We start from the raw sequence: 72,089 nt of genomic DNA, 5'->3' as shown, positions 1-72,089 counted from the left end.
GATTTTATTAACGGAAATACTGAATAAAGCATGACTAAAATAGCTGAGATAAAGCAAGTCATGCGATCTGACAGAGAGAAGGTAAATATCATCTTCACATATGAACTGTAGGCAAACATATCTAGGGCAAGCAGCATATATGAAGTAGAGCCTAACATATGTAGGGCAAACAGTAGAACAAGGAACTGTGACATTACTTCTAACAAAAAAAGTAAGAACACGTACGGGACAGTGGCAGTAGCGGTAGCACTGGACTTGGGGTCGGTGTCCTCGCTAGCCATGTCGTCGAGGAGGTTGTCAACATCACGGAAGAAGTCGTCGGAGTCCGTGACGAAGGAGTGGAGTCAGTAGTCGTGCAGAGCGCTCCCCAAAAACCTTATCACCCTTCTCCCGTACAGGACTCAAAAGGTGTGGTTTCGAAGGCCTATTGTCCCGACCTGCGGTGCACGCCGCAAGCCGGGATGGGGAACATCGTAGCAGCAGCGCATTGCTCAGGAACCGGTGGTGAGAGGAGGAAGTAGTTCTGGTGCGTCTCTCCGAGAGGAGCGATCTCCCTTTTATAGGCGCAAGAGAAGGAGGCGAGAGGCTGCGCCGGGAGCTGAAGGGAACGCGGGAGACGAAACGAATAGGCAGCAGCCGAAGAGGCGCGCCGTTCGGATTCAGTGTCCACTACAGAAAAACGTTTCAGCTTCGGAGTGACCTTTCGTATACCCGTAGTGCGTGGCAAAAATTTAGACATCGTCTTGGCTCATTCCCGCAACCAGCGCGGCGCGGCGCAGCGAGGTGGGCGGTGGAGGAGAAGCGCGCGTGGATGTCCCTCTTGTTCTCATGCTCATACAAGTGGGGAAAGAACCTCCCTTATAAAGAGGTCCAACTCCCTCTAAACTAGCAATCTGGGACTAAACTTTAGTTCCACCTCTTGCCTTGCAAGAATGGGCTGCGTGGGCCTCTAGGATTTATTAGGTATTTCTGAAACTGCTATTGGGCTAGGTCCAAATAGACAAAAATTCCAGCATAGAGAACGAATTTAGTTTTGCAGTATTTTTCCTCTTTTCAACTGAAAACAAATGCTATATGGGAGGGAGAGAGAGTTCATGCATCGTCAGTAAATGTAACCACTAATTAGATGTTGTTTATTTATGTTAAAGAGCTCAAATATACGAACAAATCAATAGTACATTTTTTCGACCCAAGAAATTAACAGGCCGCTGCATCAAGGTGGAAAACTCAAACAACCACATGCATCATATGGTGCAGCAGGGGAGTGGGGACGGTGGCAGATCAGAGTGGGGCAGCAGCGGTGGAGTGGGGAGGCGGCCGGAGTGGGGGGCGTCTGGATAGTGGGGCAGCAGGGGAGTGGAGAGGCGGCTGGAGTGTGAGCGGCGGCGGCCGGAGTGGGGCAGCAGGGGAGTGGGGAGGCGACAGGCGGCGAGAGCGAGGGGAAGGAGCAGCGGAGGGCGGCGACCGAGAGACGGCGGCAAGAGCGCGCGGGCAGCAAGAGAGGGGGCGATGAGAGGGAGGAGAAGCAGCGGAGGGGATGGGCATTACCCGTGCCGGCGACGAGAGGACCTGCGGCGGCGGTGGAAGTGGCGGCTAGGAGGTGTTGGGGAACGTTGCAGAAAACAAAAAATTTCCGACGGTTTCACCAAGATCCATCTATGAGTTCATCTAGCAACGAGTATTCAGATTGCATCTACATACCTTTGTAGATCGCGAGCGGAAGCGTTCACTAGAACATGGATGATGGAGTCGTACTCGCCGTGATCCAAATCACCGATGACCAAGCGCCGAACGGACGGCGCCTCCGCGTTCAACACACGTACGGAGCGGATGACGTCTCCTCCTTCTTGATCCAGCAAGGGGGAAGGAGAGGTTGATGAAGATCCAGCAGCACGAGATACCTCGTACCGTAATGCATGATCCCGTGACCAACCCCTTGGTCACATTGAGCTTCTCATATGGTCCATGACGTTCAAAACGTCTTTGAAGTCCCGATTCTAAGCCATTAAGCATGGTGCACTTAAACTATCAAGTAGTCATCATATTGAGCTAGCCAAACGTTCATAACGTCTGCATCTGCTCCTGCAATAGGTCTGTCACCTAGCGGTGCATCAAGGACATAATTCTTCTGTGCAGCAATGAGGATAAACCTCAGATCACGGATCCAATCCGCATCATTGCTACTAACATCTTTCAGCACAATTTTCTCTAGGAACATATCAAAATAAGCATGTGAAAGTAACAATGCGAGCTATTGATCTACAACATAGATATGGTAATACTACCAGGACTATGTTCATGATAAATTAAAGTTCAATTAATCATATTACTTAAGAACTCCCACTTAGATAGACATCCCTCTAATCCTCTAAGTGATCACGTGATCCAAATCAACTAAACCATGTCCGATCATCACGTGAGATGGAGCAGTTTCATTGGTGAACATCACTATGTTGATCATATCTACTATATGATTCACGCTCGACCTTTCGGTCTCCGTGTTCCGAGGCCATATATGTATATGCTTGGCTCGTCAAGTATAACCTGAGTATTCCGCGTGCGCAACTGTTTTGCACCCGTTGTATTTGAACGTAGAGCCTATCACACCCGATCATCACGTGGTGTCTCAGCACGAAGAACTTTCGCAACGGTGCATACTCAGGGAGAACACTTCTTGATAATTTAGTGAGAGATCATCTTATAATGCTACCGTCAATCAAAGCAAGATAAGATGCATAAAAGATAAACATCACATGCAATCAATATAAGTGATATGATATGGCCATCATCATCTTGTGCCTGTGATCTCCATCTCCGAAGCACCGTCATGATCACCATCGTCACCGGCGCGACACCTTGATCTCTATCGTAGCATCGTTGTCGTCTCGCCAATCTTATGCTTCCACGACTATCACTACCGTTTAGTAATAAAGTAAAGCATTACATCGCGATTGCATTGCATACAATAAAGCGACAACCATATGGCTCCTGCCAGTTGCCGATAACTCGGTTACAAAACATGATCATCTCATACAATAAAATTCAGCATCATGTCTTGACCATATCACATCACAACATGCCCTGCAAAAACAAGTTAGACGTCCTCTACTTTGTTGTTGCATGTTTTACGTGGCTGCTACGGGCTTAAGTAAGAACCAATCTCACCTACGGATCAAAACCACAACGATAGTTTGTCAAATAGACTCCGTTTTAACCTTCGCAAGGACCGGGCGTAGCCATACTTGGTTCAACTAAAGTTGGAGAGACAGTCGCCCGCAAGCCATCTATGTGCAAAGCACGTCGAGGGAACCGGTCTCGCGTAAGCGTACGCGTAAGGTTGGTCCGGGTCGTCTCGTCCAACAATACCGCCAAACCAAAGTATGACATGCTGGTAGGCAGTATGACTTGTATCGTCCACAACTCACTTGTGTTCTACTCGTGCATATAACATCAACATAAATAACCTAGGCTCGGATGCCACTTATGGGTTTCGTAGTAATTTCAAAAAATTTCCTACGCACACGCAAGATCATGTGATGCATAGCAACGAGGGGGAGAGTGTTGTCTACGTACCCAACGCAGACCGACTGCGGAAGCGATGACACGACGTAGAGGAAGTAGTCGTACGTCTTCACGATCCAACCGATCAAGCACCGAAACTACGGCACCTCCGAGTTCGAGCACACGTTCAGCTCGATGACGATCCCCGGACTCCGATCCAGCAAAGTGTCGGGGAAGAGTTCCGTCAGCACGGCGGCGTGGTGACGATCTTGATGTACTACAGCAGCAAGGCTTCGCCTAAACTCCGCTACAGTATTATCGAGGTATATGGTGGCAGGGGGCACCGCACACGGCTAAGGAATAGATCACGTGGATCAACTTGTGTGTCAAGAGGTGTCCCCTGCCTCCGTATATAAAGGAGTAGAGGAGGGGAGGCTGGCAGGCCAAGGAGGAAGGCGCAGGAGAGTCCTACTCCCTCTGGGAGTAGGATTCCCCCCCCCCCCAATCCTAGTTGGAATAGGATTCGCGGAGGGGGAAAAGAGGAGGAGGGGGCCGGCCACCTCTCCTAGTCCTAATAGGACAAGGGGAAGGGGGAGGCGCGCAGCCCATCTAGGGCAGCCCCTTCTCTTTTCCACCAAGGCCCACTATGGCCCATATAGCTCCCGGGGGGTTCCGGTAACCCTCCCGGTATTCCGGTAAAATCCCGATTTCACCCGGAACACTTCCGATATCCAAACATAGGCTTCCAATATATCAACCTTTATGTCTCGACCATTTCAAGACCCCTCGTCATGTCCGTGATCACATCCGGGACTCCGAAAAACCTTCGGTACATCAAAATGCATAAACTCATAATATAACTGTCATCGTAACCTTAAGCGTGCGGACCCTACGGGTTCGAGAACAATGTAGACATGACCGAGACATGTCTCCGGTCAATAACCAATAGCGGGACCTGGATGCCCATATTGGCTCCTACATATTCTACGAAGATCTTTATCGGTCAGACCGCATAACAACATACGTTGTTCCCTTTGTCATCGGTATGTTACTTGCCCGAGATTCGATCGTCGGTATCCAATACCTAGTTCAATCTCGTTACCGGCAAGTCTCTTTACTCGTTCCGTAATACATCATCTCACAACTAACATATTAGTTGTAATGCTTGCAAGGCTTATGTGATGTGTATTACCGAGAGGGCCCAGAGATACCTCTCCGACAATCGGAGTGACAAATCCTAATCTCGAAATACGCCAACCCAACATCTACCTTTGGAGACACCTGTAATGCTCCTTTATAATCACCCAGTTACGTTGTGACGTTTGGTAGCACCCAAAGTGTTCCTCCGGCAAACGGGAGTTGCATAATCTCATAGTCATAGGAACATGTATAAGTCATAAAGAAAGCAATAGCAACATACTAAACGATCGAGTGCTAAGCTAATGGAATGGGTCATGTCAATCAGATCATTCAACTAATGATGTGACCTCGTTAATCAAATAACAACTCTTTGTCTATGGTTAGGAAACATAACCATCTTTGATTAACGAGCTAGTCAAGTAGAGGCATACTAGTGACACTCTGTTTGTCTATGTATTCACACATGTATTATGTTTCCGGTTAATACAATTCTAGCATGAATAATAAACATTTATCATGAAATAAGGAAATAAATAATAACTTTATTATTGCCTCTAGGGCATATTTCCTTCAGTCTCCCACTTGCACTAGAGTCAATAATCTAGTTCACATCGCCATGTGATTTAACAGCAATAGTTCACATCACCATGTGATTAACACCCATAGTTCACATCGACATGTGATCAACACCCAAAGGGTTTACAAGAGTCAGTAATCTAGTTCACATCGCTATGTGATTAACACCCAAAGAGTACTAAGGTGTGATCATGTTTTGCTTGTGAGATAATTTTAGTCAACGGGTCTGTCATATTCAGATCCGTAAGTATTTTGCGAATTTCTATGTCAACAATGCTCTGCACGGAGCTACTCTAGCTAATTGCTCCCACTTTCAATATGTATCCAGATTGAGACTTAGAAACATATCCTTATTTCACTAAGGATAATTCTGACCGCTGTCCAGTGATCTACTCCTAGATCACTATTGTACTCCCTTGTCAAATCAGTGCAGGGTATACAATAGATTTGGTACACAGCATGACATACTTTATAGAACCTATAGCCAAGACATAGGGAATGACTTTCATTTTTTTCTATCTTCTGCCGTGGTCGGGCTTTGAGTCTTACTCAACTTCACACCTAGTAACACAGGCAAGAAACTTTTTCTTTGACTGTTCCATTTTGAACTACTTCAAAATCTTGTCAAGGTATGTACTCATTGAAAAACTTATCAAGCGTCTTGATCTATCTCTATAGATCTTGAAGCTCAATATGTAAGCAGCTTTACCGAAGTCTTTCTTTGAAAAACTCCTTTCAAACACTCCTTTATGCTTTACAGAATAATTCTACATTATTTTCGATCAACAATATGTCATTCACATATACTTATCAGAAATGTTGTAGTGCTCCCACTCACTTTCTTGTAAATACAGGCTTCACCGCAAGTCTGTATAACACTATATGCTTTGATCAACTCATCAAAGCGTATATTCCAACTCCAAGATGCTTGTACCAGTCCATAAATAGATTGCTGGAGCTTGCATATTTTGTTAACACCTTTAGGATCGACAAAACCTTCTGGTTGTATCATATACAACTCTTCTTTAATAAATCTATTAAGGAATGCAGTTTTGTTTATCCATTTGCCAGATTTCATAAAATGCGGCAATTGCTAACATGATTCGGACAGACTTAAGCATAGATACGAGTGAGAAACTCTCATCGTAGTCAACACCTTGAACTTGTCGAAAACCTTTTGCGACAATTCTAGCTTTGTAGATAGTAACACTACTATCAGCGTCCGTCTTCCTCTTGAAGATCCATTTATTTTCTATGGCTTGCCGATCATCGGGCAAATCCATCAAAGTCCATACTTTGTTCTCATACATGGATCATATCTCAGATTTCATGGCCTCAAACCATTTCGCGGAATCTGGGCTCATCATCGCTTCCTCATAGTTCGTAGGTTCATCATGATCTAGTAGCATGATTTCTAGAAAAAGATTACCGTACCACTCTGGCGCGGATCTTACTCTGGTTGATCTACGAGGTTCAGTAGTATCTTGTTCTGAAGTTTCATGATCATCATCATTAGCTTCCTCACTAACTGGTGTAGGTGTCACAGAAATAGTTTTCTGTGATGTACTACTTTCCAATAAGGGAGTAGGTACAGTTACCTCGTCAAGTTCTACTTTCCTCCCACTCACTTCTTTCGAGAAAAACTCCTTCTCCAGAAAGTTTCCGAATTTAGCAACAAAAGTCTTGCCTTCGGATCTGTGATAGAAGGTGTATCCAATAGTTTCCTTTGGATATCCTATGAAGACGCACTTCTCCGATTTGACTTTGAGCTTATCAGGATGAAACTTTTTCATATAAGCATCGCAACCCCAAACTTTAAGAAACGACAGCTTAGGTTTCTTGCCAAACCATAGTTCACACGGTGTTGTCTCAACGGATTTAGATGGTGCCCTATTTAACGTGAATGCAGCTGTCTCTAATGCATAACCCCAAAACGATAGTGGTAGATCGGTAAGAGATATCATAGATTGCACTATATCCAATAAAGTACGATTATGACGTTCGGACACACCATTATGCTGTGGTGTTCCATGTGGCATGAGTTTGTGAAACTATTCCACATTGTTTTAATTGAAGACCAAACTCGTAACTCAAATATTTTACCTCTGCGATCATATCGTAGAAACTTCTATTTTCTTGTTACGATGATTCTCCACTTCACTCTGAAATTCTTTGAACTTTTCAAATGTTTCAGACTTGTGTTTCATCAAGTAGATATACTCATATCTGCTCAAATCATCTGTGAAGATCAGAAAATAATGATACCTGTCGCGAGCCTCAATATTCATTGGACCACATACATCAGTATGTATGATTTCCAACAAATCTGTTGCTCGCTCCATTGTTCCGAAGAATAGCGTTTTAGTCATCTTGCCCATAAGGCATGGTTCGCAAGCATCAAGTGATTCATAATCAAGTGATTCCAAAATCCCATCAGCATGGAGTTTCTTCATGCGCTTTACACCAATATGACCTAAACGCCAGTGCTACAAATAAGTTGCACTATCATTATTAACTTTGCATCTTTTGGTTTCAATATTATGATTATGTGTATCACTACGATCGAGATCCAACGAACTATTTTCATTGGGTGTGTAACCATATAAGGTTTTATTCGTGTAAACAGAACAACAATTTATTCTCTTACTTAAATGAATAACCGTATTATAATAAACATAATCAAATCATATTCATGCTCAACGCAAACACCAAATAACACTTATTTAGGTTCAACACTAATCCCGAAATTATAGGGAGTGTGCGATGATGATCATATCAATCTTGGAACCACTTCCAACACACATCGTCACTTCACCCTTAACTAGTCTCTGTTTATTTTGCAACTCCCGTTTCGAGTTACTAATCTTAGCAACTGAACTAGTATCAAATACTGAGGGTTTGCTATAAACACTAGTAAAGTACACATCAATAACATGTATATCAAATATACTTATGTTCACTTTGCCATCCTTCTTATCCGCCAATCACTTGGGGTAGATCCACTTCCAGTGACCAGTCCCTTTGCAGTAGAAGCACTTAGTCTCAGGCTTAGGACCAGACTTGGGCTTCTTCACTTGAGCAGCAACTTGCTTGCTGTTCTTCTTGAAGTTCCCCTTCTTCCCTCTGCCCTTTTCTTGAAACTAGTGATCTTTTCAACCATCAACACATGATGTTTTTCTTGATTTCTACCTTCGTTGATTTCAGCATCACGAAGAGCTTGGGAGCTGTTTCCGTTATCCCTTTGCATATTATAGTTCATCACAAAGTTCTACTAACTTGGTGATGGTGACTAGAGAATTCTGTCAATCACTATCTTATCTGGAAGATTAACTCCCACTTGATTCAAGCGATTGTAGTACCCAGACAATCTAAGCACGTGCTCACTAGTTGAGCGATTCTCCTCCATCTTTTAGCTATAGAATTTGTTGGAGATTTCATATCTCTCAACTCGGGTATTTGCTTGAAATATTAACTTCAACTCCTGGAACATCTCATATGGTCCATGACGTTCAAAACGTCTTTGAAGTCCCGATTCTAAGCCGTTAAGCATGGTGCACTTAAACTATCAAGTAGTCATCATATTGAGCTAGCCAAACGTTCATAACATCTGCATCTGCTCCTACAATAGGTCTGTCACCTAGCGGTGCATCAAGGACATAATTCTTCTGTGCAGCAATGAGGATAAACCTCAGATCACGGATCCAATCCGCATCATTGCTACTAACATCTTTCAGCACAATTTTCTCTAGGAACATATCAAAATAAGCATATGAAAGTAACAACGCGAGCTATTGATCTACAACATAGATATGGTAATACTACCAGGACTAAGTTCATGATAAATTAAAGTTCAATTAATCATATTACTTAAGAACTCCCACTTAGATAGACATCCCTCTAATCCTCTAAGTGATCACGTGATCCAAATCAACTAAACCATGTCCGATCATCACGTGAGATGGAGCAGTTTCATTGGTGAACATCACTATGTTGATCATATCTACTATATGATTCACGCTCGACCTTTCGGTCTCCGTGTTCCGAGGCCATATATGTATATGCTTGGCTCGTCAAGTACAACCTGAGTATTCCGCGTGCGCAACTGTTTTGCACCCGTTGTATTTGAACGTAGAGCCTATCACACCCGATCATCACGTGGTGTCTCAGCATGAAGAACTTTCGCAACGGTGCATACTCAGGGAGAACACTTCTTGATAATTTAGTGAGAGATCATCTTATAATGCTACCGTCAATCAAAGCAAGATAAGATGCATAAAAGATAAACATCACATGCAATCAATATAAGTGATATGATATGGCCATCATCATCTTGTGCCTGTGATCTCCATCTCCGAAGCACCGTCATGAGCACCATCGTCACTGGCGCGACACCTTGATCTCTATCGTAGCATCGTTGTCGTCTCGCCAATCTTATGCTTCCACGACTATCACTGCCGTTTAGTAATAAAGTAAAGCATTACATCGCGATTGCATTGCATACAATAAAGCGACAACCATATGGCTCCTGCCAGTTGCCGATAACTCGGTTACAAAACATGATCATCTCATACAATAAAATTCAGCATCATGTCTTGACCATATCACATCACAACATGCCCTGCAAAAACAAGTTAGACGTCCTCTACTTTGTTGTTGCATGTTTTACGTGGCTGCTACGGGCTTAAGTAAGAACCAATCTCACCTACGCATCAAAACCACAACGATAGTTTGTCAAATAGACTCCGTTTTAACCTTCGCAAGGACCGGGCGTAGCCATACTTGGTTCAACTAAAGTTGGAGAGACAGTCGCCCGCAAGCCATCTATGTGCAAAGCACGTCGAGGGAACCGGTCTCGCGTAAGCGTACGCGTAAGGTTGGTCCGGGTCGTCTCGTCCAACAATACCGCCAAACCAAAGTATGACATGCTGGTAGGCAGTATGACTTGTATCGTCCACAACTCACTTGTGTTCTACTCGTGCATATAACATCAACATAAATAACCTAGGCTCGGATGCCACTTATGGGTTTCGTAGTAATTTCAAAAAATTTCCTACGCACACGCAAGATCATGTGATGCATAGCAACGAGGGGGAGAGTGTTGTCTACGTACCCAACGCAGACCGACTACGGAAGCGATGACACGACGTAGAGGAAGTAGTCGTACGTCTTCACGATCCAACCGATCAAGCACCGAAACTACGGCACCTCCGAGTTCGAGCACACGTTCAGCTCGATGACGATCCCCGGACTCCGATCCAGCAAAGTGTCGGGGAAGAGTTCCGTCAGCATGATGGCGTGGTGACGATCTTGATGTACTACAGTAGCAAGGCTTCGCCTAAACTCCGCTACAGTATTATCGAGGTATATGGTGGCAGGGGGCACCGCACACGGCTAAGGAATAGATCACGTGGATCAACTTGTGTGTCAAGAGGTGTCCCCTGCCTCCGTATATAAAGGAGTAGAGGAGGGGAGGCTGGCAGGCCAAGGAGGAAGGCGCAGGAGAGTCCTACTCCCTCTGGGAGTAGGATTCCCCCCCCCCCAATCCTAGTTGGAATAGGATTCGCGGAGGGGGAAAAGAGGAGGAGGGGGCCGGCCACCTCTCCTAGTCCTAATAGGACAAGGGGAAGGGGGAGGCGCGCAGCCCATCTAGGGCAGCCCCTTCTCTTTTCCACCAAGGCCCACTATGGCCCATATAGCTCCCGGGGGGTTCCGGTAACCCTCCCGGTATTCCGGTAAAATCCCGATTTCACCCGGAACACTTCCGATATCCAAACATAGGCTTCCAATATATCAATCTTTATGTCTCGACCATTTCGAGACCCCTCGTCATGTCCGTGATCACATCCGGGACTCCGAACAACCTTCGGTACATCAAAATGCATAAACTCATAATATAACTGTCATCGTAACCTTAAGCGTGCGGACCCTACGGGTTCGAGAACAATGTAAACATGACCGAGACATGTCTCCGGTCAATAACCAATAGCGGGACCTGGATGCCCATATTGGCTCCTACATATTCTACGAAGATCTTTATCGGTCAGACCGCATAACAACATACGTTGTTCCCTTTGTCATCGGTATGTTACTTGCCCGAGATTCGATCGTCGGTATCCAATACCTAGTTCAATCTCGTTACCGGCAAGTCTCTTTACTCGTTCCGTAATACATCATCTCACAACTAACATATTAGTTGTAATGCTTGCAAGGCTTATGTGATGTGTATTACCGAGAGGGCCCAGAGATACCTCTCCGACAATCGGAGTGACAAATCCTAATCTCGAAATACACCAACCCAACATCTACCTTTGGAGACACCTGTAATGCTCCTTTATAATCACCCAGTTACGTTGTGACGTTTGGTAGCACCCAAAGTGTTCCTCCGGCAAACGGGAGTTGCATAATCTCATAGTCATAGGAACATGTATAAGTCATAAAGAAAGCAATAGCAACATACTAAACGATCGGGTGCTAACCTAATGGAATGGGTCATGTCAATCAGATCATTCAACTAATGATGTGACCTCGTTAATCAAATAACAACTCTTTGTCTGTGGTTAGGAAACATAACCATCTTTGATTAACGAGCTAGTCAAGTAGAGGCATACTAGTGACACTCTGTTTGTCTATGTATTCACACATGTATTATGTTTCCGGTTAATACAATTCTAGCATGAATAATAAACATTTATCATGAAATAAGGAAATAAATAATAACTTTATTATTGCCTCTAGGGCATATTTCCTTCAGTTGTCACCGCAGCAGGGCTTCGCCGAGCGTCTGCGCGAGAGGGAGAGGTGTAGCAGGGGAGAGGGAGGCGCCAAGGCTGTAGGGTGCAGCTGCCCCCTCCCTCCCCCCCTTTATATAGGCCCCTGGGGGGGCGCCGGCCCTTGGAGATTGGATCTCCCAAGGGGGGCGGCGGCCAAGGGGGGTGGAGTACCCCCCAAGGCAAGTGGGGCGCCCCCCACCCTAGGGTTTCAACCCTAGGCGCAGGGGGTGGGCCAAGGGGGCGCACCAGCCCACTATGGGCTGGTTCCCCCTCCCTCTTCAGCCCATGGGGCCCTCCGGGATGGGTGGCCCCACCCGGTGGACCCCCGGGACCCATCCGGTGGTCCCGGTACAATACCGGTGACCCCCGAAACTTTCCCGATGGCCGAAACTGCACTTCCTATATATAATTCTTTACCTCCGGACCATTCCGGAACTCCTCGTGATGTCCGGGATATCATCCGGGACTCCGAACAACTTTCGGATTACTGCATATATATATATATATATATATATATATATATATATATCTTTACAACCCTAGCGTCACCGAACCTTAAGTGTGTAGACCCTACGGGTTCGGGAGACATGCAGACATGACCGAGATGCCTCTCCAGTCAATAACCAACAGCTTATCTATTTTACCTCACATGTAATGTAATTCCTCCACTGGCTCTTTGTTTCCCTTATTTTCTTTCTTCCAAAAATTTTGAGAACATCAATGAGTTGTAGTGTAACACATTGGATGGTATTGTCTGAGTTTTCTTGAACATCTATAGGGGATTGAACTGACTTCTTTGTCCTTTTCTATATTAGTAACTATCAGTAGATCAAGAGGTTTCGCTATAACCTTGTGTCTACACAACAAGTTGTTGTCGACTTATTGTGTTCTTTGTGTCGTCCATGGATCTGATGGAGTTTTCTTGTTCTGATATTTTAATGCCCTCGTTGTGGTTTTGGCTTCCTGTGTATGGTTATGCCATAATTAATTGTCTCAAAGTTTGTTGTCGGATTTACCTTTTTGTTTTGCATCAGTGGTTTGCTTTGAGTATGCTGGTCCTTGCCACAGTTTCAGTCTTAGGCCTCCTTTGGTTCATGGGATTGGAACAATATTGGATTAGGAAAATCATAGGAAGTGAAATGACGTGCTCTCAATTCCTATAGGAAACGAGATGTCATTTGATAGGATATGAATTTTTCCATTGAGGCTAGGCTAATGTTCTCCCTTTGATATGTGCATTGTGTGGCTGAATGAAAGCTATATCTTCTCGAGTATCCGTCCTGGTGGAATTTGAACTGAATACCTCGATATTCTCTTTGGTATTAGTAATTATCATCAAATGAATTTTTTTTATTTTAACCTTGTGTAAGTGCATAACTTGTTATAGGCTTGCTGCCTTCGATCTTCAGAAAGATGGTGACAATATTTTATAATGGGTAGTGATAACTTGGTGCCTTTCATCAAGCTCTTATGCTTATGTAGGACTTGAAACGATAACTGTAGAGACAGTTAGTTAGTGAACTCAGCTAATTGGCTGACGTTGATGGTTATTTTAACTTGCATAATATTGACGTGGAACAGGATTTGGATGCCCTAAACTCATTAAATCCAGGAGGAAGATGCTGCTCTCGCTGGGCGTGCAGGGCGCTGGCTATGCGGCGAACTGGTTCTACGACGTGCACCAGAAGCTGCTCGTCCGGGTGGAGCAGTGTGCCGCCGCGGAGCTCATCCAGAATCAGTGAGCACACAAACCACCACTTGATTTTTTTTCACCGGTGCTTTATTTCGGTCTGTTAGTCTAGAATCTCATTCATCTATGTAGGTCTTGCTTATATGTGTATGTGGTTGTGTTCTAAATTGGTCAGCACAACAGCAGCTATGTTGTCTTAGTGGGTAACAAACACCAGTTGATTTATCGGTCTCTTGTCTGGGTCAAATAAGTGTGTCTAGCCACCACAAGGAACCCGATATTATGGTCAAAGATATAGTATTATTTTCTAGCTGCATGCCCCCATTCATCATTCCCAGTTCAAAGCTGTGCTTACATGCTTTGCAACTTGAATTGACATCTACATATATACATGTGTAACATGTCCCATCTATGTGTCCTGCAGCAGCAGCACCAGGTTGTTGATGGCAGGGTTTGGCACCAAGATGAAGGCGAACCCGCTGGTGGCCAAGCTGGCGCACCCTTGGTTGACTTGAGCTCTAATACCGGATGAACAATTTGACTCACTTGGTTTGGTCTCAAAGAAACCAATTGCCCGTCGATGAAAATAATTTGTAATTCTGGAGCTTTAGTTTTCATGATCAACGGTTTGATTTCGAACAAGTGTAGTTTTGCTTGTTCGTGGCCTGCCAATGAGCAGCAGCGGATCAATGGTGTGGTTGGGCGGCCAAGACGAAGAACCTATTGGTGGCCGGCACACCCTCCTCTCACTTGAGCTTTAGTATTGGATGAACACTTTGACACACATGTGGCTGATTCTTCAAGGTCGGCTACAACCTTCTACATCCTCGGCTTCCGCAACCGTGGGAGTGGTGAGTTCTCTTTGAGCTGTCCAGGATGACCCTTTTTAGCTTGCTTATCTTTAGTCCATATTAAGCATTGGTGGGTTATTTCAAGTATGCTAGTGAGAGGATTGACACAGTTTCAGTCTTAAGAATGCATTGTATAGCTGAATGAAAGGTGTGTCAGTTTAGGTCCTGTTAGGATTATGCACAGGCAATATATGTCAACTGTAGACAAGTCCCAACACAAACTAGACAAGGCTTGTTTTATATAGGTGGTTGTTCAGGGAGGTTTGACAAGAGAGTGAGTGATTTTTCTTTATTGCCGATGGGTGATGGCTTAGTAGGTCATGCCTGTTGTGACGTATGAGTGTTGCAATATTTGGTTCACTTTCTCACCGTAACATATCTACTATTGTTGGTGGTCAAATATCTTTCTAGCTGCATGCCCCCATCCATCATGCCTAGTTAAAATTTTCGCTTGCACGGTTTGCATCATGAATCGATATCTACCATGTGCAACATGTTCCATCTATGTGTCCTGCAGCAGCAGCAGCGGGTTATTGATAGTGGTGTTTCGTGCCGAGATGAAGAAGAACCTGGTGGTGGCTAGGCCGGCGCACACCCTCCCATGGCTTGACCTCCAACATTGGATGAACACTTTGACTGACTTGAGAAATCAATTGCCCGTTGATGAAAATAATTTGTAGTGCTGGTTCTTTAGTTTTCATGATCAACAATGCGATTTCAAACAAGTGTAGCTTTGCCTGGTTTACTGGCTAGCTTGTTACTAGATGCCTGTCAATGTCCCTCTTGTATGCAGGCATGAGATACAATGCGTATGTACAACCAAGTGTAAAGAAGTAAAGATGTTAATGTTGAGAATACACATCTTTAATTAGCATGGCGATCATTTTGTTCCGTGGCCATCTATCTGTCAATCCCTATCGTTTTTGAGAGTTTTTCTCCAGATTACTACACCATGACTCAGTGAGTTGGAGTGTTAGATTACAACTTATAACTTGCGGTTCCAATTAGTTACCAAGCACTGGGATTTTTTCAAATTTCCATCACTGCTGATATAGCCGATGGCGCGAAGCCGAACGCAGACAGAGATGTGCAATGGTTCATTCTACAAAGGGTGTTTCATCCAAATTAATTAATTCAAATTTATCACCGTCTGCCGGAGTTTTTTCTTCTTCATAGAAACACCTTTTTTTTGTTGTAGTAGTATATGCATCATTTAACGGGTTCTCTTCCTCAGTCCATGAAGCATGTGAATTGTTGCATCTATCAAAACGAATTGATCTGGTGGCAAACGCCTCGGAAAGGAACCAACCTCATTGAATGACGTGGCCTTGAGAAACCCGTGCCACTTAACTCACTTTCCTGTGAATGAAATTTTCCTACGGTTTCACCAAGATCCATCTATGAGTTCATCTAGCAACGAGTATTCAGATTGCATCTACATACCTTTGTAGATCGCGAGCAGAAGCGTTCACTAGAACGTGGATGATGGAGTCGTACTCGCCGTGATCCAAATCACCGATGACCAAGCGCCGAACGGACGGCGCCTCCGCGTTCAACACACGTACGGAGCGGATGACGTCTCCTCCTTCTTGATCCAGCAAGGGGGAAGGAGAGGTTGATGAAGATCCAGCAGCACGACGGCGTGGTGGTGGATGCAGTTGTCACCGCAGCAGGGCTTCGCCGAGCGTCTGCGCGAGAGGGAGAGGTGTAGCAGGGGAGAGGAAGGCGCCAAGGCTGTAGGGTGCGGCTGCCCCCTCCCTCCCCCCCTTTATATAGGCCCCTGGGGGGGCGCCGGCCCTTGGAGATTGGATCTCCCAAGGGGGGCGGCGGCCAAGGGGGGTGGAGTACCCCCCAAGGCAAGTGGGGCGCCCCCCCCCCACCCTAGGGTTTCAACCCTAGGCGCAGGGGGTGGGCCAAGGGGGGCGCACCAGCCCACTATGGGCTGGTTCCCCCTCCCACTTCAGCCCATGGGGCCCTCCGGGATGGGTGGCCCCACCCGGTGGACCCCCGGGACCCATCCGGTGGTCCCGGTACAATACCGGTGACCCCCGAAACTTTCCCGATGGTCGAAACTGCACTTCCTATATATAATTCTTTACCTCCGGACCATTCCGGAACTCCTCGTGATGTCCGGGATATCATCCGGGACTCCGAACAACTTTCGGATTACTGCATATATATATATCTTTACAACCCTAGCGTCACCGAACCTTAAGTGTGTAGACCCTACGGGTTCGGGAGACATGCAGACATGCAGACGTTTTGCTTGCAACTGCACCAGCTTACTGCCCCACCATTCAAAATATACATGTATCCGGTTTGTGACTTAGAGTCATCTAGATCTATGTCGAAGCTAGCGTCGACGTAACCCTTTACGACGAGCTCTTCGGCACCTCCATAAACGAGAAACATATCCTTGGTCCTTTTCAGGTACTTTAGGATGTTCTTGACCGCTGTCCAGTGTTCCTTGCCGGGATTACTTTGGTACCTACCTACCAAACTTATGGCAAGGTTTACATCAGGTCTGGTACACAGCATGGCATACATAATAGATCCTATGGCTGAGGCATAGGGGATGACACTCATCTCTTCTATATCTTCTGCCGTGGTCGGGCATTGAGCCGTGCTCAATTGGACACCTTGCAATACAGGCAAGAACCCCTTCTTGGACTGATCCATATTGAACTTCTTCAATATCTTGTCAAGTTACGTACTTTGTGAAAGACCGATGAGGCGTCTCGATCTATCTCTATAGATCTTGATGCCTAATATATAAGCAGCTTCTCCAAGGTCCTTCATTGAAAAACTCTTATTCAAGTATGCCTTAACGTTGTCCAAAAGTTCTATATCATTTCCCATCAAAAGTATGTCATCTACATATAATATGAGAAATGCTACAGAGCTCCCACTCACTTTCTTGTAAACGCAGGCTTCTCCATAAGTCTGCATAAACCCAAACGCCTTGATCATCTCATCAAAGCGAATGTTCCAACTCCGAGATGCTTGCACCAGCCCATAAATGGATCGCTGGAGCTTGCATACCTTGTTAGCATTCTTAGGGTCGACAAAACCTTCCGGCTGCATCATATACAGTTCTTCCTTAAGATAGCCGTTAAGGAATGCCGTTTTGACGTCCATTTGCCATATCTCATAATCATAGTATGCGGCAATTGCTAACATGATTCGGACGGACTTCAGCTTCGCTACGGGAGAGAAAGTCTCATCGTAGTCAACCCCTTGAACTTGCCGATAACCCTTAGCGACAAGTCGAGCTTTATAGATGGTAACATTACCATCCGCGTCCGTCTTCTTCTTAAAGATCCATTTATTTTCTATCGCTCGCTGATCATCGGGCAAGTCTGTCAAAGTCCATACTTTGTTTTCATACATGGATCCTATCTCGGATTGCATGGCCTCTAGCCATTTGTTGGAATCTGGGCCCACCATTGCTTCTTCATAGTTCCAAGGTTCACCATTGTCTAACAACATGATTTCCAGGACAGGGTTGCCGTACCACTCTGGTGCGGAACGTGTCCTTGTGGACCTACGAAGTTCAGTAGGAGCTTGATCCGAAGTATCTTGATCATCATCATTAACCTCCTCTCTAATCGGTGCAGGCACCACAGGAACATTTTCCTGAGCTGCACTACTCTCCGTTTCAAGAGGCAGTACTTCATCAAGCTCCACTTTCCTCCCACTTACTTCTTTCGAGAGAAACTCTTTCTCTAGAAAGGATCCATTCCTAGCAACAAAGATCTTGCCTTCGGATCTGAGGTAGAAGGTATACCCAATGGTTTCCTTAGGGTATCCTATGAAGACGCATTTTTCCGACTTGGGTTCGAGCTTTTCAGGTTGAAGTTTCTTGACATAAGCATCGCATCCCCAAACTTTTAGAAACGACGGCTTAGGTTTCTTCCCAAACCATAATTCATACGGTGTCGTCTCAACGGATTTAGACGGTGCCCTATTTAAAGTGAATGCGGCTGTCTCTAGAGCGTATCCCCAAAGTGATAGCGGTAAATCAGTAAGAGACATCATAGATCGCACCATATCCAATAGAGTGCGATTACGACGTTCGGACACACCATTACGTTGAGGTGTTCCAGGCGGCATGAGTTGTGAAACGATTCCACATTTCCTTAAGTGTGTGCCAAATTCGTGACTTAAGTATTCTCCTCCACGATCTGATCGTAAGAACTTTATTTTTCGGTCACGTTGATTCTCTACCTCATTCTGAAATTCCTTGAACTTTTCAAAGGTCTCAGACTTGTGTTTCATCAAGTAGACATACCCATATCTACTCAAGTCATCAGTGAGAGTGAGAACATAACGATATCCTCCGCGAGCCTCAACACTCATTGGACCGCACACATCAGTATGTATGATTTCCAATAAGTTGGTTGCTCGCTCCATTGTTCCGGAGAACGGAGTCTTGGTCATTTTGCCCATAAGGCATGGTTCGCATGTGTCAAATGATTCATAATCGAGAGACTCTAAAAGTCCATAAGCATGGAGCTTCTTCATGCGCTTGACACCAATGTGACCAAGGCGGCAGTGCCACAAGTATGTGGGACTATCGTTATCAACTTTAATTCTTTTGGTATTCACACTATTAATATGTGTAACATCACGTTCGAGATTCATTAAGAATAAACCATTGACCATCGGAGCATGACCATAAAACATATCACTCATATAAATAGAACAACCATTATTCTCGGATTTAAATGAGTAGCCATCTCAAATTAAACGAGATCCTGATACAATGTTCATGCTCAAACTTGGCACTAAATAACAATTATTGAGGTTCAAAACTAATCCTGTAGGTAAATGTAGAGGTAGCGTGCCGACGGCGATCACATCGACCTTGGAACCATTCCCGACGCGCATCGTCACCTCGTCCTTCGCCAGTCTCCTCTTATTCCGCAGCTCCTGCTTTGAGTTACAAATATGAGCAACAGCACCGGTATCAAATACCCAGGAGCTACTACGAGCACTGGTAAGATACACATCAATTACATGTATATCACATATACCTTTAGTGTTGCCGGCCTTCTTGTCCGCTAAGTATTTGGGGCAGTTCCGCTTCCAATGACCCTTCCCTTTGCAATAAAAGCACTCAGTCTCAGGCTTGGGTCCATACTTTGACTTCTTCCCGGCAACTTGCTTGAAGTTCTTCTTGCCCCTACCTTTCTTGAACTTGGTGGTTTTATTGACCATCAACACTTGATGTTCCTTTTTGATCTCCACCGCCGCTGATTTCAGCATTGAATATACCTCGGGAATGGTCTTTTCCATCCCTTGCATATTGAAGTTCATCACAAAGCTCTTGTAGCTTGGTGGAAGCGACTGAAGGATTCTGTCAATGACCGCGTCATCCGGGAGATTAACTCCCAGCTGAGTCAAGCGGTTGTGCAACCCAGACATCTTGAGTATGTGTTCACTGATAGAGCTATTTTCCTCCATCTTACAACTAAAGAACTTGTCGGAGACTTCATATCTCTCGACCCGGGCATGAGCTTGGAAAACCATTTTCAACTCCTCGAACATCTCATATGCTCCGTGTTGCTCAAAACGCTTTTGGAGCCCCGGTTCTAAGTTGTAAAGCATGCCGCACTGAACGAGGGAGTAATCATCAGCACGTGACTGATAGGCGTTCATAACATCTTGGTTTGCTGGGAATGGTGCTTCACCTAGCGGTTCTTCTAGGACATAATCTTTCTTGGCAGCTATGAGGATGATCCTCAGGTTCCGGACCCAGTCCGTATAGTTGCTGCCATCATCTTTCAGCTTGGTTTTCTCTAGGAACGCGTTGAAGTTGAGGGCAACATTAGCGTGGGCCATTTGATCTACAAGACACATTGAAAGATTTTAGACTAAGTTCATGATAATTAAGTTCATCTAATCAAATTGGTGCTTCAAAACAACGAACTGTCGCAACGGTGCACAGTTAGGGGGAACACTTTCTTGAAATTATTATGAGGGATCATCTTATTTACTACCGTCGTTCTAAGTAAACAAGATGCAAAACATGATAAACATCACATGCAATCAAATAATAATAGTGACATGATATGGCCAATATCATATAGCTCCTTTGATCTCCATCTTGGGGCTCCATGATCATCTTGTCACCGGCATGACACCATGATCTCCATCATCGTGTCTCCATGAAGTTGCTCACCAACTATTACTTCTACTACTAAGGCTAACACGTTTAGCAATAAAGTAAAGTAATTTACATGGCGTTTCCAATGACACGCAGGTCATATAAAAAATAATGACAACTCCTATGGCTCCTGCCGGTTGTCATACTCATCGACATGCAAGTCGTGATTCCTATTACATGAACATGATCTCATACATCACATATATATCATTCATCATTCATCACAACTTTGGCCATATCATATCACAAAGCACTTGCTGCAAAAACAAGTTAGACGTCCTCTAATTGTTGTTGCAAGTTTTACGTGGCTGCAATAGGGTTCTAGCAAGAACGTTTTCTTACCTACGTAAAAGCCACAACGTGATTTGTCAACTTCTATTTACCCTTCATAAGGACCCTTTTCGTCGAATCTGCTCCAACTAAAGTGGGAGAGACAGACACCCGCCAGCCACCTTATGCAACTAGTGCATGTCAGTCGGTGGAACCGGTCTCACGTAAGCGTACGTGTAAGGTTGGTCCGGGCCGCTTCATCCCACAATACCGCTGAAGCAAAATAAGACTAGTAGCGGCAAGAAAGTTGACAACATCAACGCCCACAACAATTGTGTTCTACTCGTGCAAAGAGAACTACGCATAGACCTAGCTCATGATGCCACTGTTGGGGAACGTTGTAGAAAACAAAAAATTTCCTACGGTTTCACCAAGATCCATCTATGAGTTCATCTAGCAACGAGTATTCAGATTGCATCTACATACCTTTGTAGATCGCGAGCGGAAGCGTTCACTAGAACATGGATGATGGAGTCGTACTCGCCGTGATCCAAATCACCGATGACCAAGCGCCGAACGGATGGCGCCTCCGCGTTCAACACACGTACGGAGCGGATGACGTAGTGTACCTTTATAGCCACCCAGTTACGTTGTGACGTTTGGCACACCCAAAGCACTCATACGGTGTCCGGGAGTTGCACAACCTCATGGTCTAAGGAAATGATACTTGACATTGCAAAAGCTCTAGCAAACGAACTACACGATCTTTATGCTATGCTTAGGTTTGGGTCTTGTCCATCACATCATTCTCCTAATGATGTGATCCCGTTATCAATGACATCCCCATGTCCATAGCCAGGAAACCATGACTATCTGTTGATCAACGAGCTAGTCAACTAGAGGCTCACTAGGGACACATTGTGCTCTATGTATTCACACATGTATTACGATTTCCGGACAATACATTTATAGCATGAACAATAGACAATTATCATGAATAAGGAAATATAATAATCTTTTATTATTGCCTCTAGGGCATATTTCCAATAGTCTCCCACTTTAACTAGAGACAATAGTCCAGTTACATTGTGATGAATCGAACACCCATGGAATTTTGGTGTTGATCATGTTTTGCTCTAGGGAGAGGTTTAGTCAACGGATCTGCCACATTCAGGTCCGTATGTACTTTACAAATCTCTATGTCTCCATTTTGAACACTTTCACGAATGAAGTTGAAGCGACGCTTGATATGCCTGGTCTTCCTGTGAAACCTGGGCTCCTTCGCAAGGGCAATAGCTCCAGTGTTGTCACAGAAGAGTGTCATCGGGTCCGACGCATTGGGTATGACTCCTAGGTCGGTAATGAACTCCTTCACCCAGACTGCTTCTTGTGTTGCCTCCGAGGCTGCCATATACTCTGCTTCACATGTAGATCCCGCCACGACGTTTTGCTTGCAACTGCACCAGCTTACTGCCCCACCATTCAAAATATACATGTATCCGGTTTGTGACTTAGAGTCATCTAGATCTATGTCGAAGCTAGCGTCGACGTAACCCTTTACGACGAGCTCTTCGGCACCTCCATAAACGAGAAACATATCCTTGGTCCTTTTCAGGTACTTTAGGATGTTCTTGACCGCTGTCCAGTGTTCCTTGCCGGGATTACTTTGGTACCTACCTACCAAACTTATGGCAAGGTTTACATCAGGTCTGGTACATAGCATGGCATACATAATAGATCCTATGGCTGAGGCATAGGGGATGACACTCATCTCTTCTATATCTTCTGCCGTGGTCGGGCATTGAGCCGTGCTCAATTGGACACCTTGCAATACAGGCAAGAACCCCTTCTTGGACTGATCCATATTGAACTTCTTCAATATCTTGTCAAGTTACGTACTTTGTGAAAGACCGATGAGGCGTCTCGATCTATCTCTATAGATCTTGATGCCTAATATATAAGCAGCTTCTCCAAGGTCCTTCATTGAAAAACTCTTATTCAAGTATGCCTTAACGTTGTCCAAAAGTTCTATATCATTTCCCATCAAAAGTATGTCATCTACATATAATATGAGAAATGCTACAGAGCTCCCACTCACTTTCTTGTAAACGCAGGCTTCTCCATAAGTCTGCATAAACCCAAACGCCTTGATCATCTCATCAAAGCGAATGTTCCAACTCCGAGATGCTTGCACCAGCCCATAAATGGATCGCTGGAGCTTGCATACCTTGTTAGCATTCTTAGGGTCGACAAAACCTTCCGGCTGCATCATATACAGTTCTTCCTTAAGATAGCCGTTAAGGAATGCCGTTTTGACGTCCATTTGCCATATCTCATAATCATAGTATGCGGCAATTGCTAACATGATTCGGACGGACTTCAGCTTCGCTACGGGAGAGAAAGTCTCATCGTAGTCAACCCCTTGAACTTGCCGATAACCCTTAGCGACAAGTCGAGCTTTATAGATGGTAACATTACCATCCGCGTCCGTCTTCTTCTTAAAGATCCATTTATTTTCTATCGCTCGCTGATCATCGGGCAAGTCTGTCAAAGTCCATACTTTGTTTTCATACATGGATCCTATCTCGGATTGCATGGCCTCTAGCCATTTGTTGGAATCTGGGCCCACCATTGCTTCTTCATAGTTCCAAGGTTCACCATTGTCTAACAACATGATTTCCAGGACAGGGTTGCCGTACCACTCTGGTGCGGAACATGTCCTTGTGGACCTACGAAGTTCAGTAGGAGCTTGATCCGAAGTATCTTGATCATCATCATTAACCTCCTCTCTAATCGGTGCAGGCACCACAGGAACATTTTCCTGAGCTGCACTACTCTCCGTTTCAAGAGGCAGTACTTCATCAAGCTCCACTTTCCTCCCACTTACTTCTTTCGAGAGAAACTCTTTCTCTAGAAAGGATCCATTCCTAGCAACAAAGATCTTGCCTTCGGATCTGAGGTAGAAGGTATACCCAATGGTTTCCTTAGGGTATCCTATGAAGACGCATTTTTCCGACTTGGGTTCGAGCTTTTCAGGTTGAAGTTTCTTGACATAAGCATCGCATCCCCAAACTTTTAGAAACGACGGCTTAGGTTTCTTCCCAAACCATAATTCATACGGTGTCGTCTCAACGGATTTAGACGGTGCCCTATTTAAAGTGAATGCGGCTGTCTCTAGAGCGTATCCCCAAAGTGATAGCGGTAAATCAGTAAGAGACATCATAGATCGCACCATATCCAATAGAGTGCGATTACGACGTTCGGACACACCATTACGTTGAGGTGTTCCAGGCGGCATGAGTTGTGAAATGATTCCACATTTCCTTAAGTGTGTGCCAAATTCGTGACTTAAGTATTCTCCTCCACGATCTGATCGTAAGAACTTTATTTTTCGGTCACGTTGATTCTCTACCTCATTCTGAAATTCCTTGAACTTTTCAAAGGTCTCAGACTTGTGTTTCATCAAGTAGACATACCCATATCTACTCAAGTCATCAGTGAGAGTGAGAACATAACGATATCCTCCGCGAGCCTCAACACTCATTGGACCGCACACATCAGTATGTATGATTTCCAATAAGTTGGTTGCTCGCTCCATTGTTCCGGAGAACGGAGTCTTGGTCATTTTGCCCATAAGGCATGGTTCGCATGTGTCAAATGATTCATAATCGAGAGACTCTAAAAGTCCATCAGCATGGAGCTTCTTCATGCGCTTGACACCAATGTGACCAAGGCGGCAGTGCCACAAGTATGTGGGACTATCGTTATCAACTTTAATTATTTTGGTATTCACACTATTAATATGTGTAACATCACGTTCGAGATTCATTAAGAATAAACCATTGACCATCGGAGCATGACCATAAAACATATCACTCATATAAATAGAACAACCATTATTCTCGGATTTAAATGAGTAGCCATCTCAAATTAAACGAGATCCTGATACAATGTTCATGCTCAAACTTGGCACTAAATAACAATTATTGAGGTTCAAAACTAATCCTGTAGGTAAATGTAGAGGTAGCGTGCCGACGGCGATCACATCGACCTTGGAACCATTCCCGACGCGCATCGTCACCTCGTCCTTCGCCAGTCTCCTCTTATTCCGCAGCTCCTGCTTTGAGTTACAAATATGAGCAACAGCACCGGTATCAAATACCCAGGAGCTACTACGAGCACTGGTAAGATACACATCAATTACATGTATATCACATATACCTTTAGTGTTGCCGGCCTTCTTGTCCGCTAAGTATTTGGGGCAGTTCCGCTTCCAATGACCCTTCCCTTTGCAATAAAAGCACTCAGTCTCAGGCTTGGGTCCATACTTTGACTTCTTCCCGGCAACTTGCTTGAAGTTCTTCTTGCCCCTGCCTTTCTTGAACTTGGTGGTTTTATTGACCATCAACACTTGATGTTCCTTTTTGATCTCCACCTCCGCTGATTTCAGCATTGAATATACCTCGGGAATGGTCTTTTCCATCCCTTGCATATTGAAGTTCATCACAAAGCTCTTGTAGCTTGGTGGAAGCGACTGAAGGATTCTGTCAATGACCGCGTCATCCGGGAGATTAACTCCCAGCTGAGTCAAGCGGTTGTGCAACCCAGACATCTTGAGTATGTGTTCACTGATAGAGCTATTTTCCTCCATCTTACAACTAAAGAACTTGTCGGAGACTTCATATCTCTCGACCCGGGCATGAGCTTGGAAAACCATTTTCAGCTCCTCGAACATCTCATATGCTCCGTGTTGCTCAAAACGCTTTTGGAGCCCCGGTTCTAAGCTGTAAAGCATGCCGCACTGAACGAGGGAGTAATCATCAGCACGTGACTGATAGGCGTTCATAACATCTTGGTTTGCTGGGAATGGTGCTTCACCTAGCGGTTCTTCTAGGACATAATCTTTCTTGGCAGCTATGAGGATGATCCTCAGGTTCCGGACCCAGTCCGTATAGTTGCTGCCATCATCTTTCAGCTTGGTTTTCTCTAGGAACGCGTTGAAGTTGAGGGCAACATTAGCGTGGGCCATTTGATCTACAAGACACATTGAAAGATTTTAGACTAAGTTCATGATAATTAAGTTCATCTAATCAAATTGGTGCTTCAAAACAACGAACTGTCGCAACGGTGCACAGTTAGGGGGAACACTTTCTTGAAATTATTATGAGGGATCATCTTATTTACTACCGTCGTTCTAAGTAAACAAGATGCAAAACATGATAACATCACATGCAATCAAATAATAATAGTGACATGATATGGCCAATATCATATAGCTCCTTTGATCTCCATCTTGGGGCTCCATGATCATCTTGTCACCGGCATGACACCATGATCTCCATCATCATGATCTCCATCATCGTGTCTCCATGAAGTTGCTCACCAACTATTACTTCTACTACTAAGGCTAACACGTTTAGCAATAAAGTAAAGTAATTTATATGGCGTTTCCAATGACACGCAGGTCATATAAAAAATAATGACAACTCCTATGGCTCCTGCCGGTTGTCATACTCATCGACATGCAAGTCGTGATTCCTATTACATGAACATGATCTCATACATCACATATATATCATTCATCATTCATCACAACTTTGGCCATATCATATCACAAAGCACTTGCTGCAAAAACAAGTTAGACGTCCTCTAATTGTTGTTGCAAGTTTTACGTGGCTGCAATAGGGTTCTAGCAAGAACGTTTTCTTACCTACGTAAAAGCCACAACGTGATTTGTCAACTTCTATTTACCCTTCATAAGGACCCTTTTCGTCGAATCTGCTCCAACTAAAGTGGGAGAGACAGACACCCGCCAGCCACCTTATGCAACTAGTGCATGTCAGTCGGTGGAACCGGTCTCACGTAAGCGTACGTGTAAGGTTGGTCCGGGCCGCTTCATCCCACAATACCGCTGAAGCAAAATAAGACTAGTAGCGGCAAGAAAGTTGACAACATCAACGCCCACAACAATTGTGTTCTACTCGTGCAAAGAGAACTACGCATAGACCTAGCTCATGATGCCACTGTTGGGGAACGTTGTAGAAAACAAAAAATTTCCTACGGTTTCACCAAGATCCATCTATGAGTTCATCTAGCAACGAGTATTCAGATTGCATCTACATACCTTTGTAGATCGCGAGCGGAAGCGTTCACTAGAACGTGGATGATGGAGTCGTACTCGCCGTGATCCAAATCACCGATGACCAAGCGCCGAACGGACGGCGCCTCCGCGTTCAACACACGTACGGAGCGGATGACGTCTCCTCCTTGATCCAGCAAGGGGGAAGGAGAGGTTGATGAAGATCCAGCAGCACGAGATACCTCGTACCGTAATGCATGATCCCGTGACCAACCCCTTGGTCACATTGAGCTCATTATGATGATGCATTACCGAGTGGGCCCAAGAGATACCTCTCCGTCACACGGAGTGACAAATCCCAATCTCGGTTCGTGCCAACCCAACAGACACTTTTGGAGATACCCGTAGTGTACCTTTATAGCCACCCAGTTACGTTGTGACGTTTGGCACACCCAAAGCACTCATACGGTATCCGGGAGTTGCACAACCTCATGGTCTAAGGAAATGATACTTGACATTGCAAAAGCTCTAGCAAACGAACTACACGATCTTTATGCTATGCTTAGGTTTGGGTCTTGTCCATCACATCATTCTCCTAGTGATGTGATCCCGTTATCAATGACATCCCCATGTTCATAGCCAGGAAACCATGACTATCTGTTGATCAACGAGCTAGTCAACTAGAGGCTCACTAGGGACACATTGTGGTCTATGTATTCACACATGTATTACGATTTCCGGACAATACAATTATAGCATGAACAATAGACAATTATCATGAACAAGGAAATATAATAATCTTTTATTATTGCCTCTAGGGCATATTTCCAACAGGAGGAACCCTAACCGCGTCGGCGGCGGCGGGTGGAGGGGACAGGAATGGGATGATCGAAGTGATGGTGCGGGAGGGGGGGCAGGCGCACGGCCCACGCTACAGCTAAGTGGGCTAACGTGTTGGCCTTACGGCCCACATAACAACAATGCAGCCCAGGGTAACCAATGTTGCTGCTACGCAGTAGCAGTAGCGCGTTTTGTACCAGGCGCTACTGGTACATGCTAGTAGCGTGTGGGGGGGCAAACAGGCGCTACCGGTAAACTTCTATGTATAAGCATTTTCCTAGCAGTGTGACAAGGCACTACAACAAGCAAAAGGAGGAAGAAAAGTGGACAGGTCATTACTAAACAGTAAAACTGAGCTAGCTATGCCTCCTCACATCGATTTTGGGTCCTAAGCCGTCCGATTAGGCACACGAACGCATCAGATGATTCTATCGTCCCGCATCATTCTCTGGGCCTCATCCGCTTGCACAAGCTGACAAACCAACACGTCAAAAGGGCTGCTGCTCCACAGGTTTTTCTAGGCACCTTCTCATGAACTGGGCTGTTGGGCCGCGAGCTGAGTTCTTCGTGGAGCGATTGGGCCGGCTGATCTGTGGCGCTGTTCTCCAAAAAACAAAAGTATGTGGTGCTGCAGCCTGTGATTGCTTGATTAATTTGCTGTTTCTTAATGGTGCATAAGGTGGCCGGCTGTTGCGTTCCCGAGTTCCATCACCGTCCGGTTATAAGTGGACGGGAGTATTTGGTTACATATAGTTTCATTGCATCATTCTTTATTCATTTGCTTCCTTTGTGCAGCATCTAAGATGTCAAGGCTCCGGACAATGACGTGTGCCATCGAGACATGCTCCACCACTTACTCGAATGTCTTACCAAATGAATGCTAGACAAACTTTTTTGTACTATGAAATTCAAATGCTAATTTAGATGGCAGTGTCACCTGTGTCAATTTTAAAACCCGTATACCCCACCATAAGTATATTGATGTACTATTCCCTCAAAAAAGTATATTGATGTACTTTACAAAATGCTCCTTTTCTTTCTCTTATTGTGTGATGTCCAAATTTTCTTATATAATTGAATCTTTTCCTATTATTCCCATAAAATATACGGGCGCAGCAACGCGCGCTTTTATGTTCTAGTATGTCATAAGATAAGGAAGTTGGTTGAAAAAAAATACAGAGTACTAAAGCAACTGTTTTGTTGAGGGAGTTTTTGTGATAATCTCTTTTCAGTTGGAGATAGGTTTAGCTCTACTGGTACTAACTATGTGGTTGATCTCAAGACAAAGAAGTGTAGTTGCAACCGATGGCAACAATCAGGAGTACCTTGTCCACATGCCATTGCTTGCGTGAGGCAAGAGAACATTGATCCTCTTCTTCTCTAGTGGACAAGGGTTACTCCATTGAGATGCACAAGAAAGCCTATGCCAACATAGTACGTACATCCTTGCAAAGATAGGACTGAATGGGAGAAGATGAATGGACTGCAGCTACTGTCAAGGCATGGGGGTGATTATGCATGCACTGCAGCTACTGTGAACTACCAGATCATAATAGAAATGGTTCAAAAATGGCTTAGTTCCACCGAATTCAGGACCACTAAATGTTCCAACAACACCTGCTGCGCCTGCACCTAACCCTGAACCAGTCTCTACTCAGGTAATTTTATCTATAGGCACTGTTCATTTCATCTTGTTCATGCATTGTACTCATCTATTTCATGTTGTACAGGAGAGTAACATCCATGGACACATTGAGATGGCACAGAAATTGCTTGCTCTGCACTACAGAGGGATAAGACCAAGGCAAGAATGTAGCCATTCTAGAGGCCAAGTTGGAAGCTCAGTTGAAGAAAGCAGAGGATGCGGCTCAGAAAAGAATTGAGAAAGAGCATGTAAAAGCTCAAGCAAAGGCAGCAGAAATAGCAGCTGAAAGAAAGGGCAGAAGCTGAGCTGAACAAGCTTGCAAGAGCAGAGACAAGAAGAAGTATACCAAGAAACAGTCTATATAATACTTGGCCTACTACTAACTGATTAGTGGTTGTTGTTTACATTGACTATCGATGCATCAAACAACCGCTAAGCAGCTCTGTTGATCAAATAGTGAATTCTCAATGCCTGAGTACATGTTATAGCTGGGACAAATCAATAGTACATGTTTTTTTCGACCCAAGCAATTAAGCATCCAGCACGAGCAGGTGAAAAGCTCAACACAACCACTAACGATGCATCATATCGAGTTGATCCACAAAGACAGCCGACAAAGAAACTGATCAATGAATGGTCGCTGTCTAGACGGCAACCCGGGCAGCTGCTGCTCCTCTTTCGAGCCGTTCCTCTGCTGCGGATGCGGCGGCGTCCCTCATCTGCTGCAGCTGCTGCTCCTGGAGCTGGGACCCGGCTGGTCCTGGAGGTGGAGCAACACCTCCAAGAAAACCTGTTTGTTTACAAGCCATGACAATGCACTTGAGAAACAGTCATCCACAACAAAAAAGAAAAGCAAAGCAAAAGTTGGGATTAGTGTTAATATGATTACCCTGCAGCTTGGCCCATTGCACTAGCCTGTATACTCCATACGCAATGGCCAGTAAACCAAGAAAGCCGCCTAACAATGAAGGCAACAGCGTTGACACAGATATGCGGCGGCCACGATGCGATGAAGATGGTGGTGGCTGCTGGAGCGTCGCAGGAGGAGGAGGGGAGTTAACCGGTCCACACTGGCCAGGAAGCACCTGCTCTCCACCGCATATGGTGTAGAAAGAGATAATGTGTTTTCGCGCCATATGTGTGCTCGCTCGAACTTCCGGCTCCTCGCAAACTTCGCACAAACAGCTCTGCTTCATGATCGTAGAGATGATCTCGCAGCAACTTGGAGTTGGCGTGTTCTCGCTTGTATCACAGGTTAGCACTAGCCGGTTTGCCAACTGCTCCGTGGCGCACTTGTTGGTGTACGCACCTGATCAAGTTCAACCATTTGTTATAAAAGTTCAGTAACATGCATATATCAGAGCACAGTTCAACAATGATCGAGGAGCTAGCAAATGAAGAAGAAGCCATGATCATCACACATGAGCAGAAAGCAACTAGAACTACATATCGATTCAGATCATATCAATCACATATATAGCATAGCAGCAGGGTACGAAGAAAGCTAAACATGCATATATCAATCACTACAGAGAAGAAGAAAGCTAAACCGTTGCTCCACAAATCAAATGGAATGGACATAGATCGAGGAGCAAATGAAGAGGCATCATCACACATGAGCAGAAAGCAAGCACAACTAGGAGTCCTAAGCACAACTACAGATCGATTCAGTGATTCAGACCATGCATGTCGACCACACAGCATAGCAGCAGGGTACGTACGTAGTTCATCTTCAAAAATAGAGCTAGAAGCAGTAGTGATTCAGAGCATATCGATCGCATAGCATAGAAGCAGTACCTAACTGTTGCATTCACAAACCATAGGAGAGCAAAAATAGATGCCACTCGATCTGTAACCCAAACATCATGACTCTGTTTCACTCGATGAGCAAGAAAGCAAGCACGACTACATATGGATTCAGTGATTCAGAAATAGAGCTGCAGCATGTAAGTAATTCAGTGATTCAGTAATTCAGTGATTCAGTGATTCAGAAAGCAAGCACAACTACATATGGATTCAGTGATTCAGTGGTTCAGTGATATATTTCAGTGAAGGCCTCCCTGCTGGCAAAGACAAGAAGCTAGTAGCCTAGGTACAGCAGCACACAAGTGCATCATCACATTCACACCACACCAGCAGCAGAAAGTAAGTAATTAAGGAAGCTGCAGCATGCGGATTGGTGCTAGTTACCGTACCGGACACATGGTCTCGGACGACAGCGCTGCTGTAGAGGAGGTGGGACGATGAGGCGCCCGAGTGTGGCGCCGGGGAGATGACAGCAGCGGACGCGAGCGGGGCCTTGGCCTTGGAGTGGTGAGGCGGCTGCTTCTCGGTGGTGGCCTCATCTGCAACTGCAAAACCATTCCCGTAGTGATAATTAAGATGGAGGAGGCCGCTGGTGAATCGGAAGTAGAAAGGCGATGGAGGTTTGCTTAATTACGTGGTGAGGTCTTGGAGTGGGCGTCGCGCTGCAGGTGAGGTCCTGTTCCTGTTGCTGTACATGGTCGACAAACAACAACAACAACAAGTTAATAATTCCGAAATTCGAAAACCGCATGCAGAAGGCAAAGCAAAGCAGCAGTTGATTAGACGATGACGATGGAGCAGCTACGATACGGACGGATAAGAAAGTAGAGAGACTCCCTCCCTCCGCTGGAGAGGAGAGGAGAGGAGAGCACCGCAAAACGAACGACCGCTGGAGAGGAGAGGAGAGGAGAGCACCGCAAAACGAACGACCGCTGGAGAGGAGAGGATCGCGAGGCACCGCAACTCCAGATCCAGACCAGACCAACAAGGACAAGGACAAGCAAAACCCCTCGCGCGCGGCGAATCTATCCAACACTGAACTGCATCGATCGATCGGGCGGGAGAGGCGCGCGTACCTTGGGAATGGCAGGCGGCGAGGTCGGCGCACAGCAGTCCCCCGCAGGAGGTGAGGAGGCCCGTGGGCTCGGCGGCGACGCGGCAGAGGCAGGCCCATCCATGAAGGTCGACGGCGGCCAGCAGCGGGTCGCAGCAGAGGTCGGAGGTGATGTCCGTCGCGCAGAACCGGGCTACCCTGGTGGCCAGCAGGGCCGGCTCGCACGGCTGCGGCCCGTAGGTGGCGGCGGCGGCGGCCGGGAGCAGCAAGGCAGCCAGGAGGAGGAGGCGGAAGGAGGCGGCCATGGTTCCTCCACCCGCTAGGGTTTCGTCTCGATCTGCGGCGGGGCGGGGCGGGGCGGAGTGGAAGCCTCCCTCCCTCCCTCCACAGAGAGAGAGAGAGAGAATGACGATGGGAGAAGCGGGTGGGGTGGCAGCCTTCTTATAAAGGAAAGGAAAGCTCGGGCTGATCCTGTGCCTCCGTTCCAGCCGTGGACGGTTGAGATGCAGCTCCCGGCGTCCCGTCAGAGAGAGAGAGAGTGTTCCGGTTTGGTGGGTGGGTGACGTCAACCAACAGGTTCCTTGGGATTGGAGCCCGCCCAAATTTTTGAAAAAAAATGGCATCCAAAACCCAAAACAAACTTCATTTAAAAAATAAAAATGCAAAATGTTACACCCAAGATTTCAATGTAGGTTTACACTTCCAGTTTGGTGGTCATGTTCACCTGTTTAAACTTTAAATCGGTGCCATGCCAAGTTTCCAGTGAATCAAAAGATTAGACCACCAAGATTAGATGGTAGCATCATTAGCTTCAATATATTAGCAGAAAATATCAGCACCACTTGGTGCTCTAATTTAAATGAGACTGAGCATCTTGATGGATACATGACCAGCACCTTGAGGTTTTCGCTAGAACCGCATTTCCTGTGATCATGTATATGGATAAATGCACCTGCTTCCAATCCTTCCCCGACCTAAAAGTTTGAACCCAAACGCCTCAAGTGCATGTTTCTTATCAACATTCTCAGTTATCAGAAACCAAAGATACATTTGTTTGTGTGTCACATGGCAACATACCAGCGTTGCGATGCGACGGATATAGCACAACTAGTAAACCCTAACAAGAGGATGCAACATAAGGAAGGAAAGGATACACAGATGACAGGGAGGGAGGCTGGCTTTCTCCAAACACTAGTTACAATAAGGCTGGCTTCACATCCTAGATTGACAGCGAAGCTTCTCTCATCTCTACTCGCTGTTTGTACCTTCTCGACGCCCGCCCGCCCAGACAGGGACCGAGGGCAGCTTCTTTCTACATTCCCGACACCACAAAAGGGAACCAACCACCCTACGTTGCCACTGTAGCAAGCCTGACGACATCCCAGGCCACCCTCATCACGCCGCCGTGCCTCGACTCCGCCTCCTGGAAAGTCTTCCCGGATGCCTCAGAAGGGTGTCGGAGCTCCCTCCACTTCTCAACCTTGAGCTCAGCGACGTCGATGATGCAGATGTGGCTCTCCGCCAGGCTCTTTCCCTGTGCCCTGCCCTCAACCTGGAAGATCTCACCCTTCGTTGTCCATCAGCAGAACGGGGCGGCCAGGTTCGAATGACCTTGACCTTGTGAACGGGCGGGGCGGCTCGTCATCATGTCTTGTGTGGTTGGCTCGCTGGAGTCTGGGGTAACGAGCCTGCTGCTGCCCTTGGAGTTGGATAAGCCTAGAGCATTCAGCACTCTTGAAGGCGGCAAATAGCTCTCCTCACCACCACTCTCTGAGGAGTCGCCCAACTGAGAAGTAGCTGGTGTAGATGACTTGTCGGCACTCGGCACCCTCGCCATCGTATGGCACTCCTCTTTCTTTCGCGATACGAGCAAGCTTGGCTTTTCTGTTCTTCAGCCTAGATAGAATTTAAAATAAAAGCCTATTATTACAAACAGATACAGAATGCAGGCACAAAAGAAAATCTGTATGATACAGGAATAACGAAATTTGAAGGACTAAGAGCTGGTTATATTATGCAACAGTACATTCCTAGGAAAGAAGACGGATAATTTCACCTTACCAATTCTTTAGTTGCGATGATGTGATCTCCGCACCCTGAAAAGCAAGGACGCATTTTCATTAATTAATCAGACAAAGCCCACTCAGCTTCTCTGCCCATGTCTGAAGGGAAGCGGCATTCTTATGCATCTCGGGCTCATCAACCAGAGCATTCTCAATTTCATTTACCTGCCCGTCATTCATGATGGTTTGCTTCTTTCCTCTCCTCCTACTACTAGCAGGGTGCCTCTCATCCTCGTCCCGGAGACCACTTTCCTTGCTAGGTTCTGGTGTTTTGAAATGGTCTACACTTCTGCAGCGTGGGACCTCCATGCTGGTAGCAGTACTGGGACCCGGATAGCCCGCGCTAGTCGTCCTCGCAACGCCAAGATGGATTAGGTTCTGACCGACTGAATTTTGCAGGACCCCACCATTTGTAGTGGCACGGTTTCTTGGAGTCTCATCCCTAGCATTTCCATCTTGTTTCATGGGGGGCGTCGCCATAGACTCTTCGATGTTTTGCACATCCTGCTAGCATCAATTTTGGATTGGGATCAAATACATTACCAAGTCAATGGCTAATATTAATGTAATCGATAATGTTACCTTAGGAGGGCCATCCATATTGGGATCTGGAACACTAGCCCTTCATTTCTGATGTGACGTCACTTTTTGCCACCTAAAACATCACATAATGAAATCATCTAACATAAGAAAATGAGGTACTGGCAAAAACTTTTGAGTAGACTGCTAAGAAGTATGAAGCTGGCACCCAATGCATGGTTCCAGGCTATTTTCTATTTTACACATTGAGCACACCCATCACACCAGCCATACAAAAGAAACAATGAATTTGCCTGACGACATTATACACTTTAAAACTATACTTGCAGAAATGTAATTTACTAATTTTACAGATTATCCCTTGAGAACCAGAGAACAGAGAGCCTAAACATAATGCTTTGGTATGATGTTTGAGACCAATGAGTAAAGCAAACAAACCTGCGATATTCTCTGTCCAACTTGCGATTTACACCAACGTTGCAACTTATAAGCAAAATCACTGCAGAGAGGAAAGGTAAAGCTTAGAGAAGCATCAACAAAGAAGTTGCCAGGTGAGGGCAACAAATTTAAACCAATCAGGCATACAACAAGAAAAGTATAAAGAATATTGTTTCTATGTGGCACACCAAGGACCACTCAAAATGACATTACCCACCTTAATAGTTGCACATCTTCCTCATTTAACAAGTTACCAGGGATTAATGATTTAGCATAATGGGACAAAGATCCTGCAAAACCAGCAAAAGGAGACGTTAGATATGCAATGCGATGAATTAACATAATCACAACAAATTATAAAACAAAAATACAAGTGATTGTACCCAAGTTTGTACAAACTATAGTGATCTCATCAGCTGCTGGATGGTCCAATGATGGCTTGGGACTCTCTGATAACAAGTATTTCTGGAATTTCTGAAGAAAGAGGTCTCTTTCTTGCTCTGTTAACATGCATGACAACGGAACTTGCGTTTAACAAGGTCACACAAAAAATCATACGGCATCTCATAGCAACTAAGAGAAGTTCTGACCTTCGCATATGTTTGGAACAAAGACGTGCAAATTTGCTATTATTTTCACCACACAGGATGTTCTTGTCTGCATATTGTATTGAAGGCATGCTGATAGAGCGAAAATTGCATGAATAGTTAACTTTAGCTTCAGTCAGCATATTTGAAGCAGCTAACAGTGCCAGTCAGCTGCACCAAATGGATCATAATCCAGATTAGCATCATCTTCTATCACTGGCAGATCGACAGAGCACCAACTCGAGACAAACTCATCATGAGGAGTCGCCAAAATTTGTGTCAGAAAGGGAATCTACAGAAAAGATGAACAGAATTGAATTAGTAACAGTTTTGCAGTTGCAAAAAGACTATATATAACTCTAGGTAGGTGTTAAAAGCAGTCGGTTTCAAAGCTTACAGTATTAGTTATGAAGGAAGGTTAGAACCCACGGGGTAACTCTTATCATGGGAACCGGCAGCAGGTTTTTGTTTTCTTCCAAATGCGATCTTCAGCAAATCAAGAACCTGCAGTAATCATTGTGATAAATTTGATAGGACCCAAATGATATTTTCAGATGCTGCAGAAAAGGAGTAATTTCAACCCCAGCTGTGGTCAGACCTAGGAGAACTAACCTCCAGCCCTAGTTGCATGCTCTTTGGTAAAGTGGCGACTTCATCGAGGTAAGAAATACTTTCAGATTCACGCTAGTTATGAACTCAACACTGGCAGTAGACAGTAGCAGTACTTGGATTAAACAAAGTAATTCAAGACTCATGACAAACTTACGATAGAAAGGATTTTAGCCTTCTGTCTGGAAATGGAAGAAGCGATATCAGTTGATCCTTTCAGCCATTCTGGAACACCTAACTTCAATATTGTGAACGAGAGTGACAGTATACCTCCATTTCTACAGAGCTCCTGCATTTAGTAACTTCTTAAGTCAATATCCTCCGAGGGCATACACGATGTAATGATATACAGAAACAGTAACATATTTGAGTACATACTCACTTCTTTTAGTAGAAAAGAAAGGAAGATGTATGTGTCACTAAATTAAAGTATTATTCCGCACACTAGATTAGTCTAGGTTAATCAGTTAATCTATTTTCTGGAAATCTTATGCAAGGGGGTAACGAGATGGAATTGAACTAAAACTGGAGAACAAGTAATGAGTTTTTTTTAGGGAGAGAACAATTATGAGTTAGTGTGATATAATTCTATTTGCATCACTGATCAGTATGCCGAAACAAGTATATCTATATAAATCATAAAGAAGAAAAGGAGCTCACATTCAGCAGTTGTTCCCTTAACAGTGGAACTAAAAATGCAAGGAAATGTATTTCAAAAAAAATACAAGGAAATGAGACGCATAGGGATATACGGGACCTTGTTTTTTAAAATACGATCTCAGAATAACTTCTGCTGGCACAGTGACAAAAGAAATTGCAATGATGCTTCGCACTGCTGGCATATGAAGTAAGTGAATTGTGAGTCAAAAGGGCCAACAGGAAAGGCTTTGGTGCCCAATGTTGATAGCCTGACACTCAATAACCTCATATCTTCGTGCAGACTATCAAAGGCTACATCCAAAAAGATATCAACCTGACCACAAAACAGCAAATATTAACAGAGATGAGCAGATTGAATACAAAGTACCTAACAGGCAGATCTATGTCTTGCTGGTATAACATTCATATCAAAGGATGCCATAGTGATCCAGGGAGTACACAAAGAAAGAACTAGGAGAAGGTCAGGTGTTTGCTTTTTTTCTACCGAAATATCTTTCTACTGAGATGTATAAACGAAACAGGAATCAATAACTAAACAGTAGTCAGCAAAAACTTATCAGCAACTAAGGTTCAGATAACCCAGTAGAATAGCTAAAGGTTTAAATACTAAACATAATCTCTTAGTATTATATAATAAAATGATGCCTGCGGATAACAGCCTGTAATAATATAGCGCAGAAGTTGGCACATTTTAGGAATACTACTAATTTTAGCTCAGATTGGAATCACAAAACCAGCGATAAATGAATTTCAGCCTGTAATCTACACTTGTTACTAATCTGGTTGAACCACAAAACACCACAAGTATAAATGAATTTGATTGGAATCTCTAAGAAAAGAGTTGACACTCCGCAATATGTTACAAATTCTATTCAGGATGAGGACAAAACCAGCGATAAACATGTCATTATCATTTATGAAACAACATGCAGCGCAACAAGATTATTACAGAAAAGTTGACCGTGATGATGAAAAACAACAAAATCTGGGAGTTCAGAAATCAAAAGCAATGCAAAATAGGGGCAAGGTTAAAAAATACTCTCTCCGCCCCATAATATAAGACATTTTTTTGACACTATCATAGTGTAAAAAATGATCTTATATTATGGGATGGAGGGAGTAGAATTTAAACATTAACATGTTATAAATTCTGGAAGCTAGTTATATGCTTTTATATTTCACTGTTTATTCAGAATCAAGCCATGGAACGAAATAATCACTAAATTACCATATGGGTTACCTACTACTTACCTTTGGATGTGCAAGAAGAATATGAACAAGTTCATGCCACAGAGATGAGAAGTAATTTGTCATCAGATGAAGATTTCCTGCTACAAGTGATGAATGTATGAAGGGAGAAGCGCCGAGATGATCTTCCTAATTCAGAACAATAGCTGTTACCAGAAATTAGTAATGAAATGGTAACAGTTAAGTAAAAGCATGCCGCCCTCAATAAATAATTTGGTGGTTGCCGAACCTTCTTCCAGTGGGACAGAACGGACAGCAGATAGAATATCAGGTCCATAACTTGTTCAGATAAGTTGACATCATCCAGAAGAACCTGCACGAAGATAAACAAGGATTGTGACTCAATGCTCATCTTTTACTCATTTAGCATTTAATCATACAGTAAAACCAAAATTACTGAACGAATTAAGCTTTATCGGAGACAAGACACAAAGACCATATGATGTGATTCATGGGTCAACTATGACATGGAGAAAGAGAGAAGTCGCGGAACATCAAGATTCAAATGAACAGGGTAAGAAATTCATATATGATGAAACGGACGAGCCAGTGTTAAATAACGAGAAGTTCACCTGCTCCAGCTTTGTGTGGCGAGTTGCTAGCTCAGACAAGCAATGCAAAAAGCGCACGCCACGGAGCACATATGTCAAATCTGTGCCTCTTGCGATATCCAAACTTAGAGCAAGAAGATGGAGAGGAAGCGATGAGACAAGCTTCTCCATGTCCACCTGCAGAGAAGACGCGTGAGCGAAAGGGTGGCTGAAACAGGTGTGAACATTTTACCTCCTAATAAGCAAGCACCTGCTCTGGACCTCCGTTTTGCGCCTTGGACTGCAAGACGAAGCTGTCGGACTCCTTGAGCATCTCACTAAGTTCCCTGGTGGTCAGCCCACTAAGGTCTTGGACAGCTGAAATCATGTCAATCATCTGCACCCAACAATGGAAACGTAAGTGGTTTTTTCTGAAGCTCAAACCAGGTGCACGAAACTTGTCAAGTGGCTAACCATGATGTTTCATAGAATATAGGCAGGGTCAATCATATATATATATATATATATATATATATATATATATATATATATATATATATATATATATATATATATATCTGTGTGTGTGTGTGTGTGTGTGTGTGTCTTCCAAAGCATAAAGCTGCATCACTCAGAGCATGTGCGGCATCATTTGTACAACAAGGAATGCAGCATGGCATTCACAAATTGACTAGTGAATCTGAATGCTAAATAAACGAGCATTACCGCATCACAAACTAAGACATGTCGGAAAATTTGGCCAAAGTCAGTCAGTCAGTCGCTCACTCACCAGGTAACTAACTAACTAACTTGCTTGGAGCTTAAGCTTATTGTACTCTTTGTTAGCTACAGTAGTAATAATGAAAATATAGCGAAAGTCGGCGGCGGCTGAGGAATCCATACATACATACATAGATAGAGTGATGAGAAGGACGAAATGCGCACCTTGTCTGTCCCGATCTAGGTGAAGCTCAGCTTGTCCCGAAGCTGGAGGCCGGCGGAGGCGGCGAGAGCGGGGCCTGGGCGGCGGATCTGGCAGCGTGGGAGCTCGGTGGGGGTGGGCCGCGGCGGCGGAGGTGGTCGGGGACGGGGACAGCGGAGGGCGAAACCCTAGGGGAGGCGAGGGGAGGGGAGCCGCTCGCTCGCTCGTCGCAGGGAGAGGGAGAGAGATGAGAGGAGAGTGGCAGGCGGAGGTAATTTCTCTTTCTCCCAAGTCGGATATTGGATCTGCAACCAACCAACCAACCGGAGGCCCAATATCCATCCCTCCCTCCCTCTCTCTAAATTTTTATAAATGAAGTTTTACACAGGGAGAAATTAAGATACCAAGATCGAAGTTCGCGATCCTGACCTTGACATCAGTGTTGAGACCAGTGCTCGGGTGCCACTCCTTTGGCAGGTCACCATCCACCCATATCTGAATCTCCTCAGCCGGTGGCTCCTCCCCTCTTACGACGTCGAAGAGTTCGACGACATAGGAGAAGTGGCGATAAACACCGAACCAGAGCCTGAGCTCCGGGGCGTAGTCCGCCTTTGTCGTGGAACGGCATGAGCTAGTCGTTGGTCTTTCTCCACTCGCGAGTCATGGTGTGGAAAGTAGGTGCCGATGTCCTCGGCATAACCGATGGTGTCGCTGCTAATGACGACGTAGGGGCTGACGGAGGTGTGCTTGTTGTGGATGATGAAAGGTGGCAGCGGGAGGACGTCGCAGTGCCGGGCAGGGAGACTGCCAACGGCGTGTTCTTTTGCTCGTGTAGGCTCGACATGGTGAGCACGAAGTCAGTATCGGTGTCGAAGCGGAAGATGTAGTTGGCGTGGTCGGCGACGATGACCTTATTCTCCAATGTTGTCATGAAGAAAGTCACAGAGCGAATGAACGTCCAGAAGGACTGGCGGCCTCACAGTCACCAGGGTTGTCGGCGGCTTGATCTTGGGTGCCGCCATCTCTAAGTCAGCCTTGCAGATTCTCCTTGTGTTGGGCGTCGACGCCTTGGCGGGCGTGAGCGTCGGCACCACCTTGGTGTGCGTGGCCGCTTCTTCAGGTGTCTGGTAGAACAAGTCGACCTTAGAGAGGTCCAAGCGTCGAAGCGAATACAAGTTATTGCGCCCGTTGAACACCCTCAGGTTCAAGAAACCGCCCGCGCGACGACGTTGTCGCTTATCAAAGTCGAGTGGCACGGATGATCTACTGGCGGCGGTGAACCTGGAATAGCAGAACAGCGACGGAACGACAGGAGAGTTGGATGGGAGGTGGCCTAGAGCACGTGCAAGTCATGGCGCATTTGTACAGATCATCGTCGATGGGACCTCCTACTCGGCGACCCGCGTGTCGGAAACCGGCCGCGTGCATCCCCTCGCTCCCCAACACGCCCTTCAGGGCGGGCCCATGTGTGGGCCGGAACACCCCCTGATTTTTTCCCTTTTGTTTTGTCAACAATTCAGGATATAAAACAGTTCTAGACTTCAGAAAAGTATTGAATTTTGAAAAATGAATGAATTCAAAAAATGCTCGAGAACTCGAAAATGTTCACGAATTTGTGCAAAAATGTTCATGAATTTAAAAATAGTTAATGAATTTAAAAAATGTTAATGATTTCGAAAATGTTCACCATTTCAAGAAATGTTCACGAATTCAAAAAATGTACAAGATTTAAGAGAATGTTCACGAACTCATAAAAAATATTCACGAATTTAAAAAATGTTCATGATTTTGAAAAATTGTTAATGAATTCAAAAATGTTCACGATCTCAAAAAAAAAGTTCACCAATTCGGTAAATGTTCACAATTTAAGATAATTATCACAAATTTATAAAAAATTATGAATTGGAAAAATGTTCAAGATTTAAAAAAATCGTGAATTTAAAAAATGATCATGATTCCAAAAAATCTTCATGATTTCAAAAAAAATCATGACCTAAGACAATATTCGCAAATTTGTAAAACAATGTTCTAGATTTGAAAAAAAACTGTTCATGAATTTTAAAAATGAACATTCATGGTTTCAAAAAATAGGGTTTTTAAAAATGTTCACAAACTAAAATACTTTCGCAAATTGAAATATAAAACGAAAAAAATGAGAAATAAGTAAAAAAATAAAACCGATGAAGAAACATAAACGAAAGACGAAAAAAGAAAAAGAAAGAAAAATATAAGGAAAACCAGAAAAATCCACATGGAATGAAACCCGAAAATGGGCCGGCCCATACATAAACCAGCACGTAGGGGGGGGGTGTGGGTTACGCGTGCGGTCGAGTCGATGGCCCGTGCGCCAAATAGTATTCCCTGTCATCGATCTGCGGAGGATCGCGGCCTTTGATTGCTTCAGTCAGACTGCGTCGGAGGACGGTTGTGTGTGCCATCTTCATGCATGGGCCTAACAAATAGGGCTTCCTTCTTGTTCCTTTATGTATAAGTGCGCTTCTTAGTTAGCTCTTTAGGCACCCGTTAGCATACATTTAGCAAATGGGAACACACAGCCCTCCGCGTTGGGCCGGTCTAGATTCCCTTTGTTTATCTATTTTTAAAATGCAAAAAAAAGCGCCCTAGGAGGGAATCAAACCACCGATTTCCTGCATTGAGGGACACACTAACCACCACATCACACAACAGGATCTGATAAGTTACTCCTTTTTTATCGTTTCTTCTTCTTCTTCTTCTTCTTCTTTCCCTTTTTCATTTTTTCTTTCCTTTTTTTCATTTTCTGTTTTTTCAAAATTTTCCTTCTTCCTTACTCGATGGGGAAAAAATAAATTCATGAACTTTTTTCATTTTACGATGAACTTTTTGGAAAATTGAAGATTTGTTTTCAAATTTTGATGAAAATTTTCATTTTTTGATGAACTTATTCAAATTTTATGATTTCTTTTTGAAAACTGATGAACGTTTTTCAAATTTGATAAATGTTTATTCAAATTCGATGAACTTTTTTCCAATTTGATGAATTTTTTAAAGTTTGTGAACTTCTTTCAAATCCATGATCATTTTTGAATTCATGAATTTTTTCAATTTTTATGCAAAAAAATTGGATTTTTTGTTTTTCTATTTTTTTAGTCAATAGTTGACCAGTCAACGATTGAAATCACAGTAGATCTGAGTTGAGAGTTTTTGTACCTATTACTTTTAAGTGTTGCACACTCTATAGATGAATAGTGTAGGCTTGAATGTCAAAGAGTAGTTTTTTTCACCAAGTCAAAGTTTTCAGCAACCAAGAGTAATTGTAGTCCGCGAAGCAAGTTTGTTGAAGGTTTGGACATTGCCAGTAATGATCTATCCTAGCTGAATTCAACTGAAGTCTTATCAACATCACGTTGAAGAAGATTAGAACGAAGAGAGTTTATCTTTTGGGTTGAATCCCAAGTCCCTTCAACCAGACGTAGCTCTTTGGCAGAAGAGTGAATTGGTCTATCAAATAATCAATATCGTCTTCGAGCACCATTAGTTATTTCGACTCTATTGCAGTTCTTTCAGTAGTTTATCTTCTGTACTATGTGTTTCGATAGATAATTGTGATCATATATCTTCCTTTGTTTATTATGTGTAGCATGGCTACGCTGTTCAGTGCATTTCAATTTGCCAAGCTTAAGATAGTTTGTCTGTATGCTCGTCTCTTGATTATCTTGTGCTACTTTGTTATTCAGCTGAGTTATGCTCTGATGAACATTTCTCAGTAGGGTGTATTTAGTATCGTGATCTGTTTCGTCATATTGTCCTCCATGGTGTTTGTGTTGCTTCCTTTCTGTGTGACCATTGCTGTCGCAAGAGTTCTCTACCACTACACTAGGAAGATTATCATCGCTTTCATCGATAGTTTTGCTTAGTCGTACTGGTTTAGCCTGCTTGTCTTCATGCGCTTGTGTTGTTCCTATTGTAGTATTACTTCTGTTGTTTTGTCTCGAGAGGTTTGAAGTTTTGAAAATAATCCCATTGACCCCCCACCCCCTCCCCGCCTCTAGTTGGTATACTCTCGATCCTACACAATGTTTGTCTAGAGTCAAAGGGTACAAAAATTGTTCAAGTTTATATGAAAACTATCAACAAACACAATACCGAATTAGTTATCATTAAATACGTCATAGAATGTACTTTCAAAAATATATCAAATTAGCATTGTAATTTTTGGTAGTTTTTCTGCAAACATGGTCTATATTTGTTATATGCCCTCGGTTAGCAGCCTTCACCGAGTGCTTGAAGGATGCACACACTCGTCATATAATCATTTCCCGGTAGTAATTTATTGGAGAGAAAAAAAATATTGCCCATCATGGCAATATTGGAGCTGAGTTTGTCAGCTCTCTCAATTCATTTTCACCCGCAAAAATAAATAAATCATTTCACCGGTCACAACACAAGTACACAAAAGAGGACATACGGTTTTGCTTTTCTCCTTTCTATTATCTTCTTCTGAGCCAAAAAAAAAAACATGCTTGTAACCTCCCTAGCCATGCAACAAGAGAAAACAGGCGTGCCACTCGTGCACTAAGAAATTCTGCCAAGATGCAAACACATCAAATTCTGCTAGCAGCAACAAAATGAATGTTCTTTTCACAAAAACAAACAAACAAATTGGATGTACAAAAAAAAAGCAACAACAAAATGAGATGAATACATGCATGTGAAAACATGAATGAAGGACTCTGAAATGAAGCACTCCCTCTGGTACATTTGTCAACCTCTACAATACCATATATACATACTATGAAACTTTATTTCATAATGAATCTAACACTATTGATCTGACATGGTAAATATTGATGCTTTTTTCTATAAGTTTGGTCAAAATAAAGATATTTTGACTTCGGACAAAACTTATACGAGGACGAGATGCATGCATGCATTTTCAAGCGGCCAGAATCTTGACGATGCATACTTTACGACAGTCTTCACTTGTGCTCTTCTGTTCGCAACAGCCCTTGAAGCAATCCAAGTTTTGTTGTATGGCATTCTTGTGGGCGGGGTTGGCCTTGATGTAGCAGAACCTCGACGCCGTGCTTGCATGCCGCGCCGAGGTCGCCGATGCAGTGCTCGCCGGCGAACTCTCCGACCGTCTTGTTGCCGGGGCAGGCCCCATGCTCGTCGACGGCCGCGCGGAGGGCGGCATGCCCCCACGGCCATGCCGTAGAAGCGAAATCAAAGTTGTCTCCATCAACCTTGGCGAGCTCGTCGAACATGCCCTTTATGGCCTTGACGCTGTCGGCATCATCGCGAGAGGTCGTCTCAACCATGGCGGTGCATGCGGGGTCCTTGCCGCAGAGCTTGGAGTACTCGCCGACGCAGGCAGACTGGTCAGCCCCCCTAGGGCATATGGACCGCCGGTGGTGATTTCTAGGGAGCTCCTATGGTACAGGCAACTGGCGCCCACTGTCGCTATCTGGTGGGCCGGCCCAGGAACATGCAGAGAAAAAACTCCTAAAAAACCTGCTCCAACAGAATTCGATCTCGCACCGTTTAGTTACGACGCAGCGTGCCTAACCAGTACATCTACTACAACCTAGTGATTCATTACAGCGCGAGAAATTTAACAACAACACTAACCGCACTATTTCTGGTACGACATTTTTTTTTGGAAAAGAAAAAGATCGCGAATTGGAAAAAATTTCATGTATTCAAAAACTTTCACCAAATTTTAAAAAAGATCACCGTGTATTACATAAAATTTCATTGTATAAAGAAAAATGTTCATTGTATATTATGAAAATTGTTCACCTTTGCATATAAAAATGTTCGTAGTGTATCATAAAAATGTTCATCGTATATTATGTAATTTTTCAACGGTTTTACTAAATGTTGAATGCATATTCAAAAATTGTTCGACACATGTATTCATATTGTTTCAAAAATGTTCATCGTGTATTATTTAAAAATGTTCATCAATTTTGAAAGAAAGTTCATCGATATGAAATAAAGTTACCAAATTGAAAAATAAATCCCGCGCTTAGCAGAAAAGAAAAAGAAAAGAAAAACAGAAAAAAGCTCTTTCCACGAAAACAGGAAATAGAAAAATGTTAAAAGCCTGTCAGTTAACACGAATTGGTAGGTTAGCCGAGTGGTTTGGCAAGCTGCGGACACGACCACATTGGAGCTAGCCGAGGGGACCTTGCAAGCGGCTCCAGCAGACGCGGAGCGTGCGCGGGGCGGCGGCTGTGAAGACGGCGGCAAAAGAGTGAGAAGACGGGAGGATGGCGGGCGAGGCGATCGACGTCTTTGCTACTGCGAAGACGACGGGAGGGTCGCGGGGACGAGGGGCCGCGGGAGGGAGGAATAGAAGATGATGAGGGAGTTGGAGACAAGTGCGTGGGAGGCGGCGCCGGACTTTGAGCGTGCCCAGGCATGGAGCGCCTCGCCGTCGTGGGTGCGGGCACCGGCACGTACTCATGAGGCAGAGTGGCGGCGGCGGTGGAGAGCACCCGTTTGTGCCTCCTGGCGGCGATGGTGACGCATGAGCTCGATGGAAGCCTGGATCTGTCCGTCCCGGTGGCGAGCACAACTCCTCCCCCGCGCAACCCTGATCATGCAGCGGGCGGTGAGCTGAGGCGCGGGTGGTGAGCCATGCGGTTGGGGACGACGTGACCCATCCTTCTGGCAGCTAGTACGGCCGGATCGATCCGCTGCCTCCCGCGTCGAGGAAGAGCACAGAGATCAAAACCGCCGCCGCCTCCTCCACCTTCTTCTCCTCCCACCCACTCCTCCCTCGAGACGACGGCGTTGGTGTGACTGCGTATGAGAGCCGAGCCAGTTCCACTCCTGCTGGCGACGCTCGTGCGGCCCGTTCCTTGGCCGGAGGCGGAGGCGGAATTGGTCGATGTCGCCTTCATCTCCAGCACCAGATCTTGCGACGAAAACCGTGTCTCGTCTCGACGGCCGGCGACGGCAAGGGTGAGAGGAAGCGGTTCTTCCTGGCTCCTCTACATCTCAGGGCCGTCGCGCTCCTCATCTCCACGTCCCTCTGCGCTGACGAGCACGGGCAGGGCTTCCCACCATGGTTCCCTCCACGCCGACGGTGAGTGTGGTGCATGCTCCTCACTACGCTGGCACAAGATGCTGCTCAGATCCGTCATGTTGGAAACCTGATGCAGACGAGTTTTTCCTTACCAAGATGCTGCTCAGATCCGTCACCCCTCCTCTCCCCTGTCCCTCCTCCTGTCTCCTAGAGGGCAGATCCCTTTGGATGCTGTCAATTTTGTATGTTGAGATGAGGTTGTTAGATTTGTTTGGTCTGATGTGAGTTTCCCCTCAACTTTTTTGGGTGGATTTTTGGTTCCTGCTACCATGGAGAACGAGCGTCGATACCCTCTGAAATTTTGCCTGTTCGTGAGCTACCTCTGGCCACATTGTTTTTGAGCAAATATTCATCATATAACATTTTTATATGTTTCTCTGTTGGTTTTGCCACAGCAAAGTAAGAAGGGAGTAGAAGGCCTGCCAAAGGAGAATGAGAATGAAGCTATGCTGCTTGAAAAAAGAAAGAATCTGCAGTCCTAACAAAGAACCTGAAACAACAATCTGGCATCGCAGCTTGTTCACTAAATTTTCAGCTTCACACATATAATCTGACTTTCAAACACTATTAATTAGAAACAATAGGATTGCAGACACCGAGTCATCATATTGGTTAACACAAGTGAGAGATGAACACAAGTGAACTTTAATTTGCCTTAGTTATGTCAGCTCCATTTTCAAAAACCATGCTTTTATGGATTGATGGTAGGACTTGGGTACATCTACTGGCAGGCATACAACTTCACAATCACTTTGACTTAATACAGATTACTAATTAACTTGCTAAATGCAGAGAAACTAAACATTCATTATGTTCTCGGCCCCTTATGCGGCAGACACACTACCATTATCAGATCAAATATAGATGACCATATTACAACCAAAGCACCCGATTACATACCATGAGTCTATAGCCTCACTTCTGCTGTAGGCAAGTGTTTAAAATACAAGGTACACCTACTAGTTTTTGTTAATATTTGTACAAACTTTGCACACTATATTAGGATGAGAAGTAAGATAAGCTTGCTACTATCAAGATGATAAAAAATGGACGTGTTGCTGATGTCCAGGACATGTTCGTACTGTAGTAGAGATTACTCTAGAGATGTTACTTGTTTCTCTATATTTCAGAACATATGCCGCTTTTGTATGTTATATGTGATTGTTGTAACATCTTTCTTAAGTTCTGAGTGCAACTGTTGTGTGTAACATCTGCCGATCTATTGCAGGCTTCCTAAAGGTACAAAAGATGATCGAGGTATGGAAGATCTTCAAGTTGCTGAAGATTTGGAAGACCTACAATTAAGTTGGTGGAATGATAGTGTCGTATGTCTTGTTTGTTGAACCTGGAGACTTGCTCTGCTCATTTTGATGGTTGCTAAGCTCATTTTGGCTGTGTGGCACATCTAAAAACATATGTACTTCTCCTTTTGTGGCACTACTTTATTTTGGTTGTGTGACACATCTGTAAACATATATGTACTTCTTTTTTGGCACAACCGGCTTATATATGGTCGTTATATTTATTGGATATACTTTACTGTTTATGATGAGGCCTATATGTTAGTTTGATTGTAGTGCATGTACAAATCGTTGGACATGTCCTGATTACCTAGACGTATATACTGATTGGATGTTGCATTAGGAATGCCTAGAACCAATTGGTGGTGAAATCAAGGTGCTGGCATAATAATTGCCGGGTAAACATGCTTGTGTAGGCAATTGAACTGCCGGCAACTCTAGTTTCATGTGCTTGACTAATCTGCCGGGAGAAAATAGACCGCTGGCAAATACGTGAGCCAGGGCAGATAAACTGCTGGGAGAAGTCTATCTGCCGGGACAAGTAATCCCCGGCAGCCGTTCTCGTGGCAGTTCTATCTGCCGCGAGAAACACTGTCTCGGCAGTTTATTTGCCCTTTAAAGTGGCTTCTCCCGGCAGTTTACCTGTCCTCGCATCAGTGTTGTGGTGTAGTGGATGCGGCCAGCACCACCACCACCACCACGAGGGTGACGGCGACGACAACACTAGCCTCCTTGCGCTCACCGGCCATCGATCTATATTGTTGTCGATTTCTACCTTCCTAGACTAGATGATGGCTTGGCACTGGTACGGTATTGATCGAGATGTTAGCCAGAGCTGCATGAGCATTTTTAAATTCATGATTTTTTTTATGTGGCTTTTTTTGGGATTTTGGATTTTTCTATTTTTTTAAAGTCAACAGTTGACCGGTCAAACTGTGAAGCGTGACTAGCGACCAACAGCGAGCACCCGTGTTGGGCCAGCCCAAGTTCGAGGCTGTGTGAGCACCAGTTAGTTCGATGAACGGGCGCTTGAAGCACCGTATAGGAGCTCCCATGGATAAGTAAAAAACACAGGCAATGTGCTAGCACATCGAAATTAGAGCCCTTTGAAACACAAACCATTTAATCCACAGCGACACGTTATGTTTCTTCACCGGCAGTATTAGAATTAGAGCACGTCGTCCAACAGCTCCCATATCTCTAAAATAAAGCCAGTGCAAATTTTAAATGTTCCTTGCGCAACATAATTAAAAGTGTGACATACACTGGCAGACTCATAGCCTTGGGATTTACCGTGTCGAATGCATTGTAATCACATGGACATCACGACCATCGTCGGCTAGGGTGAGAAATAAAATAAATGACAACATAGTGAGCCACTGTGTTAAAATAAAGTACGCTCATATATCAGGATATTGAGTCATGCTTATTTGGTTAGCTAAATTTTTTTGTCTCCCACTACAACACACGGGCATATTTGCTAGTCTCTAAAATAAAGCCAGTGCAAATTTGGGCCGGTCGGCTACGGGGCATACTATACAGCCTTTTTTGACTGTACAATACAATAGGAGTACAACCTTTCTCTTCGTCTCCAAAAAGTCAAATGCACACAAGAAAATCTAGCGAACTAGTTCAGGCGTGCTCGCCAACCGGAATCCGTGTGCGCTTGCCGGCCGACCGCACTTGTCCTCGGCTTCCCGTGCTTGCTGGTCACCCGTGCCACCATCATGACTGCCACGCGTGTTTGCCGGCCGCTCGTGCCACTACGCTCGCCTTGACTGCCTTCGCTCGCCATAGTTGCAGATCGAACACAGACGGGTTCTACCAGTCATCATGCATGGTTGCAGCATCCTGGCGTCACCGTCTCCGACTCGTCGCCGCCATCGACTTGCACCGCCATGTCCGGCAAAAAATATCTAAAGCAACAAAAACCTCCAGATCAGATCAGTACTCGGTTGAAACAAAAAGATTTACTGTTTCCAGCCAAAATCTAAAACAACAGCAGTACTCGATTGAAGCAAAAGGATTTGCCGGTTTCAACAAAACTTAATGATGGTTCCAGCAAAAACCTCAACATAGAAAATGAATTATCCAGCTCCAGCAAAAATAACGTTGGTTCCAGCAAAACAACCTCACAACAAAAAACACCAGTGCCAATTGTAGCAACAAAGAAAGTCAGTTCCAGCAAAAATAAAGGACGGTTCCAACAAAAAATGCGTCGCGTCACGAGGGCGGGTCCGGTTCTAGGACCAGGGAACACTGGTTCCAGCATCAGGGAACTCTGGTTGCCGCTTCCTAGTCGGCTGGTTCCAGCATCGCTGCCCGAGCAGGCACCGGTCACTGCCGTCGCGTACCATGGTGACCCAGCGGGTGCGCGAGCTTGCAGCCCGGTCATCTTTGGGCACCACTGGTTATTTTTACCCCACTACAGTTCTTTCAGTAGTTTATTTTCTACGCGCTTTGCCCCGATAGATAATTGTGATCATATATCTTCCTCTGCTTATTATGTGTACCATGACTATGTTGCTTGGTGTATTTCAATGTGCCGTGCTTAAGATAGTTTGTCTATATGCTCATCTATTGATTCTCTGGCACTACTTTGTTATTCAACTAAGTTATGCTGTGATGAACATTTCTCGGTAGGGTGTATTTTGTATCGTGATCTGTTTCGTCATATTGTCCTTCCATGCTGTTTGTGTTGTTTCCTTTCTGTGTTACCATTGTTGTCGCGAAAGTTCCCTGCTACTATTCTAGGAAGATTATCATCGCTTTCATCGAAAGTTTTGCTTAGTCGTATTGGTTTAGCCTATTTGTCTTCATGTGCCTGTACTTACTTTGTTTCAGTGTTCCTATTGTAGTATTACTTCCGCTGTTTTGTCCCGAGAGATTGAAATTTTGGAAAGAAATTTTAAATCTTCCATTGACCTCCACCCCAAAATTTTGTTCAAGTTTATATGACACCTATCAACAAACACAATACCAAATTAGTTATTCTTAAATACATCATAGAATGTAGTTTCTAAATTATAGCAAATTAGCATTGTAATTTTTGGTAGTTTTTCTGCAAATATGGTCTATATTTTTTATATGCACTTGGTTTAGGTGGCCTTCACCGAGTGCTCGAAGGGCAATATTGGAGCTGAGTCTCTCAGCCCTCTCAATTCATTTTCACCCGCAAAAATAAATAAACCATTTCACAGGTCACAAGACAAGTACACAAAAGAGGACATACGAGTTTGCTTTTCTCCTTTCTATTAGGGCAGTGATCTGGGCCGGCGCACCGGCCCAACGGTTGGGCCGGTCGAGCCCCACCCGTCAGATCTGGTGCCCTTGCCGTCAGATCCCTTCATCCCACACCTTCTTCTTCAACCTCCCGCACGGGAAAAGGGACATGCCCGCCTCGTGCACGTCGACGCCCCAGCACGCGCTGACCGGCTCGCCTTGCCTCCTCACCGTCGGCCACCCTCGCCGTCGGTCGCCTGCGGTCGCCGCCCTCACCTATGTCGCCTTCGTGTGTTTCCTAACCTCCGTGGATGCAGCAGCGTGCGGCCATGTTGCAGCCCTTGTAGCTCCGGTGCCACCGCTCGCAATTCCAGTGCACGACGGCCGCGCTCCGGTGGCGATGGTTCGCCGGACACAGCACCCCGACAGTTGCAACTTCTCTGATTCTGCAGAGTCTGGTTGTTGCTTTCTCTCTCAAAGGTTGAAGCTTTTTCCTCTATGGTAGAAGCTTTTCTGTAAATGATTGAAACTTTTTTCTTTTTGAGCAGCGTCTGGGTGAAAACTTTTCTCTATCGTTCGGTTGAACCATTTTTCATCAAAGGTTGTAGCATTTTATATAGACGGTTGTAGCTTTCCTCGATAGCATTGAACGCTTACAGCTTTCTGTATATACGGTTGAAGCATTTTTAATCTTGGGTTGAAGCTTTCCTGTCAACGGCTGCAGCACTCGCCAGCCTCCCCAGCTATCGCGCATCTCTGATTGAAGCAAAAAATACCATCGGTTCCAGCAAAAAATCTTTATGGTAGTAGCAAAACCAAAACACAGCTGTAGCAAAAAATGGTCATCCGTCGTCTCGCCGTGATGTCGAGGTTCCAGCAAATTTGCGTCGTGGGGTGCAGTCCTGCCATGGCTGGTTGCAGCTCCGGCGTGGCCGGGTCCGGCGAGGTAGGGAGAGCTCCAATGCACGCGGATCCGCGCGGATCTGGTCGAGGGCGGCCAGATCCGCTGAACGGCGGCGCGCCTAGGAGGCCTGCGACGCGAGGCGATGCGTTGACCATGGCAGCAGGGAGAGAGAAAGAGAGAGATGCGTGAGAGGAAGAAGAGAAAAAGGAGGAGGACTAGTCGTCTCGGGTCCATCGCGCCACGTGGTTGCTCGCGAGTGGGTCGCATCGCGCGCGCGTGGACTTGACCGGCCGAAGCTTCGGCCGGTGCCTCGGCCCCAAACGTTTCCCTTTCTATTATCTTCTTCTGACCCTCCCCAAAGAAAACATGCTTGTAACCTCCCTAAATAGCCCCCATGCAGCAAGAGAAAACAGGCGTGTCCTGATTTTGTGCCACTCGCGCATGCACTAAGGCAAGAAACTCTGCCAACATGCAAACACATCTATAGGAGTAGCTAGCTAGCAAAATGTAACGTGAGGTTAGAGATGATCCAAAAATTATATACCACTCTTTCTTTATGGCTTCTCCAAGAAGAGCAACAACAAAATGAAATTTATTTTCGCAACAAAAAAAACAGACAAAATAAATGTTGAAGAAAAAAAAGCAACAACAAAATGAGATGAAAACACGCGCATGTGAAAACAAACATGCATGAATGAGGCACTCTGAAATGAAGGAAACACCCTGCCTCAAGTACAAGGAAGGAAGGAAGGAAGGAAGGAATGCATGCATGCATTTTCATTTTTCAAGCGGCCGGACACTTTTCATTGTTGTGGAGGATGCAGTCTTCACTTTTCTTCTTCTGCGCTAAACACTCCTTGAAGCATTTCAAGTTTTGCTGTATGGCTTTCTTGTCGGCGGGGGTGGCCTTGATGTAGCAGAATCTCGACGCCGCACCGCCGCATTCGATGTAAGCTTCGTCGCTGCAGCTGGGATCCTTGCATGCCGCGTCGAGGTCCGGGATGCAGTGCTCGCCGGCAAAATCTCCGACCGTCTTGTTGCCGGGGCAGGCCCCATGCTCGTCGACGGCATGGCCGAGGGCCACGTGCCCCCACGACATTGCCGTAGAAGCATAACCATAGTTGTCTCCACCGACCTTGGCCAGCTCGTCAAACATGCCCTTGATGGCCTTGACGCTGTCGGCATCATCGTGGCAGGTCGTCTCGACCATGGTGGTGCACGCGGGGTCCTTGTTGCCGCAGAGCTTGGAGTACTCGCCGACGCAAGCAGACTTGTCATCCCCCTTGACCACCGGCATGGATGATGCGGCCACCACCACCACGAGGGTGACGGCGAGGAACGACCCGCCAGCGCGCGCACCGGCCATCGATCAATCTTGTTGTCGATTTCTACCTTTCTGGACTAGATGGTGGCTTACGGTGTTGATCGAGATGCTAGCTACAGCTGCATTATCTTCTATCCTCATATCTATCTATCTAGTGTATATATATATATATATATATATATATATATATATATATATATATATATATATATATATATATATATATATGGATGGCCCAGAGAGAGTCGGGTGATGTGATTGTGAGGCCATGAGCCATTAGAGCTCCATACATGCATGCATGCATGCCAAATTTAAATTGGTGCATGCACTTGTACTACTAGACCTTGCAAAACGCTCACCCACACATGTGTTGGCTGCAGATGATACCAACAACAACTTTTGCTTGAGCCTTTTTTTTTCTAACTAAAAAAAGGAAAACGGAAGGGGCAAATTTTGTTTTCTTTCTTCTTGTCTCTTTTTAATGGTCAGAAAACAAGTTGTACTGCTGAGTAGATATTTTGTGCCGCTACACATTTTTACACAAATATAAAAATATGATGAGTTTAATTATAGAACAAGATGGATAGACATCGTCTACTACTAGTTTTAAGCTGACATTACACTACATTGTAATGTTGTGGGCACGGGTATTGGCGGGCGTCAGCATTGGCAGCACCTTGGCATGCGCGGCCGCCTCTTGTGCCATCGGGTTAAGAAAATTCATCTTGGAGAGATCCTTTGCTGTGCATCCTTTTTTTCGAAAAGGGGGAGTCCCCGGCCTCTGCATCAGAACGATGCATACGGCCACAAGATCTTTGCTGTGCACCCTACGTCCTTGATCAGATGGCGTATGGACCATAGTTCTCAATTTTTACTGAATAGGTGTTTTCACTTGATACTTCGCCCTTTTTAGAAACCCAAGTCTACGATTGGCGTCCATGATTCATTTTGAGAAACCCAACAGATTTTTTTTTCTTGATACGTTCCTTTGTACTGACGTCCATGATGCATTTACTACTGTTGATCTGATCTAAATGACTGCTTCAACGTAATCAACAACCAGTTGCTTGGCGTGCCACATGATATAATTAGTTAGTTTGGGTTCGTTGGTACTTGCGATTTGTGTTTGGCACCATGTCGTATCCTACTCAACTCCCTTAGTATGGACCTCGTGTCGCGAATACGATCAATCGATTGATGATGCAACTAGAGAGAGATTGACAACCGCCGCGGCGGCTCTACTCCAGGTTCCACGCAGACCGATGACGACCAGGTGGTTGATTGCCGGAGATGAGCAGCGGCATCCGGCGGTTCGTGAACCTAGTGGTGCATGATGGACACAACCACGTGTATTTGCTTCGACGCTTGGACCTCTCCGATGGACTTGTTTCACCGGACGGCAGATGAGGCGGCCGCGCATGGTAAGTTGTTGCCAACACTGATGCTTGCGAAGGCCTCAGCGCCCTACATGAGAAGGATCTGCAAGGCTGACCTGGCGCCGCCGCCTCGTATCCGGACGCCGGCAAACGGGCTGCTCATTAAGCTACCGGAAGTATCGTGCGGCCTGCCGACCCATCACCGCATTCATTTCCAGGACAAGATCGTCTTGGGCAACCGCGCGAACCGCATGTTCCACTTTGACGCCGGCGAGGGCCGCCGCTGGATCCAAAGCCTGCCAAGCCTCCACGATCGAGCTTAAGCACTCGACGCTGTCCATTGCCGTCACTCTGTCGGACTTGCACCTCCATGACGGCCAAGATGGCGGCGACCTGTACATCATTGATAGGATCCTCCATCCGGACATGCATGTCGGAGGCGAAGCCGCGGTTCGAGGCCCTGGTGTGGAGGGCGGAGCACCCACGCTCCTTTTGTAGCAGTACCTGGCACTGCGACATCCCCCCGCTGCCGCCGTGGTTCATCCACCAGAAGCACGCCTATGTCTGTGGTCACGCTAGCTCTCGTCGGCGGCGACACCATCTGCTTCTCAGCGCCGACACCATCTGCTTCTCAGCATTGCGACTCGCGAGTGGTAAGGCTGGCGACTGGGTTTTGCCGTTCCAGGGCAAGGCGGAGTATGTTCCAGAGCTTGGGCTCTGGTTCAGCAAATCAAGCTGCCTCCCTTGCGGTGCGGACATCTCTGGCGTCATGGGAGGGGAGGAGCCGTCGCGAGAGAAATTGCGGATCTGGGTGGATGATGACATTGCCGGAACCGAGTTTGACGACCTTGGAGCGAATTTTGTGTAGCTCCAAGGTCGTAAACCTCGGTTCCGACAGGTTCATCGCTGTAGACTTGTTGGATGCCATGGTATTCCACAAGGATTGCAATGAGATGGCCCTCTTCACCGCACCGGTATGGAGGTAGTGTACGATGACGACCACAGCAAGGGCAATGCCAAGAATGCTGGCAAACACAATGACCACTACACTAGTGGCACCAATGACTCTGGCAACGAGAATGGCAAAAACGACAGCAAAGTCAAAGGGATGATGCGTGGCCTGTGTATGGTTAAGCACAAATCAAAACGTTACATGTTTAACGTGCAACAGAGTACCGATGCGGTGCTATAAATGCATGATCCTCCGATGCATTTGTCCGTCCGTGCGTACGAAGAAGACTCGCCCAAAGCCCACAATAGACCCATCCAGATCCAGCTAGGTCACAGTCAAACAACCCAGGCGCGCCCGAGATCTGCCTAGAATCCGCCTACATCTAGGTTGTGATTTATCATATTTCGCCGTTTCTACCTATCTTAGGACGGAACCTAGGCCAGTTCAAAGCAATTCGCCCGGTCTGAGGCCCGACTTAGGCACTGCCTCCCTCCCCGCTGTGCAGTTTGCTATACAGTAGGGCTTCATTCTCTTCGCTAATGTAAATAAGGGTGCTTCCAATTTGGCGCTCCAGGCACCTCCTCTCAGTTGACCAACAACTTGTCTTCCACATCTAATTCACGAAATCTCCGATCACAAAGAATAGGTTACCATTGTGAACAACTCATATTGTGGGTCTCATACCCATCTCCCTCGATGCATTATCTATCACATTACGTGATAGACCCTTAGTAAAAGGATCTGCCAGATTTTTAGACGTTTGGATATAATCCAACGCAATAACTCCGGAGTTTTTCATTTTCCTGACAGATTTTAACCTTCTCTGAACATGTCTTGATGACTTCATGTTATCCTTTGAGCTGCTCACTTTCGTGATCACAGTTTGATTGTCGCAGTTCATAAGGACATCCGGTACAGGTTTCTCAACAACTGGCAAGTCATTCAAGAGCCGGCGAAGCCAATCTGCTTCAACCGTAGCTGTATCTAGTGATGTGAGTTCTGCTTCCATTGTTGACCTCGTTAAGATGGTTTGCTTGCAAGACTTCCAAGAAACAGCGCCACCTCCATGAGTGAATACATAACCGCTCGTGGCCTTTATCTCATCAGCATCTGAGATTCAGTTTGAGTCACTATACCCTTCAAGCACCTTTGGATGCCTGGTGTAGTGAATTCCATAATTTGCAGTGCCTTTCAAATAACGCAAAACTCTCTCTAGAGCTTTCCAATGCACATCTCCTGGTTTTGAGACAAACCGACTCAGTTTGCTAACAGCAAAAGACATGTCAGGTCTTCTAGCACTTGCTAAGTACATAAGTGAGCCAATAATCTGGGAATATTTTAATTGATCTCTAGCAATTCTTCGATTCTTTTGAAGTAACACACTCGCATCATATGGTGTTGGAGAGGGCTTGCAGTCACTATAGCCAAAGCGACTCATGATCTTTTCCACACAGTGAGATTGAAGCAATGTAATCCCACCATCATCGTCTCTCAACAACTTGATGTTTAGAATGACATCAGCCACTCCTAAATCCTTCATCTCAAAACAACGAGATAGGAAATCCTTGACCTCCTTAATAACATTCAGATTTGTTCCGAAAATCAGTATGTCATCAACATACAAGCACAGGATAACTCCCTCGCCCCCACCGTGGCGATAGTACACACATTTGTCAGCTTCGTTCACAACAAAGCCTGCAACTGTTAAAATTCTTTCAAACTTCTCATGCCACTGTTTGGGTGCTTGCTGAAGTCTGTACAAAGACTTTAGCAACTTGCACACTTTCCCTTCCTGACCATCTAGTACAAACCCATCTGGTTGTTCCATATAAATTTCCTCGTCCAACTCTCCATTTAGGAAAGCAGTCTTAACATCCATTTGATGAACGAGAAGACCATGCGAGGCAGCTAGTGAAAGTAGAACTCGAATAGTGGTCAGTCGAGCCACAGGTGAGTAAGTATCAAAGAAGTCTTCACCTTCATTTTGGGTATAACCCTTAGCCACGAGCCGAGCCTTGTACTTTACAATAGTACCATCAGGCCTAAGCTTCTTCTTGAATACTCATTTGCATCCTATAGGTTTGCACCCATCAGGACGATCAGTTATCTCCCAGGTTTCATTCGTCAAGATGGAATCCATCTTGCTACAAACCGCTTCCTTCCAGTAGTCAGCATCTTCAGATGCATAGGCCTCTGAAATAGAACTGGGAGTGTCATCTATGAGATACACAAGAAAATCATCACCAAAGGACTTTGCAGTCCTCTGTCTCTTGCTCCTAGTAGGAACTTCATTGTTCTCCTCCACAGGACTTTCAAAGTGTTCCATCGAAATGGCAGGTTCGGTAATTGTAACCGGTTCCTGATTCGATGAACTAGGCATCTCCTGATTATATGAGGTAGCCATATCCTTCATGGGAAAGATATCTTCAAAGAAAGTCACATCATTCGACTCCATGATCGTACCGACATGCATGTCAGGTACCTCAGATTTTACAACCAAGAATCTATAGCCAATGCTATGAAAAGCATATCCCAGGAAAACACAATCCACAGTCTTTGGTCCAAGCTTCCGCTTCTTTGGAATTGGAACATTGGCTTTCGCCAAACAACCCCATGTTCGTAGATAAGAGAGTTTTAACCTTTTCTTCTCCCATTCCTCGAATGGAGTTATCTCTTTGTTCTTTGTGGGAACTTGGTTTAGGACATGACATGCAGTCAATATCGCCTCCCCCCACCATGCCTTGGAGAGACCCGAAGTGTCTAACATGGCATTAACCAAATCTGTTAGAGTACGGTTCCACCCCATTTGACTGAGGTGAATAGGGAGGCGTCCTCTCATGGATTATACCATGTTCCGCACAAAAAGCATCAAATTCATTGGAAAAATACTCTCCACCACGGTCGGACCTAAGCCTCTTGATTTTTCGATCAAGTTGGTTTTCCACTTCAGCTTTATAGATCTTGAAAAAGTTCAAAGCCTCATCCTTAGATTTCAGAAGATACACATGGCAGTATCTAGTGGAGTCATCAATTAACGTCATGAAATATTTCTTTCCACCTTTTGTCAACACACCATTCATTTCACATAGATCTGAATGTATGAGCTCTAGTGGTGCAAGATTTCTTATTTCCGCAATCGTGTGAGACTTACGAGGTTGCTTAGCTTGCACACACACTTGACACTTAGATCCCTTGACGGTGGTGAAACTAGGGATTAAGTTCAACTTCGCTAGTCGCGACATGCAACCAAAGTTAACATGACAAAGACGTGAATGCCACACATTGGATTCACTATTGTTGCAAATATGATTAACAACTTAATTGCAAACGTCTGATAAGGATAAACGAAACAAGCCTCCTGACTCATAGACTTTACCAACAAAGGTTCCATACTTGGATATTACAAATTTATTCGACTCAAAGACAAGCTTGTAGCCATCTCTACACAGAAGAGATCCGCTAACAAGATTTCTATTGACGGAGGGGACATAATGCACGTTCTTCAGCTGCACGATCTTCCCTGAAGTAAACTTCAGATCGACCGTGCCAACACCACGAACAGAAGCACTTGAACCGTTGCCCATCAGCACGGTTGAAGTCCCTGCAGTCTGATAAGACGAAAACATGGAAATATCACCGCATACATGCACATTAGCACCCGTGTCAATCAACCAATTAGGAGAATGACATACTGAAAGAATAGTGGGAAATATACCATACCCAGCATCCTTCATGTTAGTGTCTCCAATGACAACATTAGCGGTCTTGCCGCCTTTCCCAGGATGACGCTTGTCATAGCGATTAGGGCAACTAGGAGCCCAATGATCAGGATCCCCACACACATGACAAGCACCTTTCTTCTTGTCATTCTTCTTCTTGAAGTTCGTGTGTTGCACAGCTTTGTTCTTTCTATCAAACATTGCTTTACCATCAAACTTGCCCTTTTTCTTGAACTTGTGGGGCTGGAAGTTCTTCTTCTGTACCAGATTGGCACTAGATCCTCCCTCAATACCTCGAGCATGTGTGTCCTTTGCTCTCGCCTTTTCTTCCACATCAAGAGCGCCAATGAGATCCGGGGCGGAAAACTCCTGCCTCTTATGTTTCAGCAAGGTAGCAAAGTTCCTCCACGAAGGAGGAAGCTTAGTGATGATACCTCCGGCAACAAACTTGTCCGGTAGCATACAACTGAAGTGCTCAAGTTCTCTAGCAAATGAATGTATCTCATGAGCTTGCTCAACCACAGAGCGCTCTTCAGTCATCCTGTAATCATAGAATTGCTCCATGATGTACAGCTCAGTGCCAGCATCCGAGACCCCAAACTTGGCCTCGAGTACATCCCACGTATCTTTTCCATTATCAATTGACGCATAAGCATCAACTATGTTCTCACCAAGAACACTCAAAAGAGCAGCCTTAAACAGAGTATCCATTTTCTGAAAAGCTTGTGCCTGTTGAGCATCAAGCTCTCCTTCAGGTTTGCCGAGAGTGGCGTCATAGCAACTCATGGTTTGAAACCATAAGACTGCTGTCGGTGTCAAAACCGGCGGATCTCGGGTAGGGGGTCCCGAACTATGCGTCAAGGCCGGATGGTAACATGAGACAAGGGACACGATGTTTTTACCCAGGTTCAGGACCTCTAGATGGAGGTAATACCCTACTCCTGCTTGATTAATATTGATGATATGGGTAGTACAAGAGTAGATCTACCACAAGATCAAGGAGGCTAAACCCTAGAAGCTAGCCTATGGTATGATTGTTGTGTATGGAGTTGATTGCCTACGGACTACAACCCTCCGGTTTATATAGACACTGGATAGGGTTAGGGTTACATAGAGTCAGTTACAATGGTAGGAGATCTTGAATATCCGCATCGCCAAGCTTGCCTTCCACGCCAAGGAAAGTCCCATCCGGACACGGGACGAAGTCTTCAATCTTGTATCTTCATAGTCCAGGAGTCCGGCTGAAGGTATAGTCCGGCTACCCGAACACCCCTAATCCAGGACTCCCTCAGTAGCCCCCGAACCAGGCTTCAATGACGATGAGTCCGGCGCGCAGATTGTTCGGCATTGCAAGGCGGGTTCTTCTCCAAATCTTGTGTACCTGTAGGAGTAGTAGTAGTAGGAGGAGGAGTAGTAGTAGTAGTAGTAGGAGTAGTAGTAGTATTTAGGGGCTATTTTGTTCGGTTCATCTGACTATAGATGTGGTGGAACTGTACAACGTACTCAAAATTAGCAAGTATATATAGTTCAACTAGTTATTTCAGTACGTGGTTGGCAACAATTGGGGAGAAGTTTGGTCGGTTCAGCTGTCGAGTTGAACTATCTGTATAAATTAAGAAGGAATGCTTAATCTATGAATGAAATATATGCTTAATTACTAAATTTTAGTTGGAAAAATTAGATACTGCTAGTGATTTTTAGCTTCATATTTTGACAAATCGCAGTGTCACAAGGATTGACAAATCTTACCAAATTGTTTGTACGTGGTTGCATATGGGTCATCCAAAACAACTGTTTGCATTGAAGGGGTGCACAAATCCTGCACTGCTCTCACTTTGCATACGGGTGTTCTATTTAAAACGTTTGTGATAAAGAGCGGCAGAAATCCTGCTCGACACATTTTCTCTTGTCTTCCTGGGGAAGCTGTCGTTTTGCATACGGGTGTTCTAACTAAAACGTTTGCATTGAGTGTTTTATATTTTAAAAGCGAATTAAACTGCGGCATGGGCGCCATTAATGGAGAGGATGCGAGCAAGGCGGGCGGTCATGGAAGTCAAAGGGATCGCTTCGCAGTGAGCCTGCGCAGCGTATAACTCGCATGCTTCTTGGTGAGCCTGCACACTCGAGGACAGCTTGCACGCCTCTCGGTCAGCCTGTGCACCGGACGGCGCTCGCACGCCTCCCGTTCAGTCAAGGTCAAGCAGCTGTCCGCACGACACCTCCTACAGCCATTAAAACCAAGACACGTGGCGTCAGGTGAATGGTTAATAGAATTTTGGATTTACTACAAATTAAAAACCAGGCATCTCAATGTTTTACCGGCAATCAACGGTGCCCTGGTGTTTGAAATTCATTCCCATTTCTTGCATGGGACCTAAGCATGCACCCACGGACACATATTTGATTTTACAACCAATTTATATGCACTGGAGCATGTGCATGTAGTTCAAATTTGAATTACGCACATAAATGCATTGAAAACTCAGTTAATGCATAAAAATGTCCAAACGAACCGCGAAAAATCACAAACATTCACACAACACTCCTGCTGTTCTATGTTGACATGAGAAAAAAATTGAAAGCAATAACAGGCAATGGATATCGTTTTGTCCCCAAAGGAGGGACGTTCCCTACCTAAAACCATCATGCTTCTTGTGAGAAGCTCCGGTTTGTGAGAAGCATATACCCAAACCTGCCCCAAATGGGACAAAATTTGTACCACGACATGTTGATGCCGCTCCATTATAGCATGCCAAGTTTCATCAATTTCAGACGAGTTTTGGATTTACTAGGATTTAAAAACAAGGCATCTCAATATTTTGCCGGCAATCAACGGTGCCCTGGCGTTTAAAATTCATTCCCATTTCTTGCATGGGACCTAAACATGCACCCAAGGACACATATTTGATTTTTCGACCAATTTATATGCAATGAAGCATGTGCATGTAGTTCAAAATTGAATTATGCACATAAATGCATTGAAAACTCAGTTAATGCATGAAAATGCCCAAACGAACCCCGAAAAATGACAACAATTCACACAACACTCCTGTTGTTCTATGTTGACATGAGAAAAAAATTGAATCAATAAGAGGCAATGGATATCATTTCGTCCCCAAAGGTGGGACGTTCCCTACTGAAAACCATCATGCTTGTTGTGAGAAGCTCCGGTTTGTGAGAAGCATATACCCAAACTTGCCCCAAATGGGACAAAATTTGTACCACGGCATGTTGATGCCGCTCCATTATAGCATGCCAAGTTTCATGAATTTTAGACGAGTTTTGGATTTACTAGAATTTAAAAACCAGGCATCTTAATGTTTTGCCGGCAATCAACGGTGCCCTGGTGTTTAAAATTCAATCCCATTTCTTCCATGGGACCTAAGCATGCACCCAAGGACACAGATTTGATTTTTCGACCAATTTATATGCAATGGAGCATGTGCATGTAGTTCAAAATTGAATTATGCACATAAATGCATTGAAAACTCAGTTAATGCATAAAAATGTCCAAACGAACCCCGAAAAATCACAACAATACACAAAACACTCCTGTTGTTCTATGTTGACACGAGAAAAAAAATTGAAGCAATAAGAGGCAATGGATATCGTTTCGTCCCCAAAGGTGGGACGTTCCCTACCGAAAACCATCATGCTTGCTGTGAGAAGCTCCGGTTTGTGAGAAGAATATACCCAAACCTTCCCCAAATGGGACAAAATTTGTACCATGGCATGTTGATGCGCTCCATGATAGCACGCCAAGTTTCCTGAATTTTAGACGAGTTTTGGATTTACTAGAATTTAAAAACCAGGCATCTCAATGTTTTGCCGGCAATCAACGGTGCCCTGGTGTTTGAAATTCATTCTCGTTTCTTGCATGGGACCTAAGCATGCACCCAAGGACACAAATTTGATTTTTCGACCAATTTATATGCAAGGAGCTTGTGCATGTAGTTGAAAATTGAATTGTGCACATAAATGCATTGAAAACTCAGTTCATGCATAAAAATGTCCAAACGAAGCCCGAAAAATCACAAACATTCACACAACACTCCTGTTGTTCTAAGTTGACACGAGAAAAAAAATTGAAAGCAATAAAAGGCAATGGATATCGTTTCGTCCCCAAAGGTGGGACGTTCCCTACCGAAAACCATCATGCTTGTTGTGAGAAGCTCCGGTTTGTGAGAAGCATATACCTAAACCTACCCCAAATGGGACAAAATTTGTACCATGACAAAGTTTCATGAATTTTAGACGAGTTTTTGATTTACTAGAATTTAAAAACCAGGCATCTCAATGTTTTGCCGGCAATCAATGGTGCCCTGCTGTTTGAAATTCATTCCCATTTCTTGCATGGGACCTAAAGATGCACCCAAGGACACATATTTGATTTTTCGACCAATTTATATGCAACAGAGCATGTGCATGTAGTTCAAAATTGAATTGTGCACATAAATGCATTGAAAACTCAGTTAATGCATAAAAATTTCGAAACGAACCCCGAAAAATCACAAACATTCACACAACACTCCTGTTGTTCTGTATTGGCACGAGAAAACAAATTGAAAGCAATAAGAGGCAATGGATATCGTTTTGTCCCAAAAGGTGGGACATTCCCTACCGAAAACCATCATGCTTGTTGTGAGAAGCATATACCCAAACCTGCCCCAAATGGGACAAAATTTGTACCACGGCATGGTGATGCCGCTCCATGATAGCATGCCAAGATTCATGAATTTCAGACGAGTTTTTGATATACTAGAATTTAAAACCCGGCATCTCAATGTTTTGCCGGCAATCAACGGTGCCCTAGTGGTTGAAATTCATTCCCATTTCTTGCATGGGACCTAAGCATGCACCCAAGGACACAGATTTGATTTTTCGACCAATTTATATGTACTGGAGCATTTGCATGTAGTTCAAATTTGAATTATGCACATAAATGCATTGAAAACTCAGTTAATGCATAAAAATATCCAAACGAACCCCGAAAAATCACAAAAATTAACACAACACTCCTATTGTTTTATGTTGACACGAGAAAATATTTGAAAGCAATAAGAGGCAATGGATATCGTTTCGTCGCCAAAGGTGGGACGTTCCCTACCGAAAACCATGATGCTTGTTGTGAGAAGCATATACTCAAACCTGCCCCAAATGGGACAAAAAATTTACCACGGCATGTTGATGCCGCTCCATGATAGCATGCCAAGTTTCATGAATTTTAGACGAGTTTTTGGTTTACTGGAATTTACAAACCAGGCATCTCAATGTTTTGCCGGCAATCAACGGTGCCCTGGTGTTTGAAATTCATTCTCATTTCTTGCATGGGACCTAAGCATGCACCCAAGGACACAGATTTGATTTTTTGACCAATTTATATGCACTGGAGCATGTGCATGTAGTTCAAATTTGAATTGTTCACCTGAAATGCATAGAAATCCAATTTAATGTATTAAATATTCAAACGAACCCTGAATAATTCCAATTCTTTTATGAGACACATATAGTTGCATGTTCACTCCAGATAAAAGGTCTAGCAATTCAAACACCGTCCATTGCGGCTGTGACCCCATTATGTAATTCAAATCAAGATGAAAAATCAAGTAGATCGCACACAGTTTATTATCAGCAACCGTGTGAGATGCAACACAAAATATCCTGGAGCACCGTCGGTGTATAGTACGCCTATGGCTTACGCGAGAAGGTGCGTCAACTATAGTCCACAGCCGGCGTCTCAAGCACACTAGCTCGCTCCCCAAATATCATTTCACTGTTCAATCATCGCCGGTGAAAGATGGGCACGTGGACCCGCGTCGTGAGGGCAACTTTGGTGCCCCACTTCAGCAAGAGCGCGACCGCAGCTGCTTTGCGCGTGCTAACAAGGTGCATGAGCGCGGCCGCAATCTGCGACCGGGTGGCAAAGGTAGCCCAAACGGCCGCTAGTGCTTATCAGGTGGCGGCAGCAACATCTGCCTCGGGGATAGCAACTGGCGAGAGCGGCACAACAGTTGTCCAATCCGCAACGGCGGCCTTAGCCCTGATGGAGGCCTCCCACGACCATGTCGAGGCCACCCACACCCAGCTCCTAGCGGTCACCGCACAAATCGAACGAAGCTTCTCCGACAACAATCGACAACCCATGGCCGAAGAGCTGGCAATCGCCGAGAGCGCTCGAGCAGCCGTTCCTTCCTCCGCCGCATACCTTGCGACGACGGAGCCCATCTAAGCCCAGATCGCGTCCGCCCACGCCCAGATCATGGCGGCCTTTTCCAAAGAGATGGCGGACACGAATGGCGAGATGCTTGCCGAGTATGGTGCGATGGATGCCATGGAGCCCCTTCCACAGGAGACCGCCGGGCGCGGGCTGGACACGACGAGCACCAGCCGTAGTAGTACTCTTTGTTTTTTTTTAATTAAGAGTGCCGGTCTTTAATTTGTTATAATAATGTTTAGGTCAGCTAGCTCTGTTTAATTGCTGAACTTGCTCGATTAAGAAGTGTGCGTGTGCTGTCCTTTGTGTACCCAAATTATACAATGACGTGGATGACCACTGTAACCATGGAAATTTGAACCAAAACTTTTGACGTTCAAACTCATCACACACATGTTAAGCTATCTAAATCGTTTGTGATGTCCACATATCATACACAGTTCTGAATAAGGGACCGTGTCTGATGACACTTTGCGCTCCAGTTTTTTCGCTGAAGCGATTCCAAATTTTCGGCTTCCGCGGAAATATTTCCCCTCTTTCCGCCTTCCTTTCCAAGTTGAAACCTTCACTCCTTGCTTCCAGTGCCGCCTCCTCATCGGTGACCCTCCTTCACACTGCTCGGCCTCCTCTATCCAGGCAGGTAATCCACACCCGACCCCCATCCTCCTCCTCCTTCCACATCCCACATGCCCAGACACCTTCCACCCAAATCACCGACCCCTCCATCAAATAAGCGCCGGCCTAAGCCATGGTGCATGCAGTATGGCCACGACCTCAAGGGGCATTTGGCAGCGAAGAAGCAAATCGCGGCCGCAGGCGCGGATGAGGATGCGATGGCTGCCATTCGTGCCGATCCCAGATCTTGAAGGAGCACCTTGCCATTTGCTAGCTACGCCGGTTAAGCATGCTTGGTTTACCCGTTGCGTGTGCTGCTCCTGCCTTTCCTTCATAAATTCTAGTGAATTGTGCTGTCTAATTTACCATGCAATCTGTTACTCTAGTGTATATGTTCTATATATCATGCAGTGTGGTGCTCACTTATTAACTATTTTGTTAATTAGTTGACGTCTTCAGTTAACTGTTTGGTTCAATTCTGCAAATGTGATGTTCAATTCTTCAAGCTGCAAATTTGTATTGTCTTTACAAAATTGTGGGTGCATTCTGTTATTGTGTACCATGTGAGGAATAAATTGAATTTGGTTGTAGTAAATACATGAGAAACAATTACAATTGCTACAATTGGCTGTAGTTAACTGTTTGGTTAACTATCTGATCTTCTATTAGGAGTATGTTATATTTTGCAATGTGCTACTCAGTTAATATTTGGTTCATTTATTGTGGTGTTTAGTTAACTGCTTGGTTCAATTCTACAATGCAATGTTCAATTGTCGTGGGTAGAATTTTGTATTATTGTGCATGTGAGGAATAAATCAAATTTGGTTGCACTTAATACATGAGAAACATATACAAGTGTTATATTTCCTAATTCTTAATCATGCTTGGTTTGGGTAAATGGGTTTTCCGTGTGGCTTGAATTAATCTGATGAATCTGCAATGTGCTTATTTTTCATCAACATATTTTACTGATAGCATGCGTACCCTTACTTAACCTGATGACTAACTACCTTATATGTATTGCAGGGAAACAATGGGAAGCACTGAGGTTTACAATCGAGATAGGACGTGCATGATCCGTTGTCTAATAGCACATTATTGTGCAATTGCAGGAACCATTCTAATATTTAGGTTTTTAACAATTTGGTCTTGCACATGTAGGTCCTGCTGTCAGAGGTTTTGATCCACTGTTCGACCCTTTTTGCATATGGGGAAATGAGTTGTCCATGAATATCAATCAAATCAAGAAACTCAGAAAATTTTTAGGATAAAGAAATTAGCGACAAAAAATAACAAGATCTTTGTCTGCACAATGAAGAAGACATCAGTTCACTACAAGATGGCACTAACTATTATACCTTGCCTTTTTTATTCCTTTGCCCCATTTTTAATATAGAGAAGATATTTATGCACATCCTTGTTTTCAGGCCTTTCCAAGAAGTTCATTGATGATTACCTCTCAAACCATCTCTATGGTCAGGAGGCGAGGAAGGTTTTCATACAACACCCACGGTTCAATATTGAAGTGTTCCTGAAGAGGATGAAGGACAGACGGTCAATCATCCATAGGCACTGGCCTAAAGTTGCAAAGACCTTCAACATGAATGAAGGCCCAATATTCGCCTTCCGCTTCAGTAGCTTTCCAGATGAGATGCATCTGTCTATATACCGTCCATGATGCTAATTTCGAAAGGTTCTATATGTTGCATGTGGAACTTGCTGGTGGTGCAATTGTGTAATGGGGTAGCTGAGTGCTGAAGCTATATCATGTTTTACTCTGATGTATTTCAATTATGAAATTCTGCTTCCTTAATATGGAAATGAAATATATTGTGTGTTAATATGAAATGTCAATTAGATTAATAAATGGATTATGAATAATCGGATAATTAGCTACTAATAGCGAATCAGCCTGCTAATTGAGTTTTGCTATTGCAAACGGTTGTTGAAATGATACTGCGGGCGATGACCTCAGGCAACGCACACAGTTTCTAGAAATAAACCGTGTTGGATCAATGAACAATCACACATGACTTTATTTTGAAAACTGTTTGTGTTAGGCCAACTTGCGCAAACGTTTACCACATAAAAACTGTGTGTGATGGACAACCTTTGCCACACAGTTTCTTCTACGGACCGTGTGTGATACATCTAATAACGCAAACTATTTAACTGGAAAAATTGTGTGTGATGTACCTATGAACAGAAATGTTTTCCTTGGAGCGACTGTGTGGGATGTGCATACGAACGGAAACATTTAGCAGGGACTGACTGTGTGGGATGTACTTGCGACCGGAAACAATTTTGCTGTATAATTGTATTTTTATCTCTACTGTACGTATTTCCGTATTTGAGCGCTCGTCGGTCGCACACGACCTCATTTTGCCAAACGTGTATGCCAGGAGGGCATATCCCCGACGGTTTCTGGGTCATGTGGGAAGGACCCCCCCATCGCCCACACTCACTTGGAGATGGTTCCAAATGTCGTCGCGGAAAGAGGTTTTAAACCGTTTGTTTAGAACCGACATGCACCAGTGAAATCATACTTATGTGTTTGACACGAAAAATAATAACAAACAACGATGGTTATCGTGTTACTATCTCTCTACGCGCCAGGGGAAATAAAAAATTGCGGGCGTGCCAGTGTACTAAGTACACAAATAAACAAAGGGAAACATGCATTTTATTAATCTCTCATTGGAGAAACAAAATTACAAGATCCCTTTACATATGCGCTCCGTGGCCTACTTGCGCGGCCTGCTTGACTGTGGCGATTGCGGTCTCCTGGTTCCCGGGGCCTCGGAAGGCTCCCGGTTAATTACACCCGCGGGTTGCTCCGCGGGATACCTCCGATTAAGCCGTGTGGTCGTCTTCGTTGTCTTCGCTTCACGTCCTCCATGCATGATGATGGTGATGTGTGTGTGGGCAACCCAGAGCCCGCCATCACACACCGTTCATTAACTTCATCAAGTAGGCGCCATGAAAGGTGACGACACGAAGCTCAATATCACGCAGCCCGTCCTCTACTTCGTCGCACCAGGGGCACGCACGCGTAGATGCCACAAGGCCGCCGCCCTTCACAATGCAATTTGACACGAAAAATAATAACAAACAATGATGGTTATCGTATTACTATCTCTCTATGCGCCAGGGGAAATAAAAATTCCGGGCGTGCCAGTGTACTAAGTACACAAATAAACAAAGGGAAACATGCATTTTATTAATCTCTCATTGGAGAAACAAAATTACAAGATCCCTTTACATATGCGCTCCGTGGCCTACTTGCGCGACCTACTTGACTGTGGCGATTGCGGTCTCCTGGTTCCCGGGGCCTCGGAAGGCTCCCGGTTAATTACACCCGCGGGTTGCTCCGCGGGATACCTCCGATTAAGCCGTGTGGTCGTCTTCGTCGTCTTCGCTTCGTGTCCTCCATGCATGATGATGGTGATGTGTGTGTGGGCAGCGGCAGAGCCCGTGTCCTCATCGGTACACGCGCCGCAAGTGGCGTGGCCTTAGCGATGGCCGCACCCGCCCTCGCCGTCGTGCCTCGTCGGTCTTGACGGTGTTGGAGTAGTTGGTGTTGGGGTAGCATGGGTCGCGCTCGCCTTAGACTTCTTGACGACCTGTTGCTTCATCGGGGTGTTCAAGGGGCTACGCCTTGCAGGTGTAACGGTTTGGGGAGACCGGCGTTAGTGTAAAAACTAACGTGCGCTCACATGGGCGTGGCCGGGGTGGTTGGCACCTCATCTTGGCTAGACGCCGAGTATTCGGTGGTCCGCCAAGACAAAGGGGGCCACCTCATGAGGCCATGGAATGGTAGCGTTGTAGAGGCCACCTCGCGCTGGGCTGGTGCTACGCCAGGGGTGACCTGTACGCTGGCGACGCCGTGGACCTGTACGTCGCTGCTCTGTCGGCCACAGTGGGTGCACCTCTCGTAGGAGGGACCGGCCTTGGACAGCGCCGTTGCAAATTCCAGCTCGATGAAGGATTTGTATGCCATTGACCTATTCGTCGGGGACGCGTGCCTCGTGAAGGAAGAACCGGTCTTAGACCCGTCCTTGCGGACATTGGTTCCACCAAGGACCTGTACGCCGTGAAGGGAAAGGCGAGTTTCGGGCTGCGTCGTCAGTGAGCTCCGGTTTTACCACTTCGTCTCCTCCAAGAGCGCGATGCAAAACCTGTATGCCGGTGTACCCTTTGCCATGAACCTGTTCACCGTGGCCCTGTTGGTCGCCATCTGTGCGTCGCGACCTGTACGCCATGAGGTGTTCACCTAGTGCCATGAAGGCCGCCATGGTAGGGCGCCGGAGCTAGCGGTTGGGCTGCGTTGTTGGATGGATGTAGCGCCGGTGACGAATGGATGTGGCGCTGGCGAGTCTTCTCTTAGGACGTGCGTGGTGAATGGATGGATCTCCTGATGGATGGATGTGTGCGTTGTGAAGGGCGGCGGCCTTGTGGCGTCTACGCGTGCGTGCCCCTGGTGCGACGAAGTAGAGGACGGGCTGCGTGATATTGAGCTTCCTGTCGTCACCTTTCATGGCGCCTACTTGATGAAGTTAATGAACGGTGTGTGATGGCGGGCTCTGGGTTGCCATCTTGAACGGCATCCCTGTGTGACGAAGTAGACGATGGGCTGCATGATGTCGAGCTCCGTGTCGGTGTCGTTGCCGACGCCTGCTTGACGAAGTCGTCGGCGGGCGGCATCTAGGCAGGCTCCGCCGCTTCGTCCTCTATGTATCGATGAAGTGGGCGAAGGGCGTGACAGCGAATCATAGGTCTCCATCTCGAACGGCATCTCTTCGGTGTAACAAGGTAGACGACGGGCTGCATGATGTCGAGCTCCGTGTCGCCATCCTCCATGGCGCCGGCTTGACGACATCAATAGTGGGCGGCGGTGTGGCGTCGCTCCATGTCGTCTTCTACAGCGCCGCGGTAACGACGTGGACGCGAGGGGTGATGGAGACCTTGGTGCCGTCGACCTTCATGTCATCGTCCTCCACGGCCACCGGGTGGCTCCATCTCCGGCGCGCCCTCCGATCTCCTCGTCGCTGCCACCAGGGGCGCGTCTCCACCTTGTCTTCTCTGCTGATGTTTGTGCGTGCCGAACTCCTCCGCCTTCCAGCTGTTCTTCTTGTGTAGCATCTGATAGATGAAAGGCATAGTAAGAAATATAATTAGTCAGTGAGGCTTGGTCTTCTCCCGTTTGTTGATCTCCTCGGGCACCTGCCGTGGGTAGACCGCCGCCATGGCCGACATCTCTTCCTCCTCAGCTTGCCATCGCTGCCACAATTTCTGGGGCGTTCCTTCTGGATCCCTCCGGGTGCGAGGCCTGATGGATGGATGTATGCCACCATCTTCAAGTCCTCTCGAGGGTGCCTCCTTGGGTTCCTGCCTGCTAC

General features: G+C 45.2%; 1 protein-coding gene and 2 pseudogenes across 2 annotated transcripts; 1 reads left to right on the top strand and 2 right to left on the bottom strand.

Annotated features, from left to right (window-relative positions):
* Window positions 1-33,372: 33,372 nt before the first annotated feature.
* Window positions 33,373-40,290, bottom strand: LOC125537712 (nodulin homeobox-like; annotated as a pseudogene). The gene is made up of 16 exons (XR_015617324.1): window positions 40,012-40,290; window positions 39,338-39,463; window positions 39,109-39,264; window positions 38,766-38,849; window positions 38,540-38,665; window positions 37,386-37,601; window positions 36,771-36,917; window positions 36,632-36,703; window positions 36,417-36,523; window positions 36,023-36,378; window positions 35,816-35,932; window positions 35,650-35,722; window positions 35,433-35,493; window positions 35,037-35,109; window positions 34,453-34,958; window positions 33,373-34,287 (listed from the first exon to the last, which is right to left on the bottom strand). The product of XR_015617324.1 is annotated as a nodulin homeobox-like (transcript).
* A 12,725-nt stretch (window positions 40,291-53,015) lies between these two features.
* On the bottom strand, window positions 53,016-53,948 carry LOC147986605 (uncharacterized). Its single transcript, XM_087540098.1, has one exon. The coding sequence runs from the start codon at window positions 53,854-53,856 to the stop codon at window positions 53,275-53,277; it is 582 nt and encodes a 193-aa protein (XP_087396224.1). The 5' UTR covers window positions 53,857-53,948; the 3' UTR covers window positions 53,016-53,274.
* Window positions 53,949-55,104: 1,156 nt separating this feature from the next.
* On the top strand, window positions 55,105-56,382 carry LOC125537792 (uncharacterized; annotated as a pseudogene).
* Window positions 56,383-72,089: the final 15,707 nt, after the last annotated feature.

This window comes from Triticum urartu, chromosome 2A (assembly GCF_056163025.1).
Source record: "Triticum urartu cultivar PI428250 chromosome 2A, HENAU_Tu73, whole genome shotgun sequence".
NCBI classification, from domain to species: Eukaryota; Viridiplantae; Streptophyta; class Magnoliopsida; order Poales; family Poaceae; genus Triticum; species Triticum urartu.
Note: the sequence above shows the minus strand (reverse complement) of the source record. Positions and strands in the feature narration are given on the sequence as shown.

What these genes read in the sequence shown, in the direction of transcription:
- LOC147986605 (XM_087540098.1), bottom strand. Translation starts at nt 53,856, where the DNA reads ATGGCCGGTGCGCGCGCTGGCGGGTCGTTCCTCGCCGTCACCCTCGTG.